The sequence below is a fragment of the Mustelus asterias genome, unplaced genomic scaffold (genome assembly GCF_964213995.1).
Source record: "Mustelus asterias unplaced genomic scaffold, sMusAst1.hap1.1 HAP1_SCAFFOLD_2567, whole genome shotgun sequence".
NCBI lineage: Eukaryota > Metazoa > Chordata > Chondrichthyes > Carcharhiniformes > Triakidae > Mustelus > Mustelus asterias.
In genome coordinates this window covers 1-52,243 of record NW_027592512.1, presented here as the reverse complement: position 1 = coordinate 52,243, position 52,243 = coordinate 1, and the positions used below count along the sequence as shown (strand labels likewise).

Sequence of the window (52,243 nt, the reverse complement as noted above, 5' to 3'; positions counted from 1 at the left end):
CTCTCTGTCTCCCTCCCTCTCTCTCTGTCTCCCTCCCTCTCTCTCTGTCTCCCTCCCCTCTCTCTCTCTGTCTCCCTCCCTCTCTCTCTCTCTCTCTGTCTCCTCCCTCTCTCTCTCTCTCTCTCTCTCTGTCTCCCTCCCTCTCTCTCTGTCTCCCTCCCTCTCCTCTCTCTCTGTCTCCCTCCCTCCTCTCTCTCTGTCTCCCTCCCTCCCTCTCTCTCTGTCTCCCTCCCTCCCTCTCTCTCTGTCTCCCTCCCTCCCTCTCTCTCTGTCTCCCTCCCTCCCTCTCTCTCTGTCTCCCTCCCTCTCTCTCTGTCTCCCTCCCTCTCTCTCTGTCTCCCTCCCTCTCTCTCTGTCTCCCTCCCTCTCTCTCTGTCTCCCTCCCTCTCTCTCTGTCTCCCTCCCTCTCTCTCTGTCTCCCTCCTCTCTCTCTGTCTCCCTCCCTCTCTCTCTGTCTCCCTCCCTCTCTCTCTGTCTCCCTCCCTCTCTCTCTGTCTCCCTCCCTCTCTCTCTGTCTCCCTCCCTCTCTCTCTGTCTCCCTCCCTCTCTCTCTGTCTCCTCCCTCTCTCTCTGTCTCCCTCCCTCTCTCTCTGTCTCCCTCCCTCTCTCTCTGTCTCCCTCCCTCTCTCTCTGTCTCCCTCCCTCTCTCTCTGTCTCCCTCCCTCTCTCTCTGTCTCCCTCCCTCTCTCTCTGTCTCCCTCCCTCTCTCTCTGTCTCCCTCCCTCTCTCTCTGTCTCGCTGCCTCTCTCTCGCTGCCTCTCTCTCGCTGCCTCTCTCTCGCTGCCTCTCTCTCGCTGCCTCTCTCTCGCTGCCTCTCTCTCTCTCTCTCGCTGCCTCTCTCTCTCTCTCGCTGCCTCTCTCTCTCTCTCTCACGCTGTCTCTAAGCTTGGTTTCAAAGTGCTTTGTGATTATTACCACAATGTGCCATTCACTCCTTCACCTTTCCACACACTGCCCCTCCTTGCCATTTCCCCTCACCGCTGGACAGTCTTGTCCGCTCAGTATTGTGAATTGCTCTCTGCTGGGGATGTGTGCTGTAAGCTGTGCTGGTTTTGGTTTGACCTGGTGTGTGAAGAATGGGGCAGTGAAGGGTCACTCTCACATCTCTGATTTGATTTGTTTATTATTGTATTAGCATACAGTGAAAAGTATTGATTCTTGCGCACTATACAAACAAAGCATACCGTTCATAGAGAAGGAAACAGGCGAGTGCAGAATGTAGTGTTACAGTCATAGCTAGGGTGTAGAGAAACTTCAACTTAATGCGAGGTAAGTCCATTCAAAAGTTGCAAACGGCAGCAGGGAAGAAGCTGTTCTTGAGTCGGTTGGTACCCCATCCGGGCCAGTCGCTTTCCGCGGACATTGACTTATTCCCGAGACCTTATCACCGACTCCAGTCTCAATCTGAGTCAGATATCACAAATTTCAGAAAGAAAGCTTATGTGGTTAACTGTGCGCATGTGTGTGCGTGTGATCCAGAACCCCTTCAGGAAAGTCGGAAACAGAATGCCTTCTCATTGTATCAGCTGTGTCTTCAGCTGCTTGGGACAGAGTTGCAGAATGATCTTCCTCAAACTCTCCCTCTTTCTCTCGCTGTCTCTTGTTCCTTTAACATTCTCCTTAAAAACCGACATCTGCTCGCTCACTCACTCCCATGTCTGTTTACCTAAGTCAACGTTAGTTTTTGTCTGATAACCTCTCCTGTCAGACACCAGGTCTGTGTTTCTTGTTGAAGCTGCTTTGTCAGTGCAAGTTGTCAGATATCCTCAAGTCAAACAGGTCAAATGGGCTCCCAGAGTGTCAGCGCTCCGTCCCAGCGGCTCAGGGTTAGTGTGAAGTTGTTCCTCTGTTGCCAGGTGTTTGAAGAGTTTCACGTTCCTGGTTGGTATTGATCGCTGACGATCCCCAGTTATCAGAATATCAAAATGCTGTCGATGCTGGAACTCTGAAACAAAGAGAATCCTGGAATTCTCGGCACAGCTGGCAGCATCCGTGGAGAGAAACAGAGTTCATGTTGCAATTTGAATCTCATCGTTCCGATTCCACTGAAGAATCCGATTCGACTTCAAACATTGTCATGTATCTCCCCATAGAACCACTGCCAGAGGGGGTCAGTACTGAGGGAGTGTCGCACTGTCAGAGGGTCAGTGCTGAGGGAGTGCCCCACTGTCAGAGGGTCAGTGCTGAGGGAGTGCCGCACTGTCAGAGGGTCAGTGCTGAGGGAGTGCCACACTGTCAGAGGGTCAATGCTGAGGGAGTGCCGCACTGTCAGAGGGTCAGTGCTGAGGGAGTGCCGCACTGTCAGAGGGTCAGTACTGAGGGAGTGCCGCACTGTCAGAGGGTTAGTACTGAGGGAGTGCCGCACTGTCAGAGGGTCAGTGCTGAGGGAGTGCTGCACTGTCAGAGGGTCAGTACTGAGGGAGTACCGCACTGTCAGAAGGTCAGTACTGAGGGAGTGCCGCACTGTCAGAGGGTCAGTACTGAGGGAGTGCCGCACTGTCAGAGGGACAGTACTGAGGGAGTGCTGCACTGTCAGAGGGACAGTACTGAGGGAGTGCCGCACTGTCAGAGGGACAGTACTGAGGGAGTGCTGCACTGTCAGAGGGACAGTACTGAGGGAGTGCCGCACTGTCAGAGGGTCAGTACTGAGGGAGTGCCGCACTGTCAGAGGGTCAGTACTGAGGGAGTGCTGCACTGTCAGAGGGTCAGTACTGAGGGAGTGCTGCACTGTCAGAGGGTCAGTACTGAGGGAGTGCCGCACTGTCAGAGGGTCAGTACTGAGGGAGTGCTGCACTGTCAGAGGGACAGTACTGAGGGAGTGCAGCACTGTCAGAGGGACAGTACTGAGGGAGTGCAGCACTGTCAGAGGGACAGTACTGAGGGAGTGCTGCACTGTCAGAGGGTCAGTGCTGAGGGAGTGCTGCACTGTCAGAGGGTCAGTGCTGAGGGAGTGCTGCACTGTCAGAGGGTCAGTGCTGAGGGAGTGCCGCACTGTCAGAGGGTCAGTGCTGAGGGAGTGCTGCACTGTCAGAGGGTCAGTGCTGAGGGAGTGCTGCACTGTCAGAGGGTCAGTGCTGAGGGAGTGCTGCACTGATGTTTCTTGTGTTTTGTTTCAGAACATTGAAACAACAAAGTGTTAGACGGAAGAGGAATGTTTTACTATCAGCCCATTTCATTGGCCAGGGATCACTACTCAACTGTATAAGAAGCCACCTGATTGGAGGATTTTCAGTAAGGGTTTTAAATAGGTTAAAGTTGAACTGATTTAGTTCTGAGTGAGTCTGACACAGAGTGACTGTGGCAGGGCTCACACATCAGCACAGTGCACGTTTAGTCACCCACCCTAACTCAGGTTAGCGTGACTCAGCCTGCTGCTCCCTTTCAGGTAGGGAATTCTGGAGAATAAGTTGCTTGTTTGTGTTGTAGAATTTGAGTTTTAGGATGTAATTTATGTATGGGTGCCAGTTGGTACAAAGCAAATCTCTCAAAATATCTGATGTTGACTGTGGATCAATGTTGACTTGTACACCGAGGATAAACTCCCCTCCCCCGTCCCCCGTACCCCCCTGCACCACTCCCCGCACCACCACCCCCCGCACCTCCCCCACCACCATCCCCCCCCCCCGCACCTCCCCCACCACCCCCCCCCCCCCCCCCCCCCACACCCTCCACATCTCCCCCTCCCCCACCCCTGCACCTCCCCCACCTCATCTTTTTCAAAATGGTGGCATGGGATCTTTCATGTCTCTCTCTGAGGCAGCAGACCGACCCCGACTTAACATCTCATTCAAAAGACAGCAGCAACAGTTCAGCGCTCCTTCAGTGTTGCACTCGGACCAGCAGCCTGCTGTGCTCATTCCAGAGACAGCTTTAACCCTGCACTTTCTGACTCCCAAGGTGAGAGCAACTGCACAGAGTCACGGCAGATACAGGAAGCGGGAGCTTGCGTGGTCCAGAGCAAATCATTGCAGCATTGGAAAGAATGTGGGCTCTCCATGGGGTTGAACTGGGACTGTCAAAGAGCCTGAGTATGAAGTGGATGTGTCTGTTTACTGACACTGACTGACTAGCTGTGTGTTTCCAGGTCTTTTTCCTTTGCAGTTTCAGGTTATATATTTGGTCAGGAAGTGGCTGTTGTTTAATCTCTCTCTCTCTTTCTCTTTCTGCAGTGAGCTCAGGAGATGAGAGAGTTTCGGCAGCCAGAGCAATCTGACCCTCAGCGAATCCTCCCCGTCACACAGGAGCTCCCCATTCTGGAGCAGTTTGTCTGTCAAAAGAAAAACAAGAAAGAGAAGAGTCGGCTGACGGACAGTAAAATGTTAGCTGGCTCACAGAAAACAGGCCGGGCTCAGAAAAACTCCAGCCCCAACAAGCACTTAAAGAGCCCAGGCTCACCTGGGATGTTGTCACACAGCCCAGGCACACTTCACTCTGGCTGCTCGAAGCCTCGAGGATTGAAGAGTCCCCCACACACAGACACTCAAAGGTATTTCATCTTTACTCTTCATTACTCTTTTGTTTGGTACCCAAGTGAAACATTTGGAATGATCTCTGTCGGTTCGACAGTCTTTCAAAGTGCTGTTTAGTGGTGATTTCAATGTGCAGCTTTTTAAATTGTACCGCTGGTTTGTGAGGAATAAGCAAAGATGAGAAGCTGAGAGACTCGACAAAGAGAGGGGCTGCACTGTCGGAGGCGCTGTATTTAAACGGCACCTCTGTCTGCCTGATTGGGTGGTCGTACAGAACATGTGTACAGCTGAAAAAAGACTTGCTTTTGGTCAAAGCTTTTCATCTTGTAATCATCAGGAAAATCGGAAGGACACCAAATGTAAAGGGAGCAACTATTTCTACTGTGTAAGAAGAGTGCTCATTGGTTGACCAGTGAACTCTGATTGGTAGAGGCATTTCCATGGAGAATGCACCAGTTGATGATAACTGACAGTTAACTGCTAAGCATGGTTTGAAATTTAAACCTGGCAGTTTCACAGAATCGCAGAATCCTACAGTGCCAAAGATGCTTTTCGGCCCATCAAGTCTGCACCGACACATGAAAGGTCCTGACCTGCCCACCTAATCCCACTTGCCAGCACTTGGCCCATAGCCTTGAATGTTATGACGTGCCAAGTACTCATCCAGGTACTTTTTAAAGGATGTGAGACATCCTGCCTCCACCACCCTCCCAGGCAGCGCATTCCAGACCATCACCACCGTCTGGGTTAAAAAGCTTTCCCTCAGATTTCTCCCTAAACCTTCCACCCCTCATTTTTAACTTGTGTCCCCTCGTAACTGACCCTTCAACTAAAGGGAACAGCTGCTCCTATCCACCCTGTCCATACCCCTCATAATCTTGAACACCTCAATCAGGTCGCTCCTCAGTCTTATCTGCTCCAGAGAAAACAATCCAAGCCTATCCAACCTCTCTTTATAACTGAAATGTTCCATCCCAGGCAGCATCCTGGTGAATCTCCTCTGCACCCACTCCAGTGTGTTCACATCCTTCCTATAATGTGGCGACCAGAACTGCACACAGTGCTCCAGCTGTGGCCTCACCAAAGTTCGATACAACTCCATCATGACCTCTTTGCGTTTGTAATCTATACCCCGTTTGATAAAGGCGAGTGTGCCATATGCCTTTTTCACCACCCTATTAACCTGCCTTTCCGCCTTCAGAGATCTATGGACAAACACGCCAAGGTCCCTTTGTTCTTCAGAATTTTCATAGTTTACTTCCTTGTCAAATTACTCCTTCTAAAATGAGTCACCTCACTTTTCAGGGTTAAATTCCATCTGCCACTTATCATCAGCCATTTGACCATCTCGTCTATATCTTCCTGTAACCCAAGACACTCAACCTCAGTGTTAACCACCCGGCCAATCTTTGTGTCATCGGCAAACTTACTGATCCTACCCCCCACATAGTCATCTATGTAATTTATATAAATGACGAGCAATAGGGGGTCCAGCACGGATCCCTGTGGTCACTGCTCACTGGCCTCCAGTCACTGAAGCAGCCGTCTGTCACCACCCTCTGTCTCCTACCGCTAACCCAATTCTGAATCCATGATCCTGTTTGGTCAAGGTATTGACCTGAGGAATGGACCAGTGAATGTCTCACTTATTTTGTTTAGCTGAAATGAGTACAGAAAAGTGTGTACATGTTCCTTCTGTCTGTTAACACATGTAGCTTCCAGTACATGCAAATACACCTCACTGTGAGACCGATTGACTATCTTAAATTGGTTGTTGGTGTAATTTTTAGCACCGTAAGAAGTCTCACAACATCAGGTTAAAGTCCAACAGGTTTATTTGGAATCACAAGCTTTCGAAGCACTGCTCCTTCATCATAAGAACATAAGAAATAGGAGCAGGAGTAGGCCATCTAGCCCCTCGAGCCTGCCCCGCCATTCAGTAAGATCATGGCTGATCTGAAGTGGATCAGTTCCACTTACCCGCCTGATCCCTATAACCCCTAATTCCCTTACCGATCAGGAATCCATCTATCCGTGATTTAAACATATTCAACGAGGTAGCCTCCACCACTTCAGTGGGCAGAGAATTCCAGAGATTCACCACCCTCTGAGAGAAGAAGTTCCTCCTCAACTCTGTCCTAAACTGACCCCCCTTTATTTTGAGGCTGTGCCCTCTAGTTCTAGCTTCCTTTCTAAGTGGAAAGAATCTCTCCACCTCTGCCCTATCCAGCCCCTTCATTATCTTATACATCTCTATAAGATCCCCCCTCAGCCTTCTAAATTCCAACGAGTACAAACCCAATCTGCTCAGTCTCTCCTCATAATCAACACCCCCTCATCTCTGGTATCAACCTGGTGAACCTTCGCTGCACTCCCTCCAAGGCCAATATATCCTTCCGCAAATAAGGGGACCAATACTGCACACAGTATTCCAGTATTCAGGTGAACGGAGGATGACGAAGGAGCAACGCTTTGAAAGCTCGTGATTGCGAATAAACCTGTTGGACTTTAACCTGGTGCTGTGAGGCTTCTTACTGTATCCAGCCCAGTCCAACATCAGCATCTCCACATCATAATCTTTAGCACACTGAATCTAATTAGCACAGTGTAGCACAGTGGTTAGCACTGCTGCTTCACAGGTCCAGGGTCCTGAGTTCGATTCCCGGCTCGGGTCACTGTCTGTGTGGAGTTTGCACATTCTCCTCGTGTCTGCGTGGGTTTCCTCCGGGTGCTCCGGTTTCCTCCCACAGTCCAAAGATGTGCGGGATAGGTTGATTGGCCAGGTTAAAAATTGCCCCTTAGAGTCCTGGGATGTGTAGGTTAGAGGGATTAGCGGGTAAAATATGTGGGGGTAGGGCCTGGGTGGGATTGTGGTCGGTGCAGACTCGATGGGCCGAATGGCCTCCTTCTGCACTGTAGGGTTTCTATGTTTCTATGTTAATGTTGGACATTGTGTTTTGAGTTTTGCAAGCATGGGCTAGTTGGCTATGGTCTGTACCTTGCCCATTCTGAACAGCAGGCTGTTTGATGTGACTGTGGCCTACATAACCAGATGCACATTGGCACTGAAAATCATGCACCACATTATTCATTTGTGTTATGGGCAGAACGTCTTTTAGGTTTCATCTCAGCATCCCATAGGTGGTGAATATCTCTCGTGTTGCTGCTGCATAGTTACAGTGTGAAGCGGCGGCCAGCTTCACCTGTTGCTTAAATCTGGGGGCCTTACCCTCCAGGGTAGACTGGGCACTTTTCAGAGCCAAAAGTGTCAGCCTTTAGGCTGTTGATGAATTTGTGGATTGTACAGTGCTAAATGATCTAATCAGCGTAGTCATTATCCCACAGGATGTCTTTGATGTGTCTATCTCAGCATCAAGCTTGCACTGTGAGCAAATGGCTAGGGTCCAGTTTACGAGGTTGGCGATATGGCCAATGTCACAGTGCGTGGAACTGTATGAATCCCAACATGTGTACTGACCAGTGAAGGTGGGCTTGCGATACAGCTTGGTCAAGAACTCTCCCCCAGCAACCAGCACACCAAGGAAAGGGAGTTAATTTGACTGCTCCATTTTGAGGGTGAATTTGAGGGCAGGATGGAGCCCAATAAGCAATGCAAGGAAATTACTTCACACAGCTGCAAATTTTAATTTAACAAATTTATCATCCACACATTGGAAATATGCAAGGAGTAGCAGCTTTCTTTATTCATTCTTGGGATGTGAGTTTTGTTGGCTAGGCTAGCATTTATTGCCCACACAAAACCGCAATGCTGGAAAATCTCAGCAGGCCTGACAGCATCTGTGGAGAGAGAATAGTGCTGAACCTAATCCTTTGTTGCCCTTCAGAAGGTGCTGATGAGCTGCATTCTTGAACTGCTGCAGCCCTTGAGATGTAGGTACACCCATAGTGCTGTTAGGGAGAGGGTTCCAGGAATTTGACCCAGCGACAGTGAAAGAACGGCCGATATATTTACAAGTCAGGATGGTGTGTGGCTCAGAGGGGAACCTCCAGGTGGTGGTGTTCCCATGTATCTAGGTGCCCTTCCATTGAAAACATGGATATCTGGTAGGGTTTGTCCTCGCAGCTCACTGCGTCCGTGTATCTGTAGACCAGCCGTGATAAACAAAAGTGATGTCACTTTACACACTGTTATCTATGTTGGTTCTGCATTGGCCGAATGGTTGGGAGAGTTTTTGAGCATGTTTTCCACATCGACATTGAAGGATTCCTTCACCTTTGTGAAGACCGTACAGGACTTGCATCGATAGCAATGCTGTATCCGTGTTCTCATTCGACATTGCTAACCTATTCACCAATGTTCCAGTGAAGGAAGCCACAGATATTGTGTCACAGCGCTATGTCATATAATCCAGAGCCACCATCATTGCACCAATGATTATTCACTGAGATTCTGAACTCAGCAACTCCCGGTGTTAAGTTCAGTTTTAATTACACCATGAACTCCCTTTCCTTGATGTACTCGCTGGAAACCTGCTGGTGGCGGGGGGGCTTCTTGACCAGGCTGTATCGCAAGCCCACCCTCACGCGTTGTGATTCTTACAGTTCCATGCGCAATGACATTGGCCTTATTGGCTGCCTCGTAAACTGGGCCCGAGCCATTTGCTCACAAACTCATCAAAGGCTGTCACTTTCAGCCAAGAAAGGTGCCCAGTCTGACCCAGGTTACCCTGGAAGGACAGAGTATCTTACAAATTGGAGCAACAGGTGAAGCTGGCGGTTTAATGCGACTCCTATGCAGGAGCAACACAATTTGATCATCAGCCATGATCAAAATGAATGGCGGGGCAGGCTCGAAGGGCTGAATGGCCTACTCCTGCTTCTAGTTTCTATGTTTCTGAGTGATATTCACTATTAACAGGATAGAAATCATCATAGGAACCCTACAGTACAGAAAGAGGCCATTCGGCCCATCAAGTCTGCACCGACCACAATCCCACCCAGGCCCTACCCCCATATCCCTATATATCTACCCACTAATCCCTCTACCTACACATCTCAGGACACTAAGGGCAATTTGTGGCATGACCAATCAATCTAACCCGCACATCTTTGGACTGTGGGAGGAAACCGGAGCACCCGGAGGAAACCCACGCAGACACGAGGAGAATGTGCAAACTCCACACACACACTGACCCAAGCCGGGAATCGAACCCAGGTCCCTGGAGCTGTGAAGCAGCAGTGCTAACCACTGTGCTACCGTGCCGCCCTATGGATGCTGCCATCAAGCCTAAAAGCCATTCTGCCGATCACACAAATGAGTAATGAGGTATATGAATTTCAGTGCCAGTCTGATGCTAGTTGTGTAGGCTGAACATCCTGAAGACTGTTGGATTATAGCAAACAGCATGACCCTTCCGCTGTTCACAACAAGCAAGGTATAGACTTTATCCAATCAGTCTATTGATTGAGCACAGTCTATACTTGCAAAACTTAAAACACAATGTCCGACCTTAGATGTGATTGCAAATGGACAACATTTGCTAAATAATTCTAAAAGTTAGACTGACAACTAGTTTAAGATTGTCAATCGGGTTCATAGTGAGGCGTATTTGCCTGTACTGGGAGCTACATATATTAATACAAAGGGCCCCGATCTTTGCAGACAGAATGAACATGTATACACATTGCACCTATTTCAACTAAACAGAACAAATGACGGGCATTCACTTGTTCATTCCTCAGGGCAATGTCCTGCCGAATCAGAGTCAAGCTGCCTGGTTTAAATTTCAAACAATGCCTGGCAGTTAACTGTCGATCACCATCAACCAGTGCATTCTACATGGCAATGTTTCTACCGATCAGGGTCCATTCGCTAACCAATCAGCTGTCTTTTTCTCATACAGTATAAATTGTTGTTGCCTTTACAATTTGGTATTCTTGTGAATTGTCCTGATGAGTATAAAATAAGAAGCTTCGGCAAAAATAAGTATTATTTCAGCAATGCTCATGTTTTATGAATGTGACCAATGCAGATTTCTGCAACACGAGGTGTTTCCTGTTGTGTTGGGTAAAATCGAGTTAGCGAATGGAAGTGTGGAACATTGGCATTGTTAACCTCTCGGTGACAGTGGGATGGAGCAGTGCAGAGTTAGTGTTTTAACGGAACTGGCTGACGTGATTGCCACTGGAGGGCACTGGAGTATTTTCATAGCTGACCAACAGCAGACCTGCAGGCTGGGGGTGTGCAGATGACAGAACCATGCAGCGGCGAAGAGATATATTACAGGGATGGCGGTGGATGATACTGAATCATCCCGTGAAGGCTTTATATCTGCAGCTCACTTGATCTCTACAATCTGAATGGTTGACTTCTGCTCTTTTGTTCATATTTAAAGTATGTAGATGAGGGCTGAATTTGTGTAGTGGTTTTACACTCTGCACATCAATGTTCATTCAGCAGGGTAAGGACCGTTCACTGTGTAACTGTGCAGTCATTGTTTATTCAGGGTAAAGGTTAGATAGGCATCACTGTACTGAGCAAAGGCTCACCGCAAATAAAAAACACTTCTGTGACTGTGCTGACTGCGAGCACCACGTAATTATTAATAAACCGCAACCTTTGACGTGCGCCCCTTGCCAAGCAGCTGACCAGCCGATTGGTTTCCAGTCTGTAACTGATTTGTGTTGTAACATTGAGGCAGGAATTCTGCTGCAGTTTAAGTGAGCTGGAGTGAGGATTACACCTTATTTCTTCCTCCCCTCACAAATCTCACTCTGGCTGGGTGTACAGCAGCTCCCAGAGTTGGCAGGAGGTATCGGGGAAGGGATTACCCCCCCCCGGGGATCAGGTCTCCCATTGTTCACATTGGTATACTGTGTTTATTTAGGGAACCTCTCTCTGCTGTGACCTCTCTCTGCTGTGAGTGCTGTTGCGTTACTTTGTGTAGGTGGTGCTTGCAGCCATCAGTAGCGGGGAATTTCACGATGGTTAATGGAGAAAAATTCTCTTTATTGACATGAGGTATCGACTTCCTCTTCAAGCTAACAGCTGCTGCTGATGTCACCGGCTCCCACTGACTACCTGCCCAAATGCCACTTACAAACTGGCTGTTGCTGCTAAATCCTTTCAGCATTTAGAATTTACAGAGAAATTCCATTGCACACCCACTCCCCTCCCCCGAACACCACCAACAACCATTTAAACCGCTGCCAGCAGAATGGACTGAGGAGAAATGTAGTTACGCAGCGAGTTAATATTGGGACTGCACCTCCTGGAAGGAAACCGATTCGATAATAACTTTCAAAAGGAAACTGCTTGAAGTGATAGAGTTTTACAGGCTGGTGGAACCAATTGGACAATTCTTCCAAAGAGCCAGCACAGGCTCAATGGGCGGCATGGCCTCTTTCTATTCTGTATGATTCTGTCAGGGTTTCATTCAGGCGTAGAGCAGTGTGTGGTTTGTGACTGGTCTGTACGTCATGGGGCTGTCGAAGGCTGAGCTCTTGGAGTTTTGGCTCTGTTCTGGGAACCAGTGAGTTGGTGTTTGCCGGTTCTCTCTCGCCTGGGGATTTCCCCCACACAGTGGCGGCGGCGTAATGGTATTGTCACTGAACTAGAGACCCAAGGTAATACTCTGGGGACCCGGGTTCAAATCCCACCACAGCAGCTGGTGAATTTTGAATTAAATAAAAATCTGGAATGAAAGATCCACTGATGACCATGAAACCATTGTCGATTGTCAGAAGAAACCATCTGGTTCACTAATGTCCTTTAGGGAAGGAAATCTGCCGTCCTTACCCGGTCTGGCCTACATGTGACTCCAGAGCCACAGCAATGTGGTTGACCCTGAAATGCAATAGGATGCAGCCAGACACCCACATCTCATGAACGAATTAAAAACTGTATTCCATACAAGAATAACCTCGTAACATGAGAGACCTTGACTCCCAGCTTGTGCCAGTGTTTCCATGATGTGGAGATGCCGGCGTTGGACTGGGGTGGACACAGTAAAACGTCTCAACACCAGGTTAAAATCCAACAGGTTTATTTGGAATCACGAGCTTTCAGTGGTCCACTCTCACCTGATGAAGGAGCAGCGCTCAGAAAGCTCGTGATTCCAATTAAACCTGTTGGACTTTAACCTGGTGATGTGAGACTTCTTAATGTTTCCTTAGATCAACTCTTTCACCAAACCCCTCAAACCCATTTGTCATTATATTCCACTCCATCACCAAGACCACCTTCCATCCTCCTTGGGAACATTGTTCCACCTTAGCTCATTTATTTCAGAAATCCTCACACATCCCTCCGCTACCTCTAGGCTCTCCCATCTTCCATCCTCAAACTCGAGCTAATCAAAAGCTTTGCTGCCCAAATCTCCGATCTCTCACCAGGTTTTGTTCACTCATCACCCTGACCTGCATTGTCTCCGGTTTAAAAATGACAGTTACATGAGTGAGATGGGTATGGAGGGATATGGGAGAGGCAGTGGAAGCAGATCCCATAGTGAGTTTTAAGGGGCGTCTGGACAAATACATGAATAGGATGGGAATAGAGGGATATGGTCCCCGGAAAGGTGGGGGGTTTTAGTTCAGTCGGGCAGCAGAGTCAGTGCAGGCTTGGAGGGGCCGAAGGGCCTGTTCCTGTGCTGGAATTTTCTTTCGTTCTTTGTTGTTGTATGGGCCAAGTGCAGGAAATTGGGACGAGCTTAAAGGTAGAAACTGGGTGGCATGGACAAGTTGGGCCGAAGGGCCTGTTTCCATGCTGTAAACCTCTATGACTCTGTCTTCAAGTCTCTGCATGGTCTTACTCCTTTCTGTCTCTGGAATCTCCTCCAGCCCAAACACACTGTGATCTCCATTTGTCTAATTCTGCCCTCTTGTGTGTTTCTGAAGTTCATCGCTCCACCATTGGCTGCTGTGCCTCCAGCTGCCCAGACCCCACACTCTGGAATTCCTTCCCCAAGCCGCTCGCTCTTCTTCTCCAACACTCCTTAAAACCTACTGGCCACTTCCACCCTGCTCTCCTGTCCACATGTCCGTCCTTGGCCTTTTGCAATGTTCTAGTGAACCCCAACGCAAACTGAAGGAACAGCACCTCATCTTCCGATTGGGCACTTTACAGCCTTCCAGACTGAACATTGGGGTGGCACAGTGGTTAGCACTGCTGCCTCACAGCGCCAGGGATCCGGGTTCGATTCCGGCCTCGGGCCACTGTCTGTGTGGAGTTTGCACGTTCTCCCCGTGTCTGCATGGGTTTCCTCCGGGTGCTCCGGTTTCCTCCCACAGTCCAAAGATGTGCGGGTTAGGTGGATTGGCCATGCTAAATTGACCCTAGTGTCAGGGAGATTAGCAGGTAAATATGTGGGGTTATGGTAGTAGGGCCTGGGTGGGATTGTGGTCGGTGCAGACACGATGGGCCGAGTGGCCTCCTTCTGCACTGTAGGGATTCTATGATTCAACAACTTCAGAGCATCAACTCTCTCCTCCACCTTCACCCCATTTCCATTTATTTTGTTCCATTTCTTTTCATCCTATTTATCCATTTTATCATCCTTCTTTCCCACTACTAATTCTCCAGCTTTCCTTCTTGCCCCAGCTCCCCCTTTCAGGGCAACTGCCACATTCCTCGGGCAGTTTTAACGATCAGTACCTCTGTTCTGCTATTCACACATTCTGATCACTGAACGGACAGTCTTGGCTCCTTCTCAGCCTTCTCCATCCTCATTTACATTCCCTTTGTCCCATTCCACCCCCTCCTCTCCAACAGTATAAATCTCTGCTGATTCTCCTTGCTCTCAGCCCTGACGAAGGGTCATCTCGACTCGAAACATCGGCTCTATTCTCTCCCCACAGATGCTGTCTGACCTGCTGAGATTTTCCAGCATTTTCTGATTTTACTTAAAACTTATTCCCTTTGCTGAGCTTTTGTCCCAATTTCTCCTTATTTGCTCAAATTCAGAGTTGAGTGAAGCACTTTGGACCATTTTGCTACATTAAAGGCGCTATATAAATCCAGTTATTGGTGTCTGTGTAGTTGCTGATTTGTCGTGGACAGAAATCTGAGATGTTAGCTGCCGCAGAGTGCAGTAACTCCACTCCCAGAGCGCCTTCATTAACATCGATACTGACAGTACTGAGCGTGGCGCTGCCTGCATTGTACAAGCACCAACAAGCCTCCCACCAACACCACGAGTACAGGTTCCACCAAGAACTCTGCCTCCTCCTCCTGTCAGACTCAGTGTATCGCCAGCTCTAGGTCTGAACTATACGAGGAGCAGTGACTCGGGTTTCTCCACGTGGAGTCTGCATTTATATAGCACCCGACAAGACTTCAGGGCATTCCAAAGTGTCTTCCTTAATTAGCTGCTTTATTAATCTGTACTAACCTTTGGAAATACGGCAGCCAGTTTATACCAGCAGGATGTGCCCAGTAAAATCCCACAAACAGCAATGTGATCACTGACTGGATAATTCTTTTAGTGGACAAGTAAATATTGGGCAGGATACCAGGAGGACATTCCTGATTTTTTAAATTAATGCCTGAAGAAGCAAGAAGAGAATCTTCCTGGAATGATGGCATCTTTGACAGCACTCCCTCGGTAAGGCACTGACCTAGATTTTGGACTGGGGTTTCTGAAGTGAGATCTGGTGAGCGTGCGACCCATCGAGTCATTGGCTATGAAGCTTCTCCAGGCATAGGGGCAGGGGCGGGGAGGAAACTTGCTCCTCATTCCCATCGGTCCTCAAAAATTAACCAGACTGGGTGCTGAATGACAACAGGATTGAGGCTCAGTTGTGATGCCCCTACAGCCGAGCAGCCTGCTAACATGTACTGTCCAGGCTCACATGTTGTGGAATGGCCTATCGGGTGAGGAGTTGGAGGGAAACAGCTTTCAGCCTCGCCCCAGCCTCGGGTGACCTCCAATAGCAGAGGTACAATTCCAGGTGTGAATTCAGTGCCGCAGAGAGTATTTCGCACCCAAAGTTTTCTCCATGTTCCTGCTTGAACTTGGGTTCTCTTGGGCTGAATGTAGATTTCCTTTCATCGTGTAATGGAGCTGTTAAACTTAAATCACTCAAACTCCTGGGCATCACATTAAAAAGAATTAGCTGACAAGAAAGTAACTTGTAGGCGCTCTCCTCACTTCCCTGTGCTCTGGGGCAAAAATGGAGGAATCCAAAGGGGTTTTTTTTAATCTTGCAAAGCTGTTGGATCTTGCAGTGCTTGAAGGGATTTGAGTTCAGGAACCCTTTTAACTTTGTGTTGTCTCTCCTGCCTTCAGTGTCTCACTCGAGCAGTGGAGAAGCAGCAAAGGATTTATTGACTCGACCTGCAGCTGCGCTGCTTTGTTCCTTCTTTTGCGAATACATACACCTTTTAAAAATTTCCTCACAGGGGTTGGGATCGGTCCAGACAGACACGACTGACTGTCTCTCCGTTCACTCCAACTGCATTCAAACGGACCCCTTCATCTTGTCACAAGCTTGGAATTTCCAAGTGCGGTGATGGAGACTATTCAGCCAGGGCCGCTTAACCCTTTCAGCACCACTTTCTAATCTGGGGAACAGATCAGATTTTCAGCCCAGCAGCAGCAGAATAAATCAAAAGAGTAATTGAGGGTTAATTGCATTGCACGCGTCGCTCCCAAGATCAAAGTGGTTTTTATTTGGCGCCATTAGCAGTATAACTACTGGTAATTGAAAAGTGATTAACAGGTTTTTGTCTTATTGATTCTGTTTAGCCAGCCTTTTCACTGCTGTAAATCCTGACTGATTCTCAGCCCATGGTGACCTGCAGTAACCAGCTCCTCAGTAATCCCCTTCCCAATCTTCCAGATTGGCGAGATTCCTTTCAGGGATTCGTTGAGTCACTTTCGAGTTTTTGAAGGTTGTGTTAAAAGTCTCAAATTTGTTTTTTATACGCTTCACCTCAAGCCCGAGTCCAAGCCTCAGCGCAAGTCTGTCCGTCGGGGATGTGGGATTGGCTAATAGCTCACTAGTATTGTGGAAAATGAAGACTTGCGTTTCTCTAATTCCTTTCACTGACAAGGTGGCACGGTGATTAGCGCTGCTGCTTCACAGTGCCGGGGCAGCATGGTGGCACGGTGGTTAGCGCTGCTGCCTCACAGTGCCGGGGCAGCATGGTGGCACGGTGGTTAGCGCTGCTGCCTCACAGTGCCAGGGCAGCATGGTGGCACGGTGGTTAGCGCTGCTGCCTCAGTGCCAGGGGATGGCACGGTGGCACAGTGGTTAGCGCTGCTGCCTCACAGTGCCGGGGCAGCATGGTGGCACGGTGGTTAGCGCTGCTGCCTCAGTGCCAGGGGATGGCACGGTGGCACAGTGGTTAGCGCTGCTGCCTCAGTGCCAGGGGATGGCACGGTGGCACAGTGGTTAGCGCTGCTGCCTCACAGTGCCGGGGCAGCATGGTGGCACGGTGGTTAGCGCTGCTGCCTCAGTGCCAGGGGATGGCACGGTGGCACAGTGGTTAGCGCTGCTGCCTCAGTGCCAGGGGATGGCACAGTGGTTAGCGCTGCTGGCTCACAGTGCCGGGGCAGCACGGTGGCACAGTGGTTAGCGCTGCTGGCTCACAGCGCCAGGGACCCAGGTTCAATTCCTGGCTTGGGTTATTGTTTGCGTGGAGTTTGCACATCCCCCCCATGTCTGCGTGGGTTTCCTCCCGGTGCTCCAGTTTCCCCTCTCACTCCAAGAATGTGTGGGTTAGATTGATTGGCCACGCTAAATTGCCCCTTCGTGCCCAAAGATGTGTGGGGATTAATGGGGTAAAAACTTGGGGTTGCAAGGGTAGAGACTGGATGGGTTGTTCTGTTGGAGAGTCAGTGCAGACTCACTGGGCCGAATGGTAGTGTAGGGATTCTATAATTGAATTAAGGGATGTTCCAAAATGCTTCGCAGTCAATGAAGGACCTTTTTTAAAAAAAAAGCAAGTCAGCAAGTGGCAAATCCCCAAAACAGCAACGTGATCAATGAGAATGAAACCTGTTCTTAAACATGATGTTTGAGGGAAATGGTTTGTTTGCCTTTGACCAGCTTGGGGGGGGTGGGGGGGGGGGGGGGAACAGCAGGTAAGCGCGGCATGTTAGCCTGTTACCCTGAACCAGTGGTTGTGTCCGGATTGGGGGCAGCCCTCACTCCTCTTCTGTTACCAGTCTAGATTGAGAGGTTGGTGTTCAGCGGAGGGTTTTGGGTGTATTTTGCCTTGCCGTGTTTCACCGTGGCTGCGGGTTCCCGGTGCTGGAGGGTTGGCGGCAGTTACAGTTTTAATTAGTGATGATCTTGAGAGCAGGTTTCTCAGTCTGCGTGGAACAGCAGGGATTTCAGATTCCTGTCACAATACTTCCCACCGGATGATGCTGGAGCAGCCACAGAAATCTCTTTGGATCATCCTTCCAATTGATAAAATTATAATATTGCTAAATGGACGAACTGCGAAGGCCAGAGAGATCATAGCAGCAAAACAGATTGTTTCCGTCCTTATCATTTGTGGGATCTTGCTGTGTTTTTTAAAAACTGGATGTGGTCCCACCAGCTAGGTCAGCATTTATTGCCCCTCCCTAATTGCCCCTTGAGAAGGTGGTGGTGAGCTGCCCTCTTGAACCCCTGCAGTCCCTGAGGTGTAGGTACACCCACAATGCTATTGGAGAGAGAGTTCCAGGATTTTGACCCAGCGACGGTGAAGGTGATTTATTTCTAAGTCAGGATGGTGAGTGGTTTGGAGAGAAACCTCCAGGTGGTGGTGTTCCCGTGTGTCTGCTGCCCTCGTCCTTCTCGATGGCAGTAGTTGCAGGTTTGGAAGGTGCTGTAGAAGAATATTTGCTGCTGTGTTTTTTGTGTTCAAACAAGGACTGAACCTCACTGAGTATCTCAATGGCGTAGAAACTAGGAACAGGAATAGGCCATTCAGCCCTTCGAACCTGCTCCACCATTCAATATGACCATGGCTGATCCTCTATCTCAATGCTACATTCCCGCTTTCTCCCCATCCCCCTCGATGCCATTAAAGTCTAAAATATTATCCATCTCTTTCTTGAATACTTTCAGTGACTTGGCCTCACAGTGCCGGGGCGGCAGGGTGGAGAATTCCACAGGTTCACCACCCTCTGAGTGAAGAAATCTTTGTTCATCTCAGTCTGGAATGGTCTATCCCATATCCTGAGACTGTGTCCCCTGATTCTGATCGTGGGACAGTCCCACCAACCCCGCTATCAGCCTAGTGACCCCCAGCTGCACTCCCTCTATGGCTGGTATATCCTTAGATAGGGAGACCAAAACTGCACATGGTACTCCAGGTGTGGTCTCACCAAGGCCCTGTGTAACTGCAGTCAGATATCCCTGCTTCTGAACTCGAGTCCTCTTACAATGAAGGCCAATATAGCATTGGCCTTTCTAATTGCTTGCTGCACCTGCCTCTCCACTTTCATTGACTGGTGTACAAGGACAGCCAGACCCCTTTGTACATCCACACTTCCCAATGAATCACCAATTAAATAATACTCTCTGTTTCTCACACCAAAGTGGATAACTTCACATTTAGCCATGTTGTAGTCAATCTGCCACGTGTTTGCTCACTCACTCAACTTGTCTAACTCACCTTGAAGCCCCCTTGCATCTTTCTCAAAACTCTCAATGCCACCCAGTTTTGCAAACTTGGAAATGTGACATTTCGTTCCCTTATCCAGATTGTAATATATATCATAAACAGCTGGGGCCCAAGCCCTGAACCCTGTGATACCCCACTACTCGCTGCCTGCCACTCAGAAAAAGACCCCTTAATTCCTACACCCTTTTTCCTGTCCAATGATGTGTAGGTTAAGTGGATTCGCCATGGTAAATATGTGGGGTTATGAGGTGGGGTGTTTTGAGGCCTGGGTAAGGTGCTCTTTTGGAGAGTCGGTATAGACTCAATGGGCCTAATAGCCTCCTGCACTACAGAGACTCCATCCTTCCCAGTACATTACCCCCACCCCATGTGCTTTAAGTTGCTCACTAACCTCCTATAAAGGATTTTTCAAGAGCTTTCTGAAAGACCAAATTCACCACATCCACTGGTTCACCCTTATCTACTTACTCTATTAGTTACACCCTCAAAAAACTCCAGTAAATTTGTTAAGCATGATTTCCTTTCATAAACCATGCTGGCTTTGTCCAATCCCGTTAATGCTTTCCAAATGTTCTGTTACTACATATTTTATAATGAACCCTAGTATCTTTCCCACTATTGATGTCAGATTAACTGCTCTGTAACTCTCCCTTTTCTCTCTCCCTCCCTTTTTAAGTAGCAGTTACATTCGCTACCCCCCCCCAATCTGCAGAAACTGCTCCGGTGTCTAGGATTTTGGAAGATGACCACCAATGTATCCAATATTTCCAGGGCCACTTCCTTTCATACTCTGGGAGGTAGATTATCAGATCCTGGGGATTCGTCAGTCTTTAGCCCCATTAATTTCCCCAGCACCATTTTCTTACTAAAACTGATTTCCTTCACTTCCTCCCTCTCACTAGAACATAGAACATAGCACAGAACAGGCCCTTCGGCCCACGATGTTGTGCCGAGCTTTATCTGAAACCAAGATCAAGCTATCCCACTCCCTATCATCCTGGTGTGCTCCATGTGCCTATCCAATAACCGCTTAAATGTTCCTAAAGTGTCTGACTCCACTATCACTGCAGGCAGTCCATTCCACACCCCAACCACACTCTGCGTAAAGAACCTACCTCTGATATCCTTCCTGTATCTCCCACCACGAACCCTATAGTTATGCCCCCTTGTAATAGCTCCATCCACCCGAGGAAATAGTCTTTGAACGTTCACTCTATCTATCCCCATCATCATTTTATAAACCTCTATTAAGTCTCCCCTCAGCCTCCTCCGCTCCAGAGAGAGACCCTGGGTTCCCTAACATCTCTGGGCAGTTATTTACCTTCTTTTGTGAAGACAGAACCAAAGCCTGTGTTCAATTCTTCTGCCATTTCTTTGTTCCCCATTATAAATTTCCAGTTTCTGACTGTGAGACCTGTATTTGTCTTTATTAATCTTTTTCTCTTCACATATTTATAGAAATATTTTATTGATAGAAGCAGATACCCTGAGATGATGGAAGGTGCCAGGGAGAAACGCAATCTTCATTCTCCTTAACTCCTTTTCCTCACATTCACAGACTGCAGTTCCAGTCCTGATTGATCTCCCTGGATTTCTCCTGACCTTAAAGGTGTGTGTTTTCCTGTGTACAGCAGACAGCCACAGCTAAAACTGCCCACAGATTGTCAGCAAGCTGTGAGATGGTTGCTGAGCAGTGACACGCGAGACTTAACACCTGGCACCATTACTTAGGGAAGCCTGCCATTTGCCAGCAATGCGAGTCTGTCTCTGGATCAGCCAGTGATGTCGAGGCCACTCAAAACACCTTTCTTGTTCCATAATACAAGGGACTAAGCACAGGGGATCAGGGGCGCACAGGGGATCGAGGGGGCGCACAAGAAATAGAAGCAGGAGTGGCCACCAGACCCTTCAAGCCTGCCCCGCCATTCAATACCTTGCCGGTCTCAACTCCTTTCTGTGCCATTTCCCCATAGCCCTCTATTCCTCGATCTATCAAATATTTATCCTCCTCCACTAAGTACTGTAACTGTACACTGTAACTTATTCTGTTCCATGTTTATGTTTCTCCGCATGTTACATGAATGTGGCAGGTGTGAATTACATGGAATTTCTAGAACTGAAACAGGCCATTCGCTCCAGCTGATCTATGCTAGTGTTTATTGTTACAATGATATGTTTTGGAATTTTATCTTTAAGGTAAAATGAAGGGGATCATTGAACCTGTTCTGAAGTCTGCCTTACAGCAAGTCCAAGGTGGTTTGTTTGTTAGAGATTAAAGGAGGCTCAGATTGTTTTACTGAGAGGAAAGTGTAAGTTGTTTGTGCTTGAAGACAATGGCAGCAGGCTGTGTGCTAACAGTGGATAGACTGTGTGAATCCAAAGTCGCAGAAAAACGTTGAGAATCCCAAGTTGTAAACAGTTGTGCTTTAAACTGTCCATTTAGTTCCAAAATGAAAGAGAGTTCTCAATGATAGCTAATCAGCTTTTCTACCTGTATAAAAGGCCCATGTGATTCATGCTGCCACAGAGATGGCTTTTGAGAGGGGAAGGATTACTAACATTTCCCTGAAAACTTACAGACACTGTTATCCACCAGAATCTGAGAGAGGGAGAGTTGGTAGATGCTGAAAATCCCTTTGGCTCACTATGCAGCATTGCAGATAGGAGCTGGCACTGAGATCAAAAAGACCAAATGAATGGGGAGTAAAATAGGGCTGGAAGATTCACCTGGCTTGAGGGAGAAATCTCCAATAAGTCATGCACCATGTGAAACGATTCTGGAGTTAAAACTTTCTGGGCTGGAAAAAAGGATCGGAAGTAAACCCTTGGGAGCGAGGAATGTCAACCTAAAATATAATGTTTACCTGTGTTTTTTTTTTCCAGTTATGTTATGTTAAAAGTTCTGATCTATGGTTTAAAATATATGTTGCCTACAAAAATAATGTTTTTCAATCCTGCTTTTAGTCTATTTGTTACAGAAAACATATTAAAATGTGAAATCTTGTCACCCTTTCATGTGAACACACACTGACTCTCACTGGGGTACGGGTCCCACACACACTGACTCTCACTGGGGTACGGGTTCCACACACTGACTCTCACTGGGGTAAGGGTTCCACACACACTGACTCTCACTGGGGTACGGATCCCCCACACACTGACTCTCACTGGGGTACGGGTTCCATACACACTGACTCTCACTGGGGTACGGGTTCCACACACACTGATTCTCACTGGGGTACAGGTTCCACACACACTGACTCTCACTGGGGTACAGGTTCCACACACACTGACTCTCACTGGGGTACAGGTCCCACACACACTGACTCTCACTGGGGTACGGGTTCCATACACACTGACTCTCATTGGGGTACGGGTTCCATACACACTGACTCTCACTGGGGTACGGGTTCCATGCACATTGACTCTCACTGGGGTACGGGTCCCACACACACTGTAAGATAGAACAGGAGGTAAGAGAGGAGGAGGAGTTGCACTTTTGATTAGGGAAAACATCACGGCCGTGCTGTGAGGGGATGTATCCGACGGTTCAGCCACTCAGTCTATATGGGTGGGAACTGAGAAATAAGAAGGGAGAGATCACTTTGATCGGGCCCCAAATAGTCAGCGGGAAATTGATGAGCAAATATGTAAGGAGATTACAGATAGCTCCAAGAAAAATAGAGTGGCAATAGTAGGGGATTTTAAATTTCCCAACATTGACTGGGACAGCCATAGTATTAGAGGGTTGGATGGAGAGAAATTTGTTGAGAGTATTCAGGAGGAATTTCTCATTCAGTATGTGGATGGCCCGACTAGAGAGGGGGCAAAACTTGACCTCCTCATGGGAAATAAGGAAGGGCAGGTGACAGAAGTGTTAGTGAGGGATCACTTTGGGACCAGTGACCATAATTCCATTAGTTTTAAGATAGCTATGGAGAATGATAGGTCTGGCCCAAAAGTTAAAATTCTAAATTGGGGCAAGGCCAATTTTGATGGTATCAGGCAGGAACTTTCAAAAGTTAATTGGGGGAGTCTGTGGGAAGGCAAAGGGACGTCTGGTAAGTGGCAGGCTTTCAAAAGTGTGTTAACCAGGGTTCAGGGTAAACACATTCCTCTTAGAGTGAAGGGCAAGGCTGGCAGAAGTAGGGAACCCTGGATGACTCAGGATATTGAGGCCCTGGTCAAGAAGAAGAAAGAGGAACATGACATGCATAGGCTGCGGGGATCAAGTGAATCCCTTCAAGAGTATAGGGGGTGCAGGAGTAGAGTTCAGAGAGAAATCAGGAGGGCAAAAAGGAGACACGAGATTGTTTTGGCAGATAAGGCAAAGGAGAATCCAAAGAGCTTCTACAAATACATAAAGGGCAAAAGAGTAACTAGGGAGAGAGTAGGGCCTCTTAAGGATCAACAAGGTCATCAATGTGCGGATCCACAAGAGAGGGGTGAGATCCTAAATGAATATTTCTCATCAGTATTTACTATTGAGAAAAGCATGGATTTTAGGGAACTTGGGGAAATAAATAGTGATGTCTTGAGGAGTGTACATATTGCAGAGAAGGAGGTGCTGGAAGTTTTAAAGCGCATCAAGGTAGATAAATCCCCGGGATCTGATGAAGTGTATCCCAGGATATTGTGGGAGGCTGGGGAGGAAATTGCGGGTCCCCTAGCTGAGATATTTGAATCGTCGATAGTCACGGGTGAGGTGCCTGAAGATTGGAGACTGGCAAATGTTGTGACTTTGTTTAAAAAGGGTTGCAGGGAAAAGCCTGGGAACTACAGGCCGGTGAGCCTCACATCTGTGGTGGGTAAGTTGTTGGAAGGTATTTTGAGAGACAGGAACTACAGGCATTTAGAGACGCAAGTACTGATTAGGGACAGTCAGCAAGGCTTTGTGAGTGGAAAATCATGTCTCATAAATTTGATTGAGGTTTTTGAAGGGTAACCAAGAAGGTCGATGAGGGCAGTGCAGTTAATATCTACATGGACTTTAGCAAGGTCTTTGACAAGGTACCGCATGGTAGGTTGTTGCATAAGGTTTAATCTCATGGGATCCAGGGTGAGGTATCTAAATGGATACAAAATTGGCTTCTTGACAGAAGCCAGAGAGTGGTTATAGAGGGTTGTTTTTCAAACTGGAGGCCTGTGACCAGCGGTGTGCCTCAGGGATCAGTGCTGGATCCACTGTTACTTGTCATTTATATTCATGATTTGGATGAGAATATAGGAGGCATGGTTAGTAAGTTTGCAGATGACACCAGGATTGGTGGCATAGTGGACAGTGAAGAAAGTTATCTCCAGTTGCAACGGGATCTTGTTCAATTGGGCCAGTGGGTTGACGAATGGCAGATGGAGTTTAATTTAGACAAATGCGAGGTGATGCATTTTGGTAGATTGAACCAGGGCAGGATTTACTCAGTTAATGGTAGGGCATTGGGGAGAGTTACAGAACAAAGAGATCTAGGGGTACATGTTCATAGCTCCTTGAAAGTGGAGTCACAGGTGGACAGAGTGGTGAAGAAGGCATTCGGCATGCCTGGTTTCATCGGTCAGAACATTGAATCCAGGAGTTGGGACGTCTTGTTGAAGTTGCACAAGACATTGGTCAGGCCACATTTGGAACACCGTGTGCAGTTCTGGTCACCCTATTATAGAAAGTTTATTATTAAACTAGAAAGAGTGCAGAAAAAATTTACTAGGATGCTACCGGGACTTGATGGTTTGAGTTATAAGGAGAGGCTGGATAGACTGGGACTTTTTTCTCTGGAGCATAGGAGGCTATGGGGTGATCTTATAGAGGTCTATAAAATAATGAGGGGCACAGATCAGCGAGATAGTCAATATCTTTTCCCAAAGGTAGAGGACTCTAAAACTAGAGGGCATTGACTTAAGGGGAGAGATACAAAAGCATCCAGTGGGGCAATTTTTTCACACAGAGCGTGGTGAGTGTCTGGAACAAGCTGCCAGAGGTAGTAGTAGAGGCAGGTACAATTTTGTCTTTTAAAAAGCATTTAGATAGTTACGTGGGTAAGATGGGTATTGAGGGATATGGGCCAAATGCAGGCAATTGGGATTAGCTTAGGGGTTTTTAAAAAAAAGGGCGGCATGGACAAGTTGGGCCGAAGGACCTGTTTCCATGCTGTAAACCTCTATGACTCTCACTGGGGTACAGGTTCCACACACACTGACTCTCACTGGGGTTCCATTGGTTCTGGTCCTTGGTTTGTTGGTTCAATCGGGTTTAGCGAGTGGAGTCATGGGTAGAGACCCAGGCTGATAGAGCCCCTTCTCCCTTCGCGACTCCAGTTCTAGAACTGCACGGATAGGAACTCCTAACACTACACAAAAACTCAAAAAGTTCTCTCCCTGTTGGAAGATCAGGGAATGTCTCCCTGAACTTTGTAGCACGTTGTATCCCTGCAAACATATTCACAGATTAGCTTTGATCAGTCCATTGCTTTTTGGTTAATCAAACCCACCTTCTCCCCGTATCCCTTCATCCCACCAGCTCTCATTCTCTGCAACCTCTTCCCCAGAAACCTAACGTCTTGTACTTTTATGCTGCCTGTCCCTCTTCACTCACTTTACAATTCCATCAGCCATTCCCCCCCACTTGCCCTGTATTTAGGGGGTTTGTGTGGGCGTGTGTGTGTGTGAGAGAGTGTGTGTAGCAACATACTATGCATAGTGTGGGAAGCAGGGTGAGTGTTACTGGAAGGTCTGTGGGGCTGGGCAGACACGGTGTGGGGGGGGGCATTCCCTGCTGTTTGGAGGTTACTGTGATTCACACTGGTCCCTGACTCAGCAGCTGGCCCAGAGTGAGTGGGCAGGTGTGTGGGTGTGGAAATCCCCTGTCCACTGATATTCACACCACGAGAGCCCGAGAGTATTCTGGGCACCCTGAGTGTGGGTGGAGCGGTGGGACTGATTAAACCCAAGAGAGTGAAATCCATCTGTTGCCTGGTGGGCATTCCGTGCACTGAGCAGTCAGGCCACGGTGGAGACCCCAGAGGGTCAGGCCGCGGCAGGGAACCTGGTGGGGGTGGGGGGTCAGGCCACGGCGGGGACCCCGGGGGGTCAGGCCACGGCGGGGACCCCAGGGGGGTGGGGGCGGTCAGGCCGCGGCGGAGACCCCGGGGGGGGGGGTCAGGCCACGGCAGAGACCCGGGGGGGGGGGGGGGGGGGGGGGGGTCAGGCCACGGCAGGGACCCGGGGGGGGGGGGGTCAGGCCATGGCGGAGACCCGGGGGGGGGGGGTGGAGGGTCAGGCCACGGCGGGGACCCGGGGGGGGGTGGGGGGGTCAGGCCACGGCAGGGACCCGGGGGGGGGTGGGGGGGTCAGGCCGCGGCGGGGACCCGGGGGGGGTGGGGGAGCCGTGGGGGGGTGGGGGTCAGGCCGCGGCAGGGACCCGGTGGGGGGTGGGGGGGTCAGGCCGCGGCAGGGACCCGGGGGGGGGGGGGGGGGGGGTCAGGCCATGGCGGAGACCCGGGGGGGGGGGTGGAGGGTCAGGCCACGGCGGGGACCTGGGGGGGGGGGGGGGGGGTCAGGCCGCGGCGGGGACCCGGGGGGGGTGGGGGGGTGGGGGTCAGGCCGCGGCAGGGACCCCGGGGGGGGGGGGGGGGGGGGTGGGGAGGTCAGGCCGCGGCGAGGACCCCTGTTAATATCACATTGGGCAGGTTAACAGCTGAAGGGTATCAGTTTGAGCACAGACTTCACCCCCATTGCCCCTGACCCTTGGACAGACCGTGTGGGGCAGAGAGAGGGAGGGGGGGCCGCATTGTTAATCTGTTCCTGCGTCTGACCAAGATGCCCATTAACGTGTCCAGGCAGCGGGCAGTCTCGGGGGTGTCTGACCTGACTGCCTGCCCCTTTTCCATGGCAATGTTTGTGGTCAGGTGTCCCTGGCGAGGGAGCACGTGATGTCTTCCGTGACCACTGGGCAGCGCGAGGGGCTGAGATCCATCATCGGCCACGGAAAACCATTCACATTGAATTAGCAAAGATTCTCTGTTGAGTTTGTTACCGTGCGCCATCCGGAGCTGTCACCCTGCTTTCATTTATTTCATTGATGTATTTTATCAAAAGAACGTATAAATAGGAGAGAGTGGTGAGTCTGAGTGAGTCAGTCTCTCTCTGTAAAGGTCCGTGAGCTGCTTTGAGCTTCACTAACTGGCTTGGATCGATTCACACTGCCCACCGCTTCCGTCCCCCACCCTGGACTCTGCCCAACTCCTGGGACGTAGATTCCATTTTTATTTTTAGTCATTGGTCAGGGTATCGCTGGCTGGGCCAACATGAATTGCCCGGGCAGTTGAAAGTCAGCCACATTGCTGTGGCTCTGGAGTCACATGTAGGCCAGGCCGGATCAGGACAGCAGATTTCCCTCCCTAAAGGACATCAGTGAATCAGGATTTTATGATAATCAACAACATGGGCATCATTAGAATTTTAATTCCTGATTTTTTAATTGAATTTATATTTCACCATCTGCTGTGGTGGGATTCGAACCTGCTTCCCAGCCGCACTATCCTGGGTGCCTGGGTTACTAATCCTGTGAAACCACCAGTATGCCACCACCTCCCCCAACTTCCTCCAATTCCTTTTCTCCTCTCAATATTCTAAATCTAGTCTATACTGGAATGTGAATCTGGGGCTGTTGGCCATGTTTGGCAGGGGGGGGGTTTGATCTTTCCCGATGTTCTCGATCAGTTTAAAGCTCCCTCTTCGTTTGGCCTTGTTCAGCCCCAGCCTTACAGTTTGATGAACTGTTTGACAATGGGGTGAGTTCGCAGTGACAAAGCTCCGTTGTGAAATGGGGTTTTTTGTGTGTGTGTGTTTTGGTAGGGAGGGAGTCGGTGAAGTTCAGGCTGTGTTTAAAGGGCGGATTGCTGTTAATGGGGGTGAATGTGCCAGGTACGGGAGGATGGAGTAGCTTCAACAGTCAGTGTTAGAGAGAGAGAGAAAACTAACCAGGTCCTTTGTTTATGCCTGAGAAGAAGGGTCTGAGTGACTGAATTCCACACATATAAATCGTGTAGCGACAGGCTGCTGGTTTCAGGCGTGAGTCATGCTTGCATTTGAAGTGAGCTATTGAGGGGAGGAAGCTGTGCAGATGCAAAGATTTCAGCCTCTGAATGTAGGCAAGCAGCCGGTTAGGAGTGCGAGTGACCAGAGTCATATCAGCCACCTAATGTGCAGCTACAAGCACATGTCAGTGGGATAAGAGAAACCGGGTGTTGTGCTGTGAGCTGCTGAGAGTGCCGGCTTCACAGTGCAGAGCTGTCTAGTGGGTGAGTACAGAAATGCCTTTTGATTGTCTAACAAAAGGGGAAAGGTTGAGCGACTGATCTCTGTTAATATTCCAGCAAACGTCGTGAAGTTTTTTTTGTTGAAGTTATTGTGCTGCTTTCTGTTGATTATTTATTGAATATATTTGAAGGTTGACAGATTCCGTGTCCCAGTCACTGATGAGTGTCCCAGGTCGCAGAGTGCATTTAGAAGTAGAATATTCATAGCTTTTAAACTGTGTAAGCGCAGTCTCACCGGAGCCACATGGAACTGCTGCTGTGAGCTGTGTGACAGTGCACTGAACAGGCCAGGGGCCAAAAGGAAGATTGCATTTATATAGCACCCCTCTGAATCACAGGACATCCCAAAGCGCCTGACAGTCATTTGGTATTTCTGAACTGCAGTTACTGTTGTAATGTAAAAAAGGCAGCAATCAGTTTGTGCACAGCAAGTTCTGTGATGATGATCTATTTGTGGTTTCGCTCATGAGATAAATATTGACAGACGTTGGGGAATAAAACCCCTGCTCTTTAAATAGTGTCATGGAATTGATGATGTCCTTAATGCCCACTTGCAAGGACAGTACAAGGCCTTGGTTTAAGATGTTACCTCTGACAGTGCAGCACTCCCTCAGTCCTGCACTGTGTCCACCTGGAGTTTTGAGCTCAAGTCCCTGGAGCGGGATTTGAACTCCCGACATTCTGTCTCGGAGGTGAGAGTGCTCCTCACTGAGCCACAGCTGACAGGTGAGCTGTGTGTGAGGCCATAACACTCGACGTACAGCTGTGACAGTCAGTGGTCAGTGTTTAATTGGTCAGTTTCTGAAACCGGACTTGAGGGGAATAAATGCTGCAATGATTACTGCTGAACCCGAGGATTGGGAGCGAATTAGAGCCCAGATAAGGATGGCTAAAAGAACGCTAAAGAGGGAGAAACTGGAGCGAGAGTAAACTCGCAAGAAATATGAAAACAGAGTCAAAGCTTCCACAAGCAAGAGGGTTATCTAAAGCCAGCATTAGTCATTTGGGGGGGTGGGGAGGGACTGGTACTGGGGAATTAATAGTGGGAAAGAAGGAAATGGCAGAGACTTTGAACATGCATTTTGCATCTGTCTTCACAGTGGAAAACACTAGAAGCCTTGCAGGATTAGAAGAAAATTCAGAGTTAAATTGTAGGGAGGTAATTAAAACAACCATTATCATTAGGAAAAAAGCACTCGGAAAGTTAATGGGACTCGAAGCTGACAAGACCCCTGGATCTCTTGGGCTATATCCTAACGTCTGACAAGAAGCGCCACGGAAATGGTGGACACATTGGTTATAATCTTCTAAAATTCCTCAGATTCTGGAAAAGTTCCAGTGAATTGGAAAGCCACAAATGTAGCACCTCTGTTCAAGAGGCAGGGGACGGAGAGCAGGGGACGGAGAGCAGGGGACTATTGGCCAGTCAGCCTAACATTTGTGATTGGGGAAAATGCGAAAATCCATTCTTATTGTAGCAGCAACAGGGCATTTAGAAAATTGTCTCCCAATCCGACAGTCACCGTGGTTTGCGAACAGGAATTTGTCTCCGATAAATTTATTAGAATTCTTTGAGAATGTAGCAAGCAGGATGAGTAAAGGGGAACCTGTAGATTTGGTGCATTTGGATTTCCAAAAGCATTGGTTAAGGTGCCACATGAAAGGTTATTGGACATGGTGTTGGCAAGGATAGAGGATTGGCCAGCTAATGGGAAACGAGTTGGGGTAAATGGATCATTTTCAGTTGGGGTACCACTGCGATCAGGCCTCAACTAGTTACGATGTATGTTAATGACTTGGATGACTATATTGTAACCAGATTTGTAGATGATACAAAGATAGGTAGGAAAGCAAGTTGTGAAGAGTCTGTAAAGAGACATGGATAAGTGATGTGAGCCGGCAAGAATTTGGGCAGATGGAGTATAACGTGGGAAAGTGTGAGGTTGTCCACTTTGGCAGGAAGGGTTAAAAAAAAACAGAATATCCTGGTAAAAGCAAATTACTGAAGATGCTGGAACCTGAAACAAAAACAGAAAATGCTGGAAAATCTCAACAGTTCTGACAGCACAAGTGGAAAGAGAACAGAGCCAACGTTTCGAGACTGGATGACCCTTCGTCAGAGCTAAAGAGAACTGGAGATTTATCTGAGATTTATACCGTTGTCGGGGAGGGGGGTGATGGAGCAGTAGGGGCTGGATACAGGGCCCAGCGATAGCTGGAGGCTAGGAAGAGATTGACAGATGTCATGGAGAAAAAGACAAAGGGACTGTAAATGGTGGCAATCATGGCTGAGAGTGATACTGATGGCGGCTGATTCAGAGATCAGAATGTGTTAATGGCAGAACAAAGATCAGCAAAGTGTCAAAGGACAACCTGGGACAGGTAAGAGGCAGCCCGAGTGGGGAGGAGAGATGGTGCTAAGGGAAAAAAGATGGTAAGCGGAATTTTTAAAAAGGGAATAGAAAAATAAATCAATGAAAATAAATTGATAGAAATAAAAAATGGATCAGTGCTGGGACCCTGACCGTTCGTTATAGACATAAACAATATTGATGATAATGTGGGGGATGATCAGGAAGTTTGCAGGATGACACCAGAATTAGTGGGCTGGTTAACAGTGAAAAAAAGATGGTCATAGGTTACAAGAAGATATAGGTTGATTGGTCAGATTGGTAGAGCAGTGCCAGGTGGTATTTAACCCTGATAAGTGCGCGGTGATGCACTTTAGAAGAAGAAATAAGATGAGGGGATAGTAAATGAATGGCAGGACACTGGGAAGCTCAGAGGAACAGATGGATTGTGGGGTACTTATTCACAGATCCCTGAAGTCGGCAGAGCACGGGAATGGGATAGCTAAGAAAGCACATGGGACACTTGCTTTTATCAGTCATGTCATAGAGTATAGCGTTGGTCAGGCCACAGCTGGAGTACTGTGTGCAGTTCTGGTCACCTCACTGTAGGAAGGATGTGATTGCACTGGAGAGGGTACAGAGGAGATTCACCAGGATGTTGCCTGGCTTGGAGAATTTAAGCTACAAGGTGAGACTGGATGGGCTTAGAACATAGAACATTACAGCGCAGTACAGGCCCTTCGGCCCTCGATGTTGCGCCGACCAGTGAAACCAATCTAAAGCCCATCTAACCTACACTATTCCAATATCATCCATATGTTTATCCAATAACCATTTGAATGCTCTTAATGTTGACGAGTCCACTACTGCTGCAGGCAGGGCATTCCACGCCCTTACTACTCTCTGAGTAAAGAACCTACCTCTAACATCTGTCCTATATCTCTCACCCCTCAATTTAAAGCTGGATTGTTTTCTTTAGTAAGAAGTTTAACAACACCAGGTTAAAGTCCAACAGGTTTATTTGGTAGCAAAAGCCACACAAGCTTTCGAAGCTCTAAGCCCCTTCTTCAGGTGAGTGGGAATTCTGTTCACAAACAGAACTTATAAAGACACAGACTCAATTTACATGAATAATGGTTGGAATGCGAATACTTACAACTAATCCAGTCTTTAAGAAACAAAACAATGGGAGTGGAGAGAGCATCAAGACAGGCTAAAAAGATGTGTATTGTCTCCAGACAAGACAGCCAGTGAAACTCTGCAGGTCCACGCAGCTGTGGGAGTTACAAATAGTGTGACATGAACCCAATATCCCGGTTGAGGCCGTCCTTGTGTGTGCGGAACTTGGCTATCAGTTTCTTTATTTTGTTTTCTTTAGAGCAGAGAAGGCTGAGGGACATGATTGAGGTGTATAAGATTATGAGAGGTATGGACAGGGTGAATGGGGAGCAGCTGTTCCCCTTGGTTGAGGGGTCAATCACGAGGGGGCAGAGTTTTACAGTAAGGGGCAGGAGATTCAGAGGGGGTTTGAGAATTTTCTTTCACTTGGAGGGTGCTGGGAATCTGGAATGCTCTCCCTGGGAAGGTCATGGAGGCTGGAAACCTTACAACCTTTAAAAAGAATTAGGATGAGCACTTGAAATTTCATAACATTCAAGGATATAGGACAAGTGCAGGAAAATGGGATTAGCGCGCCTTTAGTAATAGTTATTGTTGGTGCAGACTCGATGGGCCGAAGGGTCTTTTCTGCACTGTATGACTCAGAGAGTTCACAGTCTGAAGTTGCTGAACTCAGAGTTAAGTCTGGAAAGCTATAACGTGTCTAATCAGAAGATGAGGTGTTTGTGTTGGGCTTCTCTAGAACTGGAATATCCTGGTGGACAGCCAGCATGGTTTAAGGTTGGAAAGATCTCCCAAAATAATGGTTAGTAAGCTATAATTCTGATATTTTTGTATCAATACCAAAGATTCTTCCTCTGAAACCTGAGTTTTGTCAATGATTTTGCTTCAAGTCTGGAAGGAGCTGGAACAACTCGCATGGCGACACCAGATTTATCAAAATTTGTCGGCAGAGTTCCTCATGAAAATCCCTCGTTAATGGGATTAGGGGGAGCGATATTAAACCGGATCCAGCAGTTTGTAACCAGCAGAAGACAAACAGTGATGGGAAACCATCCTCGCTGTGAGGCCAGCTCCAGAGTTCCCCAGGGAACGATGTTGGAACCTTTTTTCTTCTTGATATACATAAATGACCTTTCCAACCAGTCAGAAAAATGTGCGAGTATTTGCAGACGACTTAATGGTTTACCCGTCAGGAAAAACTCCAGATCGTGTCAATTCACTGCAAGGTGAGAGTCTGCAATTGCAAAAAATGGGAGGGCAAGTAGAGATGGCATTCAGTGCAAATAATGAGATGTCCTGTGCATCGCTCCACCAACGGATAGCTTTAAGCTCTGGAATCAAATTCTCCAACAAGTAAATATCCAACCATACATGGAAGTTCATCGCAAAACTAATCTTCAATGTGGATTCTACGTTTGGCAGATAACATCCAACTCGAGCAGGGTTCTCGGATTTCTGAGGAGGAATCTTTAATATACAACAAAAATTTCAAGAGTTATTGATTACCGAACGTTTGTTTGTCCAATCCTGGACTGTGCAAGTTGTGTGTGGGATCTTTATGTGGCGAGAGATATAAATAAGATTGCAGCAATCCAAGGACATACCGCATGGATCAGTGTCAAATCCATCATCAAAGATTTGGAATGGGAGTCACTGCAGGAAAGGAGGGTGAGGAACACACTGACTACGTTCTATAGACAATGGAATGGACTGGTGGCAATTGACAGAAACAAGTAGCTGGTGCCCCCCCAACAGTAACTAAATATGAGGTAACCCTCCGCACAAACTACTAAGACCATTTGTTTCCAAGACAGTGATTTAACAACCTTTCTTCCCCAGGGCAATCCCACAATGGAACAAGCTCCCAAAGGAAATAGTCACAGCCCCATCACTGGAAATCTTCAACACCTACCTTTGGATTTCCAGCGATTTCCTTTGGGGGCGGAGCTGGTTCCAATAATTATTTCCATTAATGATTTTCGTTATCCGCACAGCCACCTCAGCCACTCCTTCCTGGTTTAGCCAGCACCACCCAGGTAAATATTGGCAGAACCCGGATGCTAGCCTGTAATGCTGACACAACCAAAGCAGAAATCAAAGTCTTATTGAAATGGAGAGAGACTGCAGAATGCAGCGGTTACAGAGGGATCTGGGCATCTTTGTGCGTGGGGGGGCAGCGGTACAGAGGGATCTGGGCATCTTTGTGCGTGGGGGGGCAGCGGTACAGAGGGATCTGGGCATCTTTGTTCATGGGGAGGGCAGCGGTTACAGAGGGATCTGGGCATCTTTATGCGTGGGGGGGCAGCGGTACAGAGGGATCTGGGTATCTTTATGCATGGGGGGGCAGCAGTACAGAGGGATCTGGGCATCTTCATGCATGGGGGGGGCAGCGGTACAGAGGGATCTGGGCATCTTTATGCATGGGGGGGCAGCGGTGTGGTGGTATTTTCACTGGATTAATAGTCCAGAAACTCAGGGAAAGATCTGGGTCCCCAGGTTTGAATCTCACCACTGCAGATAGGAGCATTATCGCTAGACTATTAATCCAGAAACTCAGCTAATGTTCTGAGGACCCGGGTTCGAATCCCGCCACGGCAGATGGTGGAATTTAAATTCAAATTTTAAAAATCTGGAATTAAGAATCTACTGATGACCATGAAACCATTGTCGATTGTCGGAAAAACCCTTCTGGTTCACTAATGTCCTTTAGGGAAGAAAATCTGCCGTCCTTACCTGGTCTGGCCTACATGTGATTCCAGAGCCACAGCAATGTGGTTGACTCTCAACTAACCTCAGGCAACTGGGGATGGGCTATAAATGCTGGCCAGCCGGCGACACCCGCATCCCACTAACAAATAACAAAATAATGAATCACTAAAAGCTAACGTGCAGGTTCAACAAATAATTCGGAAGGCAAACGGGATGTTGACCTTTAGTGCACAGGAAATAGAATATAAAAATAATGAAATCTTGCTAAAGGACATTGGTGAAACTGCATCTAGAGTTGTGTACAGTTTTGGTCTTTTTACTTACGGAAGGGGTATACTTGCATGAGGAGCAGTTGAAAGAAGGTTCACTAGGATGATTCTTAAGATGAAGGACTTTGTCTTATGAGGCAAGGTTGAGCAGGTTTGGGCTGTACTCATTGGAGTTGGGAAGAATGAGAGATGACCTTATTGAAACATTTGCTATATGTCAATATTGACGTAGAATTTGACTTTGAAATTCAAAGTTCCTCCAAAAACAATGGTGGATTTGCCTGCTGAGTATAACACTGACCATTGTTGTGGGTGGTCACCATTTTGAATTGTCATTGGCCTCGGACGCACTGACTGGGCACGTCTTAAACTCCATCGCCTGTCTGATCCCTTCTGCCCTAAGGTTTGGGTAAGTAAAACATGCATTTGTGGGCTGAGGAATTGAGCTGACTACTTGCTGTTGGTCACCGGTGCTCCTTTGATTCAAGGATGTGTCTCCCGATGGTGGTGAGCTTCTGCCCTGGGTCGCCTTGTGACTGAACAGGCTGAATCTCAACCCATCGATGTTTGGTCGCATGAACAGGATGTCCCGTCAGGCAGTGGGATCAGAGTGCAGGATTTACTTCCTTTTTTACCATCTCTGTCACTGCGATGCCGCATCATTAAAACACTGTAACTCAAAGCGTGTTAAAACACTGTGACTCAAAGCGTGTTAAAACACTGTAACTCAAAGCGTGTTAAAACACTGTAACTCAAAGCGTGTTAAAACGCTGTGACTCAAAGCGTGATGCAGCTTGACGAATATGTTGTCGCCATTTTGAACAATAGGTAATAAACTCCACCCAGTCATTATTGTCAATGCTGCTGCACTTCAAAGAGAGCTCCAGGGTGTCCTTGAAGCATTTTCCTTTTCCTTCTGGAGTGTTGACCATTAAAGATTTTAGAAAACAAGACCTGGTGTGGGAGACATTTTTCACCCACCCAGACACAGTGTAGGAGTTTAGCCTGAATGCTGTGGAGTTGGTTTCAAGGACATTAGTGTTCAACAGTTCTCTTATTGAATCCAGATGCAGAGGATTTGATTTAATTTATTATTGTCACATGTATTAACATACAGTGAAAAGTATTGTTTCTTGCGCACTATACAGACAAGGCATACCGTTCATAGAGAAGGAAACGAGAGAGTGCAGAATGTAGTGTTACAGTCATGGCTAGGGTGTAGAGAAAGATCAACTTAATGCACGTTGATGGCTGCAGGGAAGAAGCTGTTCTTGAGTCGGTTAGTATGTGACCTCAGACATTTGTATCTTTTTCCCGACAGAGAAAGGTGGACAGAGACTGTCCGGGGTGTGTGGGTCCTTGATTATGCTGCTGCTTTGCCGAGGCAGCGGGAAGTGTAGACAGAGCCAATGGAGGCATTGCTGATGGAATTTCTCTAGTGCTCAGATGTCTCTGATACGCAGTCCAGATCTCACTGCACTGCAGCAGTGTAGTGGATTGCACATCTGGCGCAGAGTGCGCAAAGACACTGTAGTCATCGGCAAACCGTGCATCATGTATGTCTGTGGCAGTCGAGTTTAGTTTGGGCATGGAGACGACTGAGGTTAAAGAGTTTCCCATGGAGATGGTATTTAATACTGAGACCAGAGGGGAGTTGAGCTTGGATGAGGTGAATAAGACCATAAGACATAGGAGCAGAATTAGGCCACTCGGCCCATCGAGTCTGCTCCACCATTCAATCATGGCCGATATTTTTCTCATCCCCATTCTCCTGCCTTTTCCCCATAACCCCTGATCCCCTTATTAATCAAGAACCTAACTATCTCTGTCTCAAAGACACTCAATGACCTGGCCTCCACAGCCTTCTGCGGCAAAGAGTTCCACAGATTCACCACCCTCTGGCTGAAGAAATTCCTCCTCATCTCTGTTTTAAAGGATCGTCCCTTTAGCCTGAGGTTGTGCCCACTGGTTCTAGTTTTTCCTATTAGTGGAAACATCCTCTCCACGTCCAGTCTATAGCTACTGTCAGGTAGATTGTAAATAGTAAGGGGATATCATACAACCTTGCTTGATACAGTCCGGATTTTAAAGGGAATCGTTTCAGATCTCCCACTCAAGACAGCTGCATCATATCGTCATAAAACAATTGTCGGATTCTGATGAAGTCTCTTGGACGTTCAAATCTTTGGAGCACAATCGATGGAGACTCGCGATACTGAGTCAAATGCTTTCGTCAGGTTGATGAATGCAATGAAGAGTTCTGGCGTTGGTCTTGATATTGTCTTGGATTTATCTGGCAACGAAGACCATGTCACGGATTCCTCTGGAAGGTCTAAAGACACGCTCTGTCTCTGGGAGATTTCCTCAGCCACAGGCAGCAGATGATTCGAGGCTGAGCCTGTTTGCAAGGCTGGGATCTTCGGAGAGAGTGAAGAGCCGGATCGGCAACCTGTGCTCCGTTCCGGTGAAGATTCTCTGAGATGTCTCCGTGTGTCCTTGAGTTGACAACTCCCACATTCCCAGCATGTTTCCGCTCCTCCTCCTGCATCGGCACTGTCCGATGTTGGACCCGAGCAGACTCTCACTAGCTGGAATCTGTCTTCCTAAATTCTCTCGACTGTTCCTACCTTTACCTGTTTCTGTCGCTAATTTTCCCTGCTCCATGTGTTACGCTCACTCGCACACTCTCAACATTGATTCAGGGTGGGAGGAGGCGTGGTGCAGTAGTGTTGTCACTGGGCTAGTCATCCGGACACCCAGGTAAATTCTTTGGGGATCTGGGTGTTAATATCCAATGTTGGTGTATGATGGAGGAAAAATACAGCAGCTTGTCTCTTACTTTCAGCAAGTTTATTCCACCTACAGCTGAGCAGAGACAGAAACTCGTGATGGTTTCCCAATCGTAACCATTCCAGCTGTGTCCATTTACGTTGCTTTTTAAAAATTCTTTACTCCATCCTGAAAGTTCCAAAGCCAATGCCCAGAGTGGACCGGGCAAACCCGAATCCATTCCTTGCTTGCTCCTAAAACCAATTCAAAATCCAGTTGAATCTAATTCAAGGTCCCCACAAAAGAGACCAACAAGATCCAAGCTGACATGATAAGGCATTACCCCCCCTATCTTGGGCTCGATCTTAGCCAAAAGGCCGAGAAGTGATCTGGAGGTTGAGCCAATAACCATCACCTGTCTTTAATCGGCAATTTATCTTAACAGTGTCATTGCCCCAGCACAGTGCTTGCTGATACATTGACAATGGGTTCAAATCCCACCCCAACAAAACTTAAATTCAATAAATGAACCTGGAATATAACAGCTAGTCTCAGTGATGGTGACCATGAAACAATGACCAATTGTCGTAAAAATCCATCTGGTTCACAAATATCTTTTGGGGAAGGAAATCTGCCATCCTTACCCGGTCTGGCCTACATGTGACTCCAGAGCCACAGCAATGTGGGTGACTCTTAGCTGCCCTCTGAAATGGCCGAGCGAGATACTCAGTTCAAGGGGAACTGGGGAAGGGTAACAAATTCTGGCCCAACCTGTGACCCATGGGAGAATAAACCTGTACTTTATCTGCTGTCAAACATACGTGACTTACGTGATTGTTAGCTGTGGACCGGTGGGTCACTCTGTTACCTCTGGTTCAGGTTTGTGGGATCCGATCTTTTTCCGGAAACTCGAACACAAGAATCTATTCAGACTCTGCGATGGTGTTTCAGACGAGATATTAAACAAAGGCCCTGCTTACCCTGTGGTACCATTCCAAATAGCAAGGCAGTTTCTCCTGATGCCCTGGACTATATCAATCCCTCAGTCGACCCCACACACACACGCACAACTTACCTGGACATCATCACATTGTTGTTTCTGGGATCTTGCTGTGTGCAAATTGGCTGCTGCATATCCAACATTTCATTGGCTGTAAAAACCAAGTCCTCCTTTGCACCTCCTGTTGGGATCCGTTACCTCAAGCGGAGGGGGAGGCTGCCTCCTGCAGCTGCCTCGGTCTTACCTCCTGGAGCCCTTAGCCAACAGCTAGCCACCATTGAGGAAAGAGCTTTGCTGCCATTGTGACCTCACCCAGCTTTCTGTGTTGCACCGTCTGAAGGATTATTCCCCCCTCCAGCTCCAATCCCTGTTAGTTGGTGCCCATCCTCACCTGCTTTACTCTTCCCACCCCCTCGGCCACAAACCCCCACCCCAGGAATTGGTGTCTTCAAGGCGCCTCCTTCTGCACACACAGGTTTTCAGTGGATTCATGGGATGTGGGATTTATTTGTTGCCCCATCCCTAATTGCCCTTGAGAAGGTGATGGTGAGCTACAGGCTAGCTTTACATTCTCTGGAATGTGGAAAGTTAAAGAGCGATTTGGTCGAGGGGCTTTTTAGGATTTTGAGTGGGATTGGTAGAGGTGGAGATGACGGCGTTGGACTGGGATGGGCACAGTGACGAGTCTCACAATACCAGGTTAAAGCCCAACAGGTTTATTTGGAATCACGAGCTTTCGGAGCGCTGCTCCTTCATCACTGGGATTGGCAAAGTGGAGTGAGGGGAGTGCCCACTGATGCAGGAATTCGGACAATGAGCGTAAACTTCTAAAATCAGAGCCACTTTGAGGAGAAGTTAAGAATCTTGAAGCAAGTGTGGAGTTCTCGCCCACAGAAAGCAGCGATTCAGCTCAGCTAAAATTGTAAATCTGATAATTTTCTGGACAAGGATATAAAAGAATATTCCTGCAAAGAAATTGTATGGATTTAGGATGCACCCCAGCCATGGAACAGAACCATAGAATCCCTCCTGTGCAGAAAGAAGCCATTCGGTCCCTGGCGCTGAGATCTGCAGTGTGAACCATTGTGCCACCATGCCACTGTTAAATCACCCAAACCAGGAAATGCTGTATAAACCCAGCAGCTTCTGTGGAGAGAGAAACAGAGTTAACGTTTTGGAGCTTTGAAAATCTGTTCCTCTCTCCACAGAAGCTGAGTTTTTCCAGCATTTCCTACTTTTATTACGGATCGGCTTTGATATCCGCTGTGGGCCGAGAGCTCGCCAGTGGGGTTAAGTGGGCAGATCAGGGCGTTTCATGCATCAGTGCAGACTCAATGGGCTGAAGGGCCTCTTCTGCATTGTTGTATTCTGCGATCTCTTTGAATGGGGAACAGGCTCGAGGTGCTGAATGGCCTCCTCCTCCTCCTGTTCCCATGATCTGAGTTTGCAAGAAGCCAAGCCTGAACGTTGATGTTTAGTGAGTGATGATTTTGATGCGGTTTTGCGGTTTGTTGCTGTTATGAGTTGTGTTTCTTTCCAGCAGGAGGGGGGGAAGCTGTTGATTGTGTCTGACTGCCTGTTTTAAATCTCTTTTCGTTACAGATTTTCTGAAAACAGTTTGAAAATAAAGCACGAGTCAGAACTCCAGATCCCCCCGGTCCCATCGCCGAAATCTGCGGCCAATCAAATGCACCCGGACAGTAAACTGACCAATCACGGCAAGCCGGTCAACAGCAGCGCCCCGCCACCCAATGTGAGCCAGGCCACGGCCTGTGGCCTGGGCCCCAAAGCAGCGGCAACAGGCAGTCACAGCGGGAAAGCCAGCCAGATCTCCCCGGGAAGCTCGGGATTGAAAGGCAGCCAGAACTCGGTATCCAATCTCGGAGCGTTGAAGGGAAAAGTCAAACGGGAAAGGAGCATCTCTGTGGACTCAGGAGAGCAGCGGGAAACTAGCACACCCGTCATAGACACAGAATCAAAAGGTGGGTTCCTGCAGAGAGGCCGGAATTCCGGAGCACAGGAACGTCAGAACAGCTGGAGGCCACTCTGCCCCATGTTCCTCCATTCCCACAGATAATCGCTGATCTGTAACCGGACTCCACACATCATCCATCATTGTCCTGTCTCCCTTAATACTTCACAAAGTTCCACCGACCTCAATTTTAGCATCAATTACTGTCCACCAAAGAGAGTTTCAAACTTTTACCATCTTTTTGCGTGAAGAAATGTTTCCTAATTTCATCCTGCGAGGTGTCTCTCTATCTTTAGCCCAAGTCCCCTGGTGCCTACGGCAACAGTTTCTCTACTGACCTGCTTAGTTCCCTCGCAGCAGATCAAGGCTGGGGTGCCAATGAATGAGCAGTTACTGATGGAGAGGAGTGAACTTTGGGAGGTGATTGTGGGGTCAGGGAGAGACTGGGGGGGTCAGGGAGAGACTGGGGGGATCAGGGAGAGACTGGGGGGATCAGGGAGAGACTGGGGGGAATCAGGGAGAGACTGGGGGGATCAGGGAGAGACTGGGGGGATCAGGGAGAGACTGGGAGGGGTCAGGGAGAGACTGGGAGGGATCAGGGAGAGACTGGGGGGATCAGGGAGAGACTGGGAGGGGTCAGGGAGAGACTGGGAGGGATCAGGGAGAGACTGGGGGGATCAGGGAGAGACTGGGGGGATCAGGCAGGGACTGGGGAGAGCAGGGAGAGACTGGGGGGATCAGGGAGAGACTGGGGGGGTCAGGGAGAGACTGGGGGGTTCAGGGAGAGACTGGGAGGGGTCAGGGAGAGACTGGGAGGGGTCAGGGAGAGACTGGGAGGGGTCAGGGAGAGACTGGGAGGGGTCAGGGAGAGACTGGGAGGGGTCAGGGAGAGACTGGGAGGGGTCAGGGAGAGACTGGGAGGGGTCAGGGAGAGACTGGGGGGATCAGGGGGAGACTGGGAAGGGTCAGAGAGAGACTGGGAGGGGTCAGGGAGAGACTGGGGGAGGGTCAGGGAGAGACGGGGGGGGGGTCAGGGAGAAACTGGGGGAGGGTCAGGGAGAGACTGGGAGGGTTCAGGGAGAAACTGGGGGAGGGTCAGGGAGAGACTGGGAGGGTTCAGGGAGAGACTGGGAGGGTTCAGGGAGAAACTGGGGGAGGGTCAGGGAGAGACTGGGAAGGGTCAGGGAGAGACTGGGAGGGGTCAGGGAGAGACTGGGGGAGGGTCAGGGAGAGACTGGGGGGGGTCAGGGAGAAACTGGGGGAGGGTCAGGGAGAGACTGGGAGGGTTCAGGGAGAGACTGGGAGGGTTCAGGGAGAGACTGGGGGGATCAGGGAGAGACGGGGGGCAGGGAGAGACCCTGGTGGGGGGGGACGGGGGCCAACTTGTGGGGTGGGGTGGGGGGGGCAGGGAGAGACTGGGGGGGCAGGTAGGGGGTTCAGGAGGAGATGTGGAGGGTTGGTGGGTCTGGGGTTGTTGCGAGGGACAGGGAAGGGAGGCAGGGAGAGGGGCACAGGGCAGGGAGCAAGGATTAGGGGGAGCAGAAGGGGGGCAGGGAGCAGGCAGTAGTGACATAGAGGAAGGCAAGCCTCTCCACGTTGCTTAGTGCAGTCTTACTGTCACGAGACGAGAGGGAAACACGAAGCCATTGGGGAGTGAGGGCGGTGCTGCCCGGGGAGGAGAAACTGAAGAGATTTGGCGTGCTGGTAGTGAGGATGGAGATGTGGGATTTGTGTCGGCCGGAGCACGGACTGCTGCAATTCCGAAAACAGCAAATAATTCAAACTGTCGGAAAGAGGGACAAGACCAGAGTGAATGCAGATTGAAATGGGGGGTTTTCTGAAATCTTTTACACTTTGTCCAATTGAATTTTTAGAGAAATGTTATTCTGTGATTACAAAGTGAATTTAATTCTGTTTATTTTTACTACATTCTCAGAATGTGGGTGTCGCTGGCGAGAACAGCATTTATTGCCCACCTCTAATTACCCCTTGAGAAGGTGGGGGTGAGCTGCCTTCTAGAACCCGCTGCAGTCCCTGTGGTGTAGGTAGTGGTGTGGTGTAGGTAGTGGTGTGATGTAGGTAGTGGTGTGATGTAGCAGCGCTCCGAAAGCTGATGGTATTTGCTACCAAATAAACCTGTTGGACTTTAACCCGGTGTTTGTTAAAACTGTTACTGTGTAGGTACACCCACAGTGCTGTTAGGGAGGGAGTTCCAGGATTTTGACCCAGTGACAGTGAAGGAACGGTGATAGATTTCCAAGTCAGGATGGTGTCTGGCTCGCAGGGGAACTCACAGCTGGTGGTGATCCCCATGTGTCTGCTGCCCTTGTCCTTCTAGGTGATAGAGATCACGGATTTGAAAGGTGCTGTTGAAGGAGTCTTGGTGAATTGCTGCATCTTGAAGATGGTGCACACTGCTGCTACTGAGCGTCGGTGGTGGAGGGGGTGAATGTGGAAGATGCTAGGTGGATCTTTTCAGATGAGGGTAGATTTAGGGAGCACGTTTCCACTTGTTGGGGAGACTAGGGCTAATGGCCATTGATATAAGATAGTCCCTAATAAATCCAACTGGGAATTCCGGAGAAATGCCTTTACCAAGAGAGTGATGAAGTGTGAATAGTATCGGTACATTTAAGGGGAAAGCTGGATAAAGATATGATTGGGTGAGATGAGGGGGGGCAGAATCGGGTGTGAGGAACTTAATGTTACGATCCCCAGAGCCAGAGTAAATGTGTGTCCAATCCAAGTGTGAAGAGGACTTGGTGTGAATGGGGAAAGGGAGGCTGAGGTGGAGCTGGGTGCCTCTGGGGAAGGGGTTTCGTTACAAAGGGAACTTCTCAAATGGATTTCAGCGGTTTAAGTCTTTACTCTCGATCTGATTCTCATTGAAGTTAGGATTCTGAATGCGGTTCTGGGTGTTCCAGAGTGGAACAAGTCTGAGAAACACTTGCTGAACGCACATCTCCTGCTTTTTCAAACTATGACAGTTACTTTACTGTTTATTTGGGCCAGCAACTGTAAATAAAGCAGAAACTCTGATCCAACATGTGATTACCGAGCTCACACTGTCAGTGCCCATCCAGGGAACACTCCATACAGTAACTCAGAAACTGCTCACATCACCAACAGCCCTGTCAGAGTTCCCCCGGTCTCCCCGGGCAGGTCAGAGTTCCCCCGGTCTCCCCGGGCAGGTCAGAGTTCCCCCAGTCTCCCCGGGCAGGTCAGAGTTCCCCCGGTCTCCCCGGGCAGGTCAGAGTTCCCCCAGTCTCCCCGGGCAGGTCAGAGTTCCCCCAGTCTCCCCGGGCAGGTCAGAGTTCCCCCAGTCTCCCCGGGCAGGTCAGAGTTCCCCCAGTCTCCCCGGGCAGGTCAGAGTTCCCCCAGTCTCCCCGGGCAGGTCAGAGTTCCCCCAGTCTCCCCGGGCAGGTCAGAGTTCCCCCAGTCTCCCCGGGCAGGTCAGAGTTCCCCCAGTCTCCCCGGGCAGGTCAGAGTTCCCCCAGTCTCCCCGGGCAGGTCAGAGTTCCCCCAGTCTCCCCGGGCAGGTCAGAGTTCCCCCAGTCTCCCCGGGCAGGTCAGAGTTCCCCCAGTCTCCCCGGGCAGGTCAGAGTTCCCCCAGTCTCCCCGGGCAGGTCAGAGTTCCCCCAGTCTCCCCGGGCAGGTCAGAGTTCCCCCAGTCTCCCCGGGCAGGTTAGAGTTCCCCCCCAGGCAGGTTAGAGTTCCCCCAGTCTCCCCGGGCAGGTTAGAGTTTCCCCAGTCTCCCCAGGCAGGTCAGAGTCTCCCCAGGCAGGTTAGAGTCCCCACCAGTCTCCCCGGGCAGGTTAGAGTCCCCCCCAGTCTCCCCAGGCAGGTCAGAGTTTCCCTAGTCTCCCCGGACTGGTCAGAAACCCCCAGTCTCCCCGGGCAGGTTAGAGTCCCCCCCAGTCTCCCCGGGCAGGTTAGAGTCCCGCCCCCGTCTCCCCGGGCAGGTTAGAGTGTGTGTGTGTGTGTCCCCACCGTCTCCCCGGGCAGGTTAGAATCCCCCCCCCCAGTCTCCCCAGGCAGGTCAGAGTCTCCCTAGGCAGGTTAGAGTCCCTCCCAGTCTCCCCAGGCAGGTTAGAGTCCCCACCAGTCTCCCCAGGCAGGTCAGAGTTTCCCTAGTCTCCCCGGACTGGTCAGAAACCCCCAGTCTCCCCGGGCAGGTTAGAGTCCCCCCCCAGTCTCCCCGGGCAGGTTAGAGTCCCCCCCAGTCTCCCCGGGCAGGTTAGAGTCCCCTCCAGTCTCCCCGGGCAGGTTAGAGTCCCCCCCAGTCTCCCCGGGCAGGTTAGAGTCCCCCCCAGTCTCCCCGGGCAGGTTAGAGTCTCCCCCAGTCTCCCCGGGCAGGTTAGAGTCCCCCCCAGTCTCCCCGGGCAGGTTAGAGTCCCCCCCAGTCTCCCCGGGCAGGTTAGAGTCCCCCCCAGTCTCCCCGGGCAGGTTAGAGTCCCCCCCAGTCTCCCCGGGCAGGTTAGAGTCCCCCCCAGTCTCCCCGGGCAGGTTAGAGTCCTCCCCCCCCCACCCCCCTGTCCCCCCGGGCAGGTTAGAGTCCTCCCCCCCCACTCCCCTGTCCCCCCGGGCAGGTTAGAGTTTCCCCAGTCTCCCCGGGCAGTATTTCTACCCACACAGATTATCCATTCATTATCTCATTGCTGTTTGTGGGATCAGAAGAACATAAGAAATAGGAGCAGGAGTAGGCCATCTAGCCCCTCGAGCCTGCCCCGCCATTCAATAAGATCATGGCTGATCTGACGTGGATCAGTACCACTTACCCGCCTGATCCCCATAACCCTTAATTCCCTTACCGATCAGGAATCCATCCATCCGCGCTTTAAACATATTCAGCGAGGTAGCCTCCACCACCTCAGTGGGCAGAGAATTCCAGAGATTCACCACCCTCTGGGAGAAGAAGTTCCTCCTCAACTCTGTCTTAAACCGACCCCCCTTTATTTTGAGGCTGTGTCCTCTAGTTTAACTTCCTTACTAAGTGGAAAGAATCTCTCCGCCTCCACCCTATCCAGCCCCCGCATTATCTTATAAGTCTCCATAAGATCCCCCCTCATCCTTCTAAACTCCAACGAGTACAAACCCAATCTCCTCAGCCTCTCATAATCCAAACCCCTCATCTCCGGTATCAACCTGGTGAACCTTCTCTGCACTCCCTCCAATGCCAATATATCCTTCCTCATATAAGGGGACCAATACTGCACACAGTATTCCAGCTGCGGCCTCACCAATGCCCTGTACAGGTGCATCAAGACATCCCTGCTTTTATATTCTATGCCCTTCGCAATATAGGCCAACATCCCATTTGCCTTCTTGATCACCTGTTGTACCTGCAGACTGGGCTTTTGCGTCTCATGCACAAGGACCCCCAGGTCCCTTTGCACGGTAGCATGTTTTAATTTGTTTCCATTGAGATAGTAATCCCATTTGTTATTATTTCCTCCAAAGTGTATAACCTCGCATTTATCAACGTTATACTCCATTTGCCATATCCTCGCCCACTCACTCAGCCTGTCCAAATCTCTCTGCAGATCTTCTCCGTCCTCCACACGATTCACTTTTCCACTTATCTTTGTGTCGTCTGCAAACTTTGTTACCCTACACTCCGTCCCCTCCTCCAGATCATCTATATAAATGGTAAACAGTTGCGGCCCGAGTACCGATCCCTGCGGCACGCCACTAGTTACCTTCCTCCAACTGGAAAAACACCCATTTATTCCGACTCTTTGCTTCCTGTCGGGTAGCCAGTCCCCAATCCACTTTAACACACTACCCCCAACTCCGTGTGCCCTAATCTTCTTCAGCAGCCTTTTATGGGGCACCTTATCAAACGCCTTTTGGAAATCCAAAAACACAGCATCCACCGGTTCTCCTCCATCAACCGCCCTAGTCACATCTTCATAAAAATGCAACATGTTTGTCAAGCACGACTTTCCCCTCATGAATCCATGCTGCGTCTGATTGATCGAACCATTTCTATCCAGATGCCCTGCTATCTCCTCTTTAATAATGGATTCCAGCATTTTCCCTACTACAGACGTTAAGCTGGCCGGCCTATAGTTACCCGCCTTTTGTCTCCTTCCTTTTTTAAACAGCGGCGTAACATTAGCCGTTTTCCAATCAACCGGCACTACCCCAGAATGCAACGAGTTTTGATAAATAATCACTAACGCATCCACTATTACCTCTGACATTTCTTTCAATACCCTGGGATGCATTCCATCCGGACCCGGGGACTTGTCCACCTTCAGTCCCATTAGTCTACCCAGCACTGCCTCTCTGGTAACATTAATTGTATTAAGTATTTCCCCTGCTGCCAACCCTCTATCGTTAATATTTGGCAAACTATTTGTGTCCTCCACCGTGAAGACCGACACAAAAAACTTATTTAAAGACTCAGCCATATCCTCATTTCCCACTATTAACTCCCCCCTCTCGTCCTCCAAGGGTCCAACATTCACTCTAGCCACTCTATTCCTTTTCATATATTTATAAAAACTTTTACTATCATTTTTTATATTAATTGCTAGCCTAGCTTCATAGTCTATCCTTCCTTTCTTTATCGCTTTCTTAGTCTCTCTCTGTTGTTTCTTAAATTTTTCCCAATCACTTGTTTCTCCACTATTTTTGGCCACTCTGTACGCAGCTGTTTTTATTTTAATACTCTCCTTTATTTCCTTCGTTATCCACGGCTGGTTCTCCCTTTTCTTACAATCCTTGTTTTTTACTGGAATATATTTTTGCTGAGAACTGAAAAGGATCTCCTTAAAAATCCTCCACTGTTCCTCAGCTATCCTACCTGCCAGCCTGCTCTCCCAGTCTACCTTAGCCAATTCATCCCTCATCCTATCATATTTCCCTCTGTTCAAACAGAGGACACTGGTTTGGGACCAAACTTTCTCCTCTTCCATCTGAATCAGAAATTCGACCATATTGTGGTCACTAGACCCAAGAGGGTCCTTCACAATAAGATCCTTAATTCTACCTACCTCGTTACACAATACCAGATCCAAAATAGCTCGTTCCCTCGTCGGTTCCGTAACATGCTGTTCAAGGAAACTATCCCGACAGCATTCTAAGAACTCTTCCTCCATTCCACCCTTACCGACTTGAGTCTGCCAGTCAATGTGCATGTTGAAGTCCCCCATGATTATTGCCGTTCCGTTTTTACACGCATCCCTTATCTGCTTGTTTATAGCCCTCCCTACCTCAACATTATTGTACATCATGCTGTGTACAAATTTGCTGCTGCATTTCCTCAGCTGTGACGACACTTGGCTGCGAAGCACTTTGGGATGTGAAAGGTGCTATAGAAATGCAGGTTTTTTAATCATTTCTCCTCATTACCTTTTAACTCTCTGTTGTCCAATCAGTGTGAGTGATTGGTGCTGATTATTTCTCAGTCAGATGTTGACAATATTCAGATCAGGAAATTCACCGGGGATTCTGCTTTCGTTGTAGTTTTCTATCCTTCACCACTTGGCTGTCCGAGTTTCAGCAAAGGTCACTGCCCCCTCCCCCACCCCCCACCCCCTCCCCACCCTGGGTGTGAGCTCATTATAATCAGTGCGGCTGGTTGGCTGGTCATTGCGGGGGGGAGGGGGTAGCGTTTGCCAGCATTCCTGCCCCCACCCCAACTAACCCCTGGCTCAAAAGCAGCAACAAACTCATCTGTGAGGCTTCCTGCAGTGGAATATCCCTCAGCAGGCTCGTGTCTGGGTGGAGGGTGCAGGGGATGGGAAGGATTTTCGCAACCTGGTGATTTTCCCAGGTGTTGAGGGAGATTTCTACAACACTCACTGTTATGATGTCAGGAAATGTGGCAGCCAATTTGCGCACAGCAAGATCCCACAGTCAGCAATGAGATCACGAGCAGATCAGAGTTTTTCCAGTAATGTTGATTGAGGTGAATATTGGGCATCTTCCTCATTCAGAATAATTGGGATAATTTCTGTTTGTGCGAGGGGCGGGCAGGGTCCTGGGTTAATGTCTCCACATTGACAGTGTCTCTGACCGTGTGGCACTCCCTCAGTGCTGCGCTGGAAATGAATTTTGTGTGGGAGTCTCTGCAGTTGGACTGGGAGCGCTGACTGAAAGGTGTGAGTGCGGCCCACGCAGGCCATTCGCTAAGAGCCACCGTTAGGAATGGGCAACCCCACAGCCACCTGCGCAGACCTGGGCAAGGAGTGAGGTACCCGGCCCTGATCCACGTATGGGTGGAATGCGGAGGGCGTACGACTCGGGCTGGGGCCGGGTCCCTGGGGGCAGGCGGTGACGTTCTGTCCAGTGACCTATCTCTATCTGGTGCTCATAAACCAGGAGAAGGCCGTTCAGCCCCTTGAGTCTGTTCCACCATTCCACCGACACCCACCAACCCCCCCTCCCCGCTCCCCCCCCCCCCCCTAGTATCCACCTCTGTCCCATATCCCGTTAATAAGTGTGCTTCACAAAAATCCATCGATCTCTCTTTTAAACTTAGCAATGAATCGAGCATCACCTATGATTCGCAGGGAATGTTCCAGAATGCCGTTCTTGGGGAAGTGATCCCAGGGTTTGGGAACGTTAGTTATTGCTGTTTTTCACCGACGGACAGTGAGGTTTGGCCAGAATCAGTCATTAGCATCGCTGTCCTTTGGCAATACTCCAATCTGATTGGCCCAGTGATTTATCAGACCAGGCTAGAGGAGAGCTGAGCGCTTGATTGAAATCAGATCATACAGGCGCTTGCCTATTGAGGTAGTGTCCAGACTATCAGGCTGCGAGGGCACAGAGAGTTAGAGCCAGAGTGTTCCCATCACCCAGAATCCAAACAGCTGCTCCCACAAACTGAAACATGAAATTATTTTGGCAGATAAGGCAAAGGAGAATCTAAAGAGCTTCTACAAATACATAAAGGGCAAAAGAGTAACTAGGGAGAGAGTAGGGCCTCTTAAGGATCAACAAGGTCATCTATGTGCGGATCCACAAGAAATGGGTGAGATCCTAAATGAATATTTCTCATCAGTATTTACTGTTGAGAAAAGCATGGATGTTAGGGAACTTGGGGAAATAAATCGTGATGTCTTGAGGAGTGTACATATTACAGAGAAGGAGATGCTGGAAGTCTTAAAGCGCATCAAGGTAGATACATCTGCGGGACCTGATGAAGTGTATCCCAGGACATTGTGGGAGGCTAGGGAGGAAATTGCGGGTCCCCTAGCCGAGATATTTGAATCATCGATAGTCATGGGTGAGGTGCCTGAAGATTGGAGAGTGGCAAATGTTGTGCCTTTGTTTAAAAAGAGCTGCAGGGAAAAGCCTGGGAACTACAGGCCAGTGAGCCTCACATCTGTGGTGGGTAAATTGTTGGAAGGTATTTTGAGAGACAGGATCTACAGGCATTTAGAGATGCAAGGACTGATTAGGGACAGTCAGCATGGCTTTGTGAGTGGAAAATCATGTCTCACAAATTTGATTGAGTTTTTTGACGGGGTAACCAAGAAGGTAGCTGAGGGCAGTGCAGTTGATGTTGTCTACATGGACTTTAGCAAGGCCTTTGACAAGGTACCGCATGGTAGGTTGTTGCATAAGGTTAAATCTCATGGGATTCAGGGTGAGGTATCTAAATCAATACAAAATTGGCTTCTTAACAGAAGCCAGAGGGTGGCCTCTGCTATTTGTGATATATATAAATGATTTGGAAGAAGGTGTAACTGGTGTAATCAGCAAGTTTGCGGATGACACGAAGATGGCTGGAATTGCGGATAGCGAAGAGCATTGTCGGGCAATACAGCAGGATATAGATAGGCTGGAAAATTGGGCGGAGAGGTGGCAGATGGAGTTTAATCCGGATAAATGCGAAGTGATGCATTTTGGAAGAAATAATGTAGGGAGGAGTTATACAATAAATGGCAGAGTCATCAGGAGTATAGAAACACAGAGGGACCTAGGTGTGCAAGTCCACAAATCCTTGAAGGTGGCAACACAGGTGGAGAAGGTGGTGAAGAAGGCATATGGTATACTTGCCTTTATAGGACGGGGTATAGAGTATAAAAGCTGGAGTCTGATGATGCAGCTGTATAGAACGCTGGTTAGGCCACATTTGGAGTACTGCGTCCAGTTCTGGTCGCCGCACTACCAGAAGGACGTGGAGGCGTTAGAGAGAGTGCAGAGAAGGTTTACCAGGATGTTGCCTGGTATGGAGGGTCTTAGCTATGAGGAGAGATTGGGTAAACTGGGGTTGTTCTCCCTGGAAAGACGGAGAATGAGGGGAGATCTAATAGAGGTGTACAAGATTATGAAGGGTATGGATAGGGTGAACAGTGGGAAGCTTTTTCCCAGGTCGGAGGTGACGATCACGAGGGGTCACGGGCTCAAGGTGAGAGGGGCGAAGTATAACTCAGATATCAGAGGGATGTTTTTTACACGGAGGGTGGTGGGGGCCTGGAATGCGCTGCCAAGTAGGGTGGTGGAGGCAGGCACGCTGACATCGTTTAAGACTTACCTGGATAGTCACATGAGCAGCCTGGGAATGGAGGGATACAAACGATTGGTCTAGTTGGACCAAGGAGCGGCACAGGCTTGGAGGGCCGAAGGGCCTGTTTCCTGTGCTGTACTGTTCTTTGTTGTAGGGAATTGTTTTTCAAACTGGAGGCATGTGACCAGCGGTGTGCCCCAGGGATCAGTGCTGGATCCACTGTTATTTGTCATTTATATTAATGATTTGGATGAGAATATAGGAGGCATGGTTAGTAAGTTTGCAGATGACACTAAGATTGGTGGCATAGTGGACAGTGAAGAAAGTTATCTCCAGTTGCAACGGGATCTTGATCAATTGGGCCAGTGGGCTGACGAATGGCAGATGGAGTTTAATTTAGACAAATGCGAGGTGATGCATTTTGATAGATTGAACCAGGGCAGGACTTACTCAGTTAATGGTAGGGCGTTGGGGAGAGTTACAGAACAGAGAGATCTAGGGGTACATGTTCAAAGCTCCTTGAAAGTGGAGTCACAGGTGGACAGAGTGGTGAAGAAGGCATTCGGCATGCTTGGTTTCATCGGTCAGAACATTGAATACAGGAGTTGGAATGTCTTGTTAAAGTTGTACAAGACATTGGTACGGTCACACTTGGAATACTGTGTGCAATTCTGGTCACCCTATTATAGAAAGGATATTATTAAACTAGAAAGAGTGCAGAAAAGATTTACTAGGATGTACCGGGACTTGATGGATTGAGTTATAAGGAGAGGCTGAATAGACTGGGACTTTTTTCTGTGGAGCGTAGGAGGCTGAGGGATGATCTTATAGAGGTCTATAAAATAATGAGGGGCACAGATCAGCTAAATAGTCAATATCTTTTCCCAAAGGTAGGGGAGTCTAAAACTAGAGGGCATAGATTTAAGGTGAGAGGGGAAAGATACAAAAGTGTCCAGAGGGGCAATTTTTTCACACAGAGGGTGGTGAGTGTCTGGAACAAGCTGCCAGAGGTAGTAGTAGAGGCGGGTACAATTTTGTCTTTTAAAAAGCATTTAGATAGTTACATGGGTAAGATGGGTATAGAGGGATATGGGCCAAATGCGGGCAATTGGGATTAGCTTAGGGGTTTTAAAAAAGGACGTCATGGACAAGTTGGGCCGAAGGGCCTGTTTCCATGCTGTAAATCTCTATGACTCTATCTCCAAGGGCAGCACGGTGGCACAGT

At 48.9% G+C, this 52,243-nt stretch overlaps 1 protein-coding gene across 1 annotated transcript; it reads left to right on the top strand.

The window, feature by feature from the left end:
* Positions 1-3,112: 3,112 nt before the first annotated feature.
* LOC144489813 (B-cell CLL/lymphoma 9-like protein) lies at positions 3,113-40,560 on the top strand (the record flags this gene model as incomplete). Its single annotated transcript, XM_078207661.1, has 3 exons — positions 3,113-3,231; positions 4,170-4,486; positions 40,181-40,560. Coding segments are annotated over exons 2-3 (685 nt in total), but the record flags the coding sequence as incomplete, so codon positions are not given.
* Positions 40,561-52,243: the final 11,683 nt, after the last annotated feature.